Raw genomic sequence first — 72,089 nt, 5'->3', positions numbered from 1 at the left:
TTTCTACACACCTTTTAAAATTCCAAATACATTTTTAACATTTTGTAATACTTCATTAACATTTTCATATACAAGATTGACATTTTTTTAATAAATGGTAAAACAATTCTATACATATTTGAAATATTTCATTAACATTTTTCATTCATAATATTTAACCTTTTTCATAAATTATCAACATTGTTTCTACATATTTTTCAAAATGCCTGATTAATAGTTTTTAAATAAAAAGATTAACATTTTCTTAATACATAGTCAACATTTTTTTGATACATATTTAAATTGTCCAAACCTTGATTGACATTATTCAAACAGTTGTTCAACATTTTATCAAGTGCTTGATTAACATTTTTATATACATAAGAAAAAAAGTTCATCGTTTTTTAATACATGGTCAACATTTTTTTATACACATTATTAAATTTCCAATTACATGAATAACATTTTTAAATACTTGTTCAACAAAAAATTCACATGGTTGATTAACATTTTTATACAAGATCAAAAAATTTCATCTTTTTTTAATACCTGATCAAAAAAATCTTTACACGTTCAACTTTTTCGGAATGCTTGATTAACATTTTCCAATTATTTGTTCAACATTTTTCAAAAGTTTTCTAGAGTATTTTTTGTTATATCTTTATTTACACTTTTTTTAATGTTTAACCAAAAGTATAAAATAATGCAAAAAATGAAAAAAGAAATGTGAAAAGGAAAAGAAAAGGAGGTTGTGGACACCTGCTAATATGGGCCGGCCCATCTTACTGGCCCCTTCAGCCAGTCGGAAGCTGAACTCGCTGAAGGCGAGATATAGGGGTGCCCCACCAATCAAGAGTCTTACACAAAGGCTATAGGTCGCGGGAGCAACTAGTTAACGAGCGCTCCTTCGGAGCGCTCGTAACGAGCGGTTCGGGAGCACTCCGCGCGTGACAAGTGTTGCGCGCGGAACGCTCCCGCAAGGGAAAACCAGTTGCGCGGTTGGTTCCCGGTTTTCCCTTTCCGGTTTGTGGTTTGGTGCGTTTTGCAGTTTGACCCTCGAACTACCAGAATTTTCCGTTTTCCTTTCCACGCGAAAACACAAAGAAAATACCAGCTCGCGCGGTTGGTTCCCTGTTTCCCTTTCTCGTTTCCATTTTTGTTCCCATTATATTTCCGGGTAATGGAGATTTATGGGGTAGTTACGGGCGGGGACTACCAACACTATCAAATGTGACCTTTCAAGTAAAGAAAAAAAGCAACTTTTTAATGTAAAATGGCAGTCTCCAGAACACTAGGAGAGGCACGGGTGTATAACTTTACTAAATTGAAGAAAAGCGCCTCCAGCTTGCCTTCGGCTCGTTCAATTTTCATAAACATCTTGAAGGGGGCGCATAGGTCGAAGTATGTGTTGGTCGTGCGGCGTGCTGGTTCGTGCGGCGCGTTGTACGTCGTGGTGTGACACGGCGCCTCCGGCGCGAGGGAACCTCCGGCTCGCCTTCGGCTCGTTCAATTGTCATAAACATCTTGAAGGGGGGACATAGGTCGAAGTGTGTGTTGGTCGTGCGGCGTGCTGGTTCGTGCGGCGCGTTGTACGTCGTGGTGTGACACGGCGCCTCCGGCGCGAGGGAACCTCCGGCTCGCCTTCGACTCGTTCAATTTTCATAAACATCTTGAAGGGGGGGCATAGGTCGAAGTGTGTGTTGGTCGTGCGGCGTGCTGGTTCGTGCGGCGCGTTGTACGTCGTGGTGTGACACGGCGCCTCCGGCGCGAGGGAACCTGCTTGTTCAATTTTTATATAGCAGGTTGTGCAAAAGGCAAGCTGCTTTGTTTCGAAAGGCACGGGTTTGAAGCATGTGCAGTCACGTCTGCTTAAGAGCTAGGCTTGTGCGTGTATTCACATGTGTGCATACTACGAAGGCATTGGTATGTTGCCTCCAGAGGCACGGGTTTGAAGCATGTGAAGTCACGTGAAGTCATTGGTATGTTGCCTCCAGAGGCACGAGTTTGAAGCATGTGAAGTCATGTGTGCGTAGGAGCTAGCCACGGTTGAGGCGTTCTTGGTATTTGTGTGTGGATATTGCCCGGATGCATGGTGACCCAGGCTTTGGTGGCACAAGGCCATGTCACCTCTGGAGGCACGGGAGGGTGGTCTCCAGAGTCACGCGTAAGGGTATGTGTGTGTGTGTGGATATTGCCCAGAGGCATGGTGACCCAGGGTTTGGTGGCACAAGGCCACGGGAGGGTGGTTTCCAGAGTCACGCGTAAGGGTTCGTTTTGGGAGTCATTGCTGTCGTACAAATAAGAAGAGGCATTGTTGTTTATAGTTTACTGGCACTCTCTGATGATGTAAGAGGCACTGTTGTCGAAATAGTTCTCTTTTCAACATGAACACGCAATTTCTAAGTACATTATATAGAAATGTGAGTTATTGATAAACTTTTTTGTCACGTCTAGATAGAATTAGCCTCGCGGGCTAAATCAAAAGTTATAGTCTTCATTTTTGCTCAAGATCTTGCTAATCTCGTCACCCATTTCACTAGGTTTGACTTGATTCATCTCGCTACTTAAGAGAATGTACATTGCCTCTGCCCTCTAGTCTTCCACCTCATCTTGTGAAATTTTGCCGAGAAGGGAAGTATATTATTAGAGTTTGTGCATATAAGTTGTTTATAAGTAAATCTATATAAACTTACTGTCAAATCTTCCAGGTCTTCGACAAACTCTTCACCATTGTAGAGGAATGCAAGCTTTAAAACAGAAAATGTTGATTCTCCCTTTCTACCACTGGAACATCTTGCACGGTATGAATCTGCCATCTTGTACCCTTGGCATTCATTGTTTGTCCTAGTATGGTGTTGAAGACCTCTTTAAACCTAGGTACCTGGGAATATTGCATTTTGTAATTAATTGTTTTAATATTGCAACTTGTAAAACTAAAAAAAATGTTATGTATAAATGCTTACGATTGCCGACTTATGAACATGATATTCCTGAAACAGTCTTTCTCCTTCTTTTTTAGCATCTTCATTTTCCTGAAGAACTCGAGATGCTTCTTTTAGATCCAATTTATCCATGTCTATCTTTTCTTTCTCAAATTCCTCTGGAGTCGTTTCTTGAGGATCAATAATGTGAACTTTGTGTTTGTATTGTCCAGCACATATAGTACATAGCGGTCATGCTTCTCCATTGGAATGAATATCTGCGTACAAAATACTTGTTGCTTAGATGACAGTTTAATATAAAGTAATTTAATAGAACACATATTTTGTGATTTTGTCATGGAGGAAAGGGTTGTTACCATGTTTGCTGTTGAGAGCTTTTTGCGTTGATTTTCCTTGAGATACATGGGAACCAGCTGAATCTTTGTTTTTTGCAATTCATTTTTAAATTTTGTAATACTAGTTTTGTGTTTCTTTAATTCCAATATATGCTGCAAACAATATTTATGATGAAAAAAATGTTAGAAAAAAGAGTTGTGTAACAATATAAAAAGAGTAGGTGTTGCAATGTAGACAAGATTTTGCTTTTTAAAAGTTTACATCTGCAAAGTTTGGGCCTAATATTACTCTGTCACTCTGTTTTGAATCTTGTCTGCTTTCCCAGATTTCTGCTATGTCATCGAGGACCCTCTTTTCCATATGATGTGGTATGTTCGTCTGTGCTGGTCTTGGACCAAATACTGCCTTCAGTTGGGCTCCAGTAAGTTGCGTGCTTTCACTGTCCCTGCGGATGCGCCTAATATAGTTTTGCTGCGACAAGGAGATTAAATAATTTTGGAGGTCACGGTCAGTGAGAAACAGATTTTTACATTATTTTTGGCCTCTGTCCGACTATTTTGAGGTGCAATAGAAAACAACTCACCTTTTGTATTCCTCCTGCCAGCTGTCACTCATGACTAGATGGAAGAGGCTGGACGCCTCCGTTGTGTGTTGGAAGCAATGAGAATGTTTTGGGTATGGACTGGTGCTTCGTCTTTTTCCCCTTTTAGTTTCATCTGTTTCTGTCAGCGGAAGCAGATATGTAATATGTAAGCTCTTGTGATACGAAAGACATTGGTGAACCGTGGGATGGGTAGGTTATTACAAAAAGAAGATAAGTAGAAATGATTTTCTTACCTTTGTTGGTGGAAAAGAACTTCGAAGTTTCTGGTTTGAATTCTTTGATTCTTCCAGGTAGTTCTTCGCACTTTACTTGGTTTGTTTCACCAAATATGGCTGTAAAAAGGAACTCTAGTTTCCACTCGGCATCTACGTTGCTTTGCTGCATGGAGGTCATTGGATATTATTTTATTTTTCTTTCATGAGATAATTGAAGTATTCAAGTAGTGCTGCTTGTAAAAATTAAAATTGTTGCTCTCGTACTATTCACTTACATCGAAATCCTCATCATCTTTTATGAGATCAATGCCATTCCAGTATTTTGCAAATTGAACCATGAAGTGTCCGCATTGGGTACCCTGCTGTTTTGGCACGCAAACTCTGTTAGGTGTTTCTGCTATCCTCGACCAGTTCGGTTCGCCATTGGCTCGTAGCTCCGCTTCGCCATAATGCTTCTTCATGAGTGCGTGCATCCTTTTAATCTGTGATTACGGTTTGGTGTTATTGTTGGGTTTTGGCATTAAACAAGGGAATGCAGGAATTGGAAAACCAATTAGAAAACAAGGTTGAATTGACGTACCAGTTCTGGGTGATCCTTATGGTGTGTTTTCCATGTATTTTTTCCGTCTCCGTCTCTGTAATTCAGTGAGTCAAGTATGTCGATGGAGCTCGTGTACTTGTTGAGCACGTACAGTGTGTAGTGTTTAGCTGTGTTGTGAGGTATCATAATCTGCGGTGTTTGGAGACAGAGTGAGTTAAAGTTCATTCTTGTCAGGAGAATTAAATGACATGTAAATGTGCAATCTGTAGGAAAAATGAATTATGTTTGTATATTTCTATTAACTTACCAGCTTTTTCTTTAAAAGTTCCTTCCCTGTTACAAGGGGTGCAAACTGTTTCAATGCTTCGTCCTCATTGAATTCTGCTAGTCCTCCTTTTCCTCCAATTTTAACACCAAGCACGATCTGCGACCAATTTTTTTTCAACTTTTTAGTACAATCTTTGTAATCACTGAAATGATGCAAGTGTTTTTGTCAAATTGGACTTCATACGTTTGCAAATTCTGCGGGAAGTATGGCTTTATCGGTTGTGTTGTATTGTTGCTGCACTGTCCATTCTTCGAACAATGCGTTTGCAATGGATCCCTCCATCTGTCCATGATCTCCTTTCCGTAGCTGTTCCATTATTTGTTTTCCTGTAATCCAATCGGGTCCCTTCGAGCTAATATATACGTTTAGACTGCAAGCAGAAAAAGTTTATACATTAGTTAGGTTGGTTTAAAAAGGGGCAACATTTCTTTGTTTTTTTGTTGTGACAAGAGAAAGTACTTACTCTCCGCATTCGTCATGTCTTTCTTTGCCGAATAGGTATTCATGAAGTGCTCTGGCTTTGTTCATAAATTTGAAATCTCCTGGGACAAAAGTAGGATTTTTTCCATGCAGCCTTCTTGAAGGCTTTACCGGTCTCTTCTTGACCGAGATTTTCTTGTCTGAGCTGTTCTCAGATGATTGAGGCATTGAATGTTCTCCCGATTCTTGCTGCAAGATTGTCAGATACGGCGTGGGATCTTTGTTGTTCATAGCTTTCATGGTCATTCAGCCGTGTTTTGATTACATCGAATTCAACGCCCATCTTTACATGCTCGTTGTATTCCTCTAGTTGGAGCGGGTTAAGGCTTGAAAGAAATTCATCAACTTTGTCGTGCTTTTCCATTGTTTGGGGTTTTAGGAACTCTAGAGAGATGGTGCTGGAGGTGCCTTGCTGATTACTTGTCGAGCCTGTTTCTTCTTGAAGAAGAACAAGTTGTTTCTTCTGCTCGAAAACCTGTTCTTGTGTATTTGGTACGTCGTTGCTTGTGCCATCCTCTTTTAAATCAGTGCCTGTTTGTTCAAGTTGATCTGTGCTCGGGGTATTGCTGTTGATATTTTGCTCGTCCGTTTGCTCTTTAGCATGGTGTGGTATCTTGTCGTCTAGTGGTGGTTGATCTGGTTCTATTGGTGGATCCTTTTCTTCGTGGTCTGTATAAGATTCTTAGGCGACGGCGTGTCTGCTGACATCCATAACCTCTTTGTGTTTACTGGATATATCAATAACTTCATGCTCTTTTGTTGTTGTCGCATGCATAATATGTTCTTTTGGCTCGGGATTTGGCGGAAACTCTTCTAGTACGCAACATTCTGTCTGTTGCATTTCTTTGTCTCCCATATCGACTTCATACGCATATCTGTTAGAATCAAAAAATAATAATTAAAAAAAAAGAATATTACTTCTTCTAGTGTGACACAATTGTAAGGATTAGTTTCTGAAAAGACTAACCTGTTGTACACTTGATTAATGACAGTTTGGTATTCCCTCTGTGTTGACTGATTAGTTGATATAGAATTTTTTTCCTCAACTCTGGACTTGTTCTGGCTCTAAGTTTGCTGTTGTTCCATCATTGGAGTAGTGCTTCAGGTTCATGTACATATAGAATGCGTAGTCCATTCTGCATGTAGAGGAATGGTACTAGTAAGATTGTTGCATTCAAGAAACGGGAAGAAGAGAAGTGTTGGAGCAATGATAGTGGTAATTGTTGCATTGAAAACACGAAAGAACAGAATTATTTCAGTAATTGTAGTATTGAATCTTGCATTGAAAAAAAGAAAGAAGTGAAATGTTGGAAGTGCTTACGTGTCTTCTCCTTCAAGTGGCACCTGCAGTTTGACCCTTTTGAAATGGTCGATGCTTTTTTGTGAAAGCTGTAGCTCTGTGCTTACGTGCTTCCATATTTTCATTAATTTGCTGGTTACATTGTTGAAGAATTCTATTGTGCCTGAATATGCAGTTGAAGAGTCAAGGAGTTCAAATCGCTGTTTTTGCATGTTAACTGTAATGGTGAAGTAATGACTTGTATTTTCGTCTTGCTCAAACCCGCGCAACGAACATGGTAGAAGGAACTGCAAAACAAAAAATAAAAAGAAAATATTTGGAAATCTTCTTATATTAGAAACATAAAATAAAAAGAGAACTTTGCATAACATATACGCAAGCTGATCTGCTTACCATGTTATAATCTTGCAGTTTTTCTTCTTCTTGCATGTTGAAAAATGATGTAAGCCTGGCAGGTAGTAATTTTTTTCTAATGTATTCTTGATCATTATTTCTGTAGCACATTGGATCTTCGTCGTCGGCTTCCTTTATCGAGTGCTGCTTGTTTTGTCACAGATACACAAAGGGAATTTGTCAGTTCAGTTATAGGGGAAGTTTATCTATTTATAAAGTCATATATATTGTTTTAAACGTGATTCTTTTGCCGTGGTCTTTACTTACAGTGTTGCTTAACGACAGAATCTTTTTCCCTGTGCCATTTAGTTGTTTTCTCAAGATTGTTAGCATGGGCTCGATTGCTTCGGTGCATACTGATTTACCGACCTTGAAGCTTTCGGCGACATGGCCTAGATTGACATCAAACTTGTTCGTTGTAATGAAAAGCTCATCCCTGCAAAGTATATTTAGAAAAATGTTTTAGTTTACACATGATACAGTCAAAATGATCGTGTGTAATAATGTGTTTTGTGTTAGTTGCATGAACTTACATTTCTCTCTGTGTCCATGGCTTGCATACAGCGTTGTACAGGTCTTCGATGGCTTTGTTGACGGAATCACTATCTTTGTCCCCTTTCTCCATTGTGCCTGCGATGATTTTGAATTTAATGTAAATAATTCCAAGTCACAAGATCACAAGATAGCAATTAAGTTTCTATTGTCTTGCCTGCTTCGATGCTAGAAGATATGTCCTGTCCAGTGTTGTTCCTTTCTTGTTCTCCTTCTGCTTCTTGCGGCATGTTATGTTCTTCTTTTTGCATTGTACCCTTTTGTTCAGTTTTTGCTGCATCCTCATTTGAGTCGTCTGTGTCTTTCTTAGCATCATGTTTTTCCTTGTCAACCGTCGTGTCTTGCTGGTGGTCTTTTCTGTCTTGTTTTTCAGTCTCGACCTGGTTGGCACTGACCTCTCTGCCAGGGGAATTGGCATCGTACGATGGTGTAGGGTTTTCTTCGATGGTTTCTACTTCTTTCTCTGGAACAATGTGTGTGTCTGCTTCATTGCTTGTATCTCCGTGGTCGCCTTCTTCGTGTTTCTACGTTATCATTGAAAAAGCATTGAAATAATTTAACTTGCTACTTTATTTTAATTATAGCAGCTGTTATGGGAAAATAGCGAAGCGTTTGGTGCGTTGTTTGAGCTATTTTGATTGTGATTAAGTCGCGTAATTTTGTGGAAATATTTTGTGCAACTTCACCTGTTGAGCTGCCATTGGTGATTCTGACTGTTCCACCCGTTCTTCGCCGAGTGTAGTTTCTTGGGTATCCTCCGGTTCTTTGTTTTGGTGTTCATCGTCACTGTCATGGTTTTTGTCTTGCAGCTGTTCAATCATAAAGGTGGCTAAGTTTGAGTGCATTTTAGTTCTCATGGAACTACTTTATATTTTCGTAGAATCAGCTTATGTAACTTTACCTCCTCAATCGTTGCTGCTGAATGTTGTGCTTGTTCTTCGTTGAGTGGAGGTTTTTGGGCATCTTCTTCTTTCTTTTGTAGTTCATCGCCGCTGCCGTCATTTTTGTCTTGTAGCTTTTGAAACACACAGGTGGCTAAGTTGCAGTGCATTTGAGGTTCCACATAGCTATTTTATACTTTGATAGGATCAACGTATGTAACTTTACCTTTTCAGTCGTTGTTGCTGCTGCCGTCTCTGCTGCGTGTTTTTCGGTGAGTGAATATTCTGGGGCTTGGTCTTCTGTTACGTTGATGACTGCCTTTTGAAGAACATGTTGCCCTTCTTCAGTGTCCTCCTTTTGCTCATTGGTCTCCTCTCTCTGCGATGCAGGAAAGTAGTGAAATGTCAAATGCGTGTTTTTGAACTATAAGTTCATGAAGAGGTATTATGTGTTTTCACCTCTGTATTTGTTGTTGTTACTGCTGATTCTTCGTTCAGTGGTGGTTTTGGGTCCTTCTCTTGCTCTTTATTTTGCTGTTCATCGTCATTGACCTTGTTTTTTTTCTTGCAGCTGTTCAAACATAGAGGCGGCAAAGTGAGAGTCCATTGGAGTGAATACAAATGTGATTTACCTTTTCAGCCGTTGCAATTTTATAATTTATAGTTGCAGGTTTCGTAAGTTTAGCTTTTCAGTCGTTGACGCTGCCGCTGTCTCTGGTACCTGTTGTTTGGTGAGTGAATTTTTTGTGGCTTGGTCTTCAGTGGCATTATTGTCTATCGTTTGAAGAACATGTTCGGATTGTTCATTGGGCTCCTCTGGTTGTGTTTGATGGTCTTGATTGTTGATGGTTTCTTGAGCTTCTTGTCCCTGCACCAACACAAAAAATATTTAAGAAATGGGTGCATTTCTGACTGTTCAGTTACAATTTTTTATAAGACCTCTATCTCTGGAGTTGCAGGACTGTCTACTGCTTGTACTACGGCTTCTCCTTGTCTCGTGTTGTCCTCTAGTTTTTCTTGTTGAATGTCTATGCCAATGCTTTTGCTTGCTTCCTCTTCCTGTTTAATAAAAATTGAAATTATAGATTGAACTTCATTTGTGTCTGAGCTTTGTAACCTCACCTCTTCAGATGTTGTTGTTTGAAGTTCTTGATCTTCGAGATCAGCGTACTCGTTTGTTTCCTGCATTTGTTCAAAGAAAAGGGTGAGACATCCCTTATAATCTTTGTATTGCCGTGGCGGGGTGTATTAGGTAGTTCAGACATCATAAAAATATTTCGAAAAGTGGTTGTTGTTGTTGAATTTTTACCTCCGTGTTGATGACTGGGTTATTTGTGCCTGCATCTACTGTTTCTTTGTCAGGTATAACAGTCTCTTATTTCTCATCGGCTGGGATGTCTTGCGCTTTCTCCTTTGTACTCGTGATGGTGATCTGCAATGTTGTGGCGCTGGAAATCTCTTGTACACAAAGTTCCTGTTCTATGACGCCTTCGTCTGTTTGAGGTTCACTATGGGGTTCAATTTCAACACGGGTTGTCTCTTGGTCTTGCAGTGCTTGTGATACCTGGAGATCAAACAATATGAGTTTGCGGTTCACTTTCTTTCCTGCCATTTATGAGTTTTCGGTGTGGGTAATAGTGGGCTATGGCAGTTTACCTCCTCTTCGTTGTTTTCTTCTTCTTTGTTGTTTGTTATGCTAATGGTTGATTGTGGGTTAGCCTCTTGCATTTGGTTGGCGGGGCTGCTGACTTGATTGTTCTTCAGCTGAGCCTATATTTTGTTGGAGGTTTGTCAGTTAACTTATAACTCTATCTAGTTTTGAAAGGAAAAAATGGATGTTCATACTGACCTCTTCACAGGTTCAGACGTCGATCGTATCTTGTGCTTGTGTTGGGGTAGTTGTTGTTGTAGCATTGTCTGTTGTGAGGTTGCTTTGTTTGTTCCGTTCATTCGTGTTTTTGGGGTTGTTGACACCATCCTACTGTTGGAGTTCATCTTGGCCTGTCGTGCTATTGGTACGTTCCTGAAAGCATTGAGGCAGTTCTTTTCAGTTGAGGTATGAAAACAGGGGTTTGCTTTAGGGTGCGTATGGCACCATGCATTACTATTTACTGACCTGTTTTTGCCGCTTTATCTTGTTCTTGTCAATGCCTATGTCCCTTGATTTTGTTCTTCTCTTCCTCTCTTCATCTTCTTCTTCTTTCATTTTTTCTCCTTTCTCTTGGTTCTGTTGTGGCTACGATTTCATTCGTGCGGTTGGCATCGGCTAGTCTACTTGAGGCTGCTGGATCTGCTTGCTCTAGTGTCTACAGGGTTGCGTTGTCTGTCAGGTACCTTGTGCAAACTATGTCCTGAAATTGTCTGAGTTGTTCTAATGAATCCATCAGGGCAATTGTTTGTTGCACGACTAGGTTCTTGTTTTTTTCATCCAATATCTTTTCCTTTTCGTTGCATTGGTTTTCAGCCCTGGTGGTTACTGCGGGTATCTGTTCTGCTTCATGGAGTACTTTTTCCAACAATTTGTTTATCCTTTGGAATCTTTCTTCTGCTCCTGTGCTGATGCTTTTGTTTGGTTCCCTGCTTCCACTGGTGCCGACACGTGGTTCGCGCCGGCGTTTGGGTGGAGGTGGTAGCAGTTTGGTCGTGTTCTGGAGTTGCTGTTGTTTGCGATGTTCTCCTGCTATCTGGTGAATTAAAGACGAAGTTGATGCTGTGTTGGCATAGAAGATCCTCTCTGCTGTTCCTTTCCATGTCTGCATCGTTTTGGTGGAATGTAGTTGATTAGAATGGAAACCGTTTTCAAAAAGGGAAGGACTGATTTATGTACAATATAGCTATGCCTGTATTTTGCCAAATTCATAGTCATCTGGTCGTGCTTTTCCGTCCCTTTTCATGTCTGCTCTAGCTATTTTCACTAGGTCACTCTCTTTGAGATGGTTTGCTCGTGGTAATGAGGTCTTGTCCATTGTCTTTGCAATCTTCCGCATTTCTTTTGTGTCGGTTGGCAGCAGCAGGGAGTCGAGGTACATGATTACTGGCCCCTGTGCCAAACCATTGACATGCTTTTTGTTCTTTTCTTCCTGAGGCGAATTTCTGTGTTTCTGCCATATCTTGGCTCCTTCCTTAATACATTCGACGATTACTTCGCAGAAATCCATCTTTGCCATCTCTAGATAGTCCATGTCCTCTACCATTATAGCTTGTTGGGCGAAGATAGCGGCGCTTGACCCGCAGACAATGTTGTGGAGAAAAATAAGGAAAAATATTTTAACTGATTTCCTATTTGACTGTTCGTCATCTAGTTCCACCAATTTTTTTAGCTCCATGAACAGTTCTTTTGGCTTGAAATCTGTATGTTTGAAGCCAAGGTCTGACATCAGTTCGTTCATTGAAATTGGGCTCTTCGATGGCCTTGGTGCTGACTTTTCCGTGCTGTTTGGGTATCCAAACACCTTGTGTATAGCTTCGTTGGTAATCTTGATCTTCTTGTCTTCGGTACCATCACCGAAGGTTATTGTCATGCTTTCTGTGTCCAGGTTGTCATAGATGTGTGCTGCAAGTGGTCTGCAGATGGAGCCCGTTATTTTGAAGTTCTCTATGCTGCCAAATCCTGCCGTCCTAATATCTTGCTTGTGACGGTCTTTAAGTAAATTCCATGCTTTCTTGACATGAGCGAATGCTGCCCTTGCCTTGATTTGGCATTTCTCTTTGTTTGTTTCTTGCTGTTCTTCGTCAACTGTTGGTGCTGCCAATTCTTTTCCGCTTGTCTTTCTCCTCTTTCTGTCCTTCTGTCCTGATTTGTTCTGTTTCAGAAGACAAAAAGAAAGGGTTTCGTTAGAAAGGAAAGTTAGATCCTGAGTGCTGAATAGTGGTATTCAAAATTAGTACATAAGTGTGTTTTTACATCGTCGTCATGTTCTGCGTCGCTGTCATGCTCTTCGGCATCATCGCCGTCTGTAGGAATGAAATCTGCATCATGTTCCCTGTCATCTCGTAATCATTGGTATCTGAATCTTTGCTATTGGTATCGTCTTGTTCTTTTTCTACCCTTTGTCATTTGTTTTTCTTCTTGTGTTCACCTTGTTTCTTCGTGGCGGTTGGTGCTGTTGGCGGGAGTACCATTAGAGGTAATGGCTGATGCTGCAAGGTACTAGTGTCGACGATGTTTTTAGCATTGTCCTTTTGCTTTTGCCTTTTTGCTCCAGGAGTAAAAATAGTGCTTGTATCTGATTTTCTCTTTTTTTTGCTTGTTGCTAGATGTTTAATCCTATTGAGCCTGGTGTAAGTTATCATTTCTTCCGCAGGTGGTTTGTTCCTCATGGTTTGTTCTGTGTCCTTTTCTGATGAATGAGGAGACATGCTGCCTATTTCTGCGCTTTGAATATCACCGTCTTCGTGTCCTGTATAATGACCAGGTAACAAAAAAGGATGTTCTTTTTGTCCGAAAATAATTGATACACATTTAAAATATATATCTTCCATGATTATGCATAAGGAATGTGAAACTCCCAAAGGGGATTTTTAGTTTTCTTTTCTTGGGTTAAGATAGGTTATTACTATTGTTACCGATTGAGCTAATCAGGGGATGGAAAAAAAATATTAATTATGGTTATGAGTGCAGCTGGGGTAGTGAAGTTAGGGTGAAGCATTTTCTGAGACAAAAATGCACTCTGCAGGTGATATTTCATAATGGGAGGAATATCATCAATGATAGTTCAAGATTTATTGGGTAAGTTAAACTATTTTTGAAACAAAAATAAGATAGTGTGCGAACATTTTTAATGTTTTCTATAAAGAAATATATAAAAAGTGGCAGGTAGTTTTATTTGTAGACATAGTTAAGTTATTGTTGTCAAGGATAGCAGTTAAGTTATTAATATCTCAATATAGTTTTTTGTAGATGGACAGTGGAGACTTTTTGCTCAAACCTTTCACAGGAGCTTGCTGGATTGCATGCTCTTCAGCAGGGTCTTCGTCAGTATTTTGCTGGGTTTTAGCTTCTTCATGAGGATTTGTCATTGCTGCATAAAAAATGGGCAGGTGTTAGAAGCAGAGTCGAGTGTCACAGGAAAAAAACCCTGCGTGGTGTGAAAACAAATTTGCATGGATAGAGAGGCACGGGTTGTTTTACCCTAGAAGCACAGGGTACACCTATTCTTTGTTTACGGTATTTCACACCAGAGGCACTTAATTTGAAAAACGGTTACATTGACAGGACAAGGGATGTAGAAAATCTCGTACGGTTATCAGTTTTGGCCTCTCAGGATGCTTGCGGGGTTTGGATCTATCGACGTATTCTAGTTACTGATGTTTCAGGTTTTTTACCTTTGAGCACAAATCGTATGGCGAAAATCCCAGGGCGGAGAGCAGTAGCATTTCTATTAAATCTCATCTCTGCGCTAGTTCAATTTGTTAGGCAAATTGATTTAGGTTATTAGAAAACTCCTTGGTAGCGGTGGCTAGTGTTGCTGTTCCTGGAAGTGGAAAATCACTACGATCAACCCGGTGGAATGGAGTGGGATAGAATGATAATTACCTTCAATTACTTGTGCGGTGTTCTTCGCTTCCATCCGCTTATTGTGTCGTTGCTCCTTTTTTGTTGCGATTTCCGCCGCCGCCGTTGAAGTCCTCGCCGTCGGTCGCCGCAGCCGGCAGGGTTATTGGTGTTGTCGCGGGCAGAGTGTGGTCGTTTGTATGTCGGATTTGAGTGTGGTTGGCGAACGCGTTGGTGGTTGTCCGGTGACGCGAACTCGATTTCGAGTTTGTGTTTGTGTGCAGAAGGAAGGAGGAGAGCGTGCGGGAGTGATGAAGGTTTCGAGATTTACTTTGCGGAAGGGGAAGCAAGCTAGTAGAAGAGGGAGGGAGAGATGGAAACCATCGAACCGTCTCTAATCTTCAACCGTCCATTTGGGCATCAAGATTTGTTATGCTTGGCTTGGTTTTTTTTTGTGTGCTACAGTATTTTTTTTAGTGTTGAGACTGTTAGTGCTGAAGTGGAGCCTCTCTATAGGCATGTGGATGCAGGCACACGAGGCACATAAGTGCAGGTTCTACAGGCACGTGGATGCAGGCACAGGAGGCACGGAAGTGTGGGTTCTACAGGCACGTAGAGAACCACGGGACAGGCCATTGTCGCGTGAGGCACGTGGATGTAAGCACCGGAGGCACGGAAATGCAGCTATCACAGGCACGGACATGCTGCTTCTCGAGGCACGGGTATCAACCCTGTGGATGTAGTACAAGAGTGCGTTGGGAGAGGCATGTGTTAGAATGCTCGGTTAAAGAGGCATGGTTGTGAAGTTTCAGGAGCGACGCGGGTGTGGCACTGGGACCATGTAAGAGTCACGGCGCATGTTACGTTAGGCACGTGAGGCACGTTTGTTCAGGCACGGAAGGCAGAAAAGGTGAATCCACAACAGGCACGTACGTGTGTTTTCTCAAGTCACAGGTGTGCTCTCTCTGGACGCACAAATGTGTGGCGGCAGAGGCATGGGTCCGACTACTCGGTTACAGAACCACGTTCGTGAAGTCACGTGTGTGTGGCATTGCGGGGCACGTAAGAGTCTGGGCGAGTGACACGTGAGGCACGTGGGTGTAGGTACGTGTAGGCACAGAAAGGAAGGCACCACGTTTGTGAAGTCACGTGGTAGTGCTGAAGTGGAGCCTCTCTACAGGCATGTGGATGCAGGCACATGAGGCACGGAAGTGCAGGTTCTGCAGGGACGTAGACGCAGGCACGGGAGGCCAGTGTCGCGGGAGGCGCGTGGATGTAAGCAGCGGAGGCACAGAAATGAAGCCAACAAAGGCACGGACATGCTGCTTCTCGAGGCACGGGTATCAACCCTGTGGATGTAGTACAAGAGTGCGTTGGGAGAGGCATGTGTTAGAATGCTCGGTTAAAGAGGCATGGTTGTGAAGTCTCACAAACACAAAGGCACGTTGGTTCAGGCACGGAAGGCAGAAAAGGTGAATCCACAACAGGTACGTACGTGTGTTTTCTCAAGTCACGGGTGTGCAATCTCTGGATGCACAAACGTGTGGCGGCAGAGGCATGGGTCCGACTACTTGGTTACAGAACCACGTTCGTGAAGTCACGTGGGTGTGGCATTACGGGGCATGTAAAAGTCTGGGCGAGTGACACGTGAGGCACGTGGGTACAGGTACGTGTAGGCACAGAAATGTAGGCACCACGTTTGTGAAGTCACGTGGTAGTGCTGAAGTGGAGCCTCTCTACAGGCATGTGGATGCAGGCAGACGAGGCACGGAAGTGCAGGTTCTACAGGGACGTAGACGCAGGCACAGGAGGCCAGTGTCGCGTGAGGCGCGTGAATGTAAGCAGCGGAGGCACGGAAATGAAGCCAACACAGGCACGGACATGCTGCTTCTCGAGGCACGGGTATCAACCCTGTGGATGTAGTACAAGAGTGCGTTGGGAGAGGCATGTGTTAGAATGCTCGGTTAAAGAGGCATGGTTGTGAAGTCTCACAAACACAAAGGAACGTTGGTTAAGGCACGGAAGGCAAAAAAGGTGAATCCACAATAGGCACGCACGTGTGTTTTCTCAAGTCACGGGTGTGCACTCTCTGGATGCACAAACGTGTGGCGGCAGAGGCATGGGTCCGAGTACTCGGTTACAGAACCATGTTCGTGAAGTCACGTGGGTGTGGCATTACGGCGCACGTAAGAGTCTGGGCGAGTGACACGTGAGGCACGTGGATGCATGTACGTGTAGGCACAGAAATGAAGGCACCACGTTTGTGAAGTCACGTGGTAGTGCTGAAGTGGAGCCTCTCTACAGACATGTGGATACAGGCACACGATGCACGGAAGTTGAGGTTCTACAGGCATGTGGATGTAACCATTGGAGGCACGAAAATGAAGCCAACACAGGCACGGACATGCTGCTTCTCGAGGCATGGGTATCAACCCTGTGGATGTAGTACAAGAGTCCGTTGGGAGAGGCATCTGTTAGAATGCTCGGTTAAGGAGGCATGGTTGTGAAGTCTCGGGAGTGACGCAGGCGTGGCAGCGGGACCATGTAAGAGTCACGGCGCATGTTACGTTAGGCACGTGAGGCACGTTGGTTCAGGCAATCCACAACAGGCACGTACGTGCGTTTTCTCAAGTCACGGGTGTGCACTCTGTGGATGCACAAACATGAGGCGGCAGAGGCATGGGTCCGAGTACTGGGTTACAGAACCACGTTCGTGAAGTCACGTGGGTGTGGCATTGGGGCACGTAAGAGTCTGGGCGAGTGACACGTGACGCACGTGGGTGCAGGTACGTGTAGGCACAGAAATGAAGGCACCACGTTTGTGAAGTCACGTGGTAGTGCTGAAGCGGAGCCTCTCTACAGGCATGTGGATGCAGGCACACGATGCACGGAAGTGGAGGTTCTACAGGCATGTGGATGTAAGCATCGGAGGCACGGAAATGAAGCCAACACAGGCACGGACATGCTGCTTCTCGAGGCACGGGTATCAACCCTGTGGATGTAGTACAAGAGTGCGTTGGGAGAGGCATGTGTTAGAATGCTCGATTAAAGAGGCATGGTTGTGAAGTCTCGGGAGTGACGCGGGCGTGGCAGTGGGACCATGTAAGAGTCACGGCGCATGTTATGTTAGGCACGTGAGGCACGTTGGTTCACGCACGGAAGGCAGAAAAGGTGAATCCACAACATGCACGTATGTGTGTTTTCTCAAGTCACGGGTGTGCACTCTCTGGATGCACAAACGTGTGGCGGCAGAGGCATGGGTCCGACTACTCGGTTACAGAACTATGTTCGTGAAGTCACGTGGGTGTGGCATTACGGGGCATGTAAGAGTCTGGGCGAGTGACACGTGAGGCACGTGGGTGCAGGTCCGTGTAGGCATAGAAATGAAGGCACCACGTTTGTGAAGTCACGTGGTAGTGCTGAAGTGGAGCCTCTCTACAGGCATGTGGATGCAGGCACACGAGGCACGGAAGTGCAGGTTCTACAGGGACGTAGACGCAGGCACAGGAGGCCAGTGTCGCGTGAGGCACGTGGATGTTAGCACCGGAGGCACGGAAATGAAGCCAACACAGGCACGGACATGCTCCTTCTCGAGGCACAGGTATCTACCCTGTGGATGTAGTACAAGAGTGCGTTGGCAGAGGCATGTGTTAGAATGCTCGGTTAAAGAGGCATGGTTGTGAAGTCTCGGGAGTGACGCGGGCGTGGCAGTGGGACCATGTAAGAGTCACGACGCATGTTACGTTAGGCACGTGAGGCACGTTTGTTTAGGCACGGAAGGCAGAAAAGGTGAATCCACAACAGGCACGTACGTGTGTTTTCTCAAGTCATGGGTGTGCACTCTCTGGATGCACAAACGTGTGGCGGCAGAGGCATGGGTCCGACTACTCGGTTACAGAACTACGTTCGGAAAGTCACGTGGGTGTGGCATTACGGGGCATGTAAGAGTCTGGGCGAGTGACACGTGAGGCACGTGGGTGCAGGTCCGTGTAGGCACAGAAATGAAGGCACCACGTTTGTGAAGTCACGTGGTAGTGCTGAAGTGGAGCCTCTCTACAGGCATGTGGATGCAGGCACACGAGGCACGGAAGTGCAGGTTCTACAGGGACGTAGACGCAGGCACAGGAGGCCAGTGTCGCGTGAGGCACGTGGATGTAAGCACCGGAGGCACGGAAATGAAGCCAACACAGGCACGGACATGCTGCTTCTCGAGGCACGGGTATCAACCCTGTGGATGTAGTACAAGAGTGCGTTGGGAGAGGTATGTGTTAGAATGCTCGGTTAAAGAGGCATGGTTGTGAAGTCTCAGGAGTGACGCGGGTGTGGAAGTGGGACCATGTAAGAGTCACGGCGCATGTTACGTTAGGCATGTTGGTTCAGGCACAGAAGGCAGAAAAGGTGAATCCACAACAGGCACGTACGTGTGTTTTCTCAAGTCATGGGTGTGCACTCTCTGGATGCACAAACGTGTGTCGGCAGAGGCATGGGTCCGACTAGTCGGTTAGAGAACCACGGTTGTGAAGTGACGTGGGTGTGGCACGACGGGCCCCGTAGGAGTCACGGCAAGTGTTATGCGAGGCACGTGGATTTACGCACATGAGGCAGGGCTTTGAATGTACAGGAGGCACGGATTCTGTTACAGGAGGCACTGAAGTAAAAACACTGCAGTGACGGACATGAGACACTTAACTTGAAAATAGTTACAATCAAGGGACAACGGGCAGAGAAAATCTGGTGTAATTACCAAGTTTGAGCTCTCAGTATGCTCGCTGTATTTGTATCGTTTGAGGTATTATAGTTAGTGATGTGGGAGGTGTAGTACTTTTAAGCACATATCGTGTGGTGAAAATTCCGTAGCGGGGAGCAGTAGCGTTTCTATTAAATGTCGTGTGTACGGTACTTCAATTTTTTAGACAAGTTGATTTTGGATAGTGCAAAACTCGGCTTTTTGGGGTGGCTGGGGTTGTTGTCCCTGGAAATGGACAAATCACTACGATCTACCTCGGGGAATGCAATGTGATAGATTGTTATTTACATTCGATTGCTTGTGTTCGGCTTCTCGCTTCCATCGGTCTATTCTGTCTGTTCGTCTTTTTTTGTTGTGATCTCAGCCGGCGGTGTTGAAGTCCTTGCTTCGTCGCCGTCGGGTGGGTACTTTGTGTTGTTGGGCGCACTGTTTGACGGTGTGTATCTCGAAGTGTGAGGGTGGTTGGCGAAGCGTGGTGGCGGTTGTTTTGCGAGGGGAACTCTACTTGGAATTTGGGCCCGTGTACTGAACCTAGGAGGAGATCTTGTGTGAGTGTGGAATGTTTCGAGATTTTGCTGTGGAAGAGAGGAAGGAAGAGAGTAGTGGAGGTGGGAGAGATGGAAATGATGGAACCGTCTGTAATCTTCGATGGTCTGATTTTAGTATCAAGATTCGTGTCGCCTGGCTTTTTTTGTTCGCTATAGCATCTTAATAGACGTGTGAGGCACGGAACACCAGGCTCTACAGGCACCGACGTTGGAATTATAGAGGCACTGGTATGAACTCTGTGGATGCACAAATGTGTGGTGGCAGGGGCATGCATCTGAAGACTTACTCAGAGAGTCACGGTTGTGAAGTCTTTAGAGTTACGAGCATGTGTCACCACGGGCACGTGAGAGTGATGCGTCGGGAAGTTTGGTAGTAGAGGCATCGATGCGAATAGTACTCAGAGAGTATCGGTTGTGGGTCCACATGTGTGAAGTCTGTGCAGCATTGGTCGTGTGGTAGTAGCGGCGTGCGTCGGGAAAGGTGCGAGCAATAACATTTGTTCCGTGCTTAATCGGATGATTTGACGGTTGCTTTTTCCCGGCAACCGCGAGCACCGCCACTCGGCGGTTGCCTCGACGCACAGCAACGACGAGCGCATGTCTTCCGCCCTCACTACCACGATGAGGCCGCGTCCAACCGCCTCCTCCACGACCCAGACCTTGGCACAAAAGGGCAACTGCGCTTCCATAGCCGCTCAATTCCGAAAACACTATTGCCGTTCCATCTCAACTAGCATCTTCACAATCTTTGTGTCAAGGCGGCCATCGCTGGACAAGCGTAATGGCGGAGGAACCATCTGCCAAGCGTCCCCGTGGTGAGACGTCCGACCAGAGCACCGAGGTCGACGACGTTCAGGTCCCCGGTCAGAAGCACGACTACAAAGTGCACCTCAAGGAGGTTGACATCCACGACAAGGAAAAGCTGGATGTCGTATGCACCAGCAATCCTAAGGAAGCCGACAAGATGATCAGCAGGATCCTGAAGAGGGTATGCGGCTTGTACCCTCAGTACATCGGCGTTGATGTCGAGTATACCAGGGAGGACGAACCTCCGCAGAGGGCAGCGGTTCTACATTTATGCGTGGAGGAACTCTGTTTGGTATATCACATCACCGCGAAAACAAAATGGTGAACCATCCTACAGTTTCAACCTCTCCATGCTTCTGTTTAATTAGCTTTTCACCCTGAAATTTGATTAAATTGGTTTATTGACTTGATGTATCAGTGAAGTTTCTGAAGTAGATGCAGCAGAATAGATTTTGAACTTGACTCACCAGATCAGTTTATGTATTTGATGCACTAGATTAATTTATGGATTTGATGTACGAGATTATTTTCTGAACTTGATGTTCTAGTGTACTTTCTGTTCTAGTGTAGTTTCTATATTTCATGTTCTAGTGTAGTTCAGTTTCTTGAATTGATGTGTTAACGTGGCTAAGAAGTAGATAGGTAATTGATTCAAGTGTAAATACCAAAAATAAAAATAACCTGCTGTGCTTGTATTTTATTTCTGAACTCTGCATAGCAGTTTCTGAAATTTTTTCATCCATGAATTATACGTACTATATAAGCATGTACTTGATTGATACTTGATGGATCCACCTTAAATGTGTCATCCCCCCTGCAGGCCCAAGAGCCTGCGCCCGTTCCTGAAGGAGGACAGGTTCTACACCTTTGCCGGCTTTAGTATTGAAGGTGACAAAGAGATGCTGCGAAGTTCTGGTTTGGAGATCAACCCCGACAAGTACATCGACATCCAGCGCAAATGGAGAGTTCCTTTCAAGGGAAGAAAGAGGTACCACTCTTTGGCTGATGTTGCAGGGAGCGTGATCCACCCATTCTACAAACAGATGAAGGATAAGATTGATAGGGTTGAAGACCATAAACTGTGGGGGATCAGCCCACTGCCAAATTACCTCATTGAGTATGCAGCGATAGATGCGTACGCCACCTACGAGTCATGGAAGAGAATTGAAAACATCAGAGAAGTTCTGGAGAGTGCAAAAGAGGCAGAGAAGAATTATGACGATCCTTACTACGGATACTAGTGATGACGAAAACATAGAAAACTGGTCGTGCAGTTGCTTGTGTTTATGCTTGTCCTTTCTATTGTATCAGGTTCGTAGTTTACTTCTGTTAGAACAAAGCAGTTTCTAATGTCATCTGTATCAGGTTAAACAAGTTTCCTTATGTCAAGTTGTAGTTTGTTTATGTGATTGAGCAAGTTATTTAGCTTGCTAAGTACTGTGTTTATTCAACAATCATGTGATTTTGAAGTAGTAATGTTGCTTCTTACTCTAAAAACAACAAAATCCAAAGCAGTCTTTTTACGCTTAGTACAGTTTAGTTGTGCACACAAGCGCGACTTCTTGAGGAGTGGCAGGAGTGGCATGGGTAGGAATACACAGTTAGAGAGGCACAGGTTTGCAGTCTGTAGAGCCACCGGCGTGTGTTACTACAGGGGCCGGAGGCACGGAATGGAAGTCTCTACAGAAATGAAGGCATCACAAGCATCCAGAGGCACATGGACGGAGTAGCAGAGTTGAGCTCCGAATACATAGTTACAGGGTCACGGTTTGGAAGTGTGCAGAGTCAAGCTTGTGCGACACCATGGGGCATGTAAGAGTCATGGCAAGTGTCATGTGAGAGAGGCACCTGGATCCAGGTACGCAAGGCACGGGATTGCGACTTCTCGATGCACGGGTATCAACGTTGTGGGTGCACAATAGTGTGGTCTCAGAGGCATGTGTTGGAATGCTCGGTTAGAGATGCACTGTTGTGATGTTTGTGAAGAGACATGGGCGTGGTACCGCGACCATGTAAGAGTCGCGGGGCGTGACACGTTAGGCACGTGGATGCAGTTACGGAAGGCACGGAGGTGAAGACCCAAGAGGCACGGAAGTGGGGTTTTTGTTGTTGCGAACAACTATCAATCCTGTGGATGTTCAAAAGTGTGATACTAGAGGCATGTTTCCGAATACGCAGTTAGGGAGTCACGGTTGTGAAGCCTCTAGAGAGTCACGCGTGTCTGGCATCATGGGCATGGAGTGGTGTGGGGCTTTGAGAGGCATCACTGGCCCTTAACCCTCTGGATGCATGGTGGTGTGGTAGGAGAGGCTTGCTTGCTAATACTGACGTAGGAAGGCACCATTGTGGATGCACCGGTGTGAGGTCTCTAACGGCGCGAGTGGGTGGCACCACATGCATTTGTTTGAATACTCATTTAGAGAGTCACGTTTGTACTCATGCCAGATTCATGCTATAGGTTGGTGGCATTCGGCAGCACACGGTTGCAGAGAGGGGGAATGTTTGTGAAACATCAAAGTCATCGGCGGTCACGCGTGAGTAGTATGTAGAGTCACGGCGTGTCGACGTGACGCACGTATGTCTAGGGACGGACTTGGGGCTTTATGGGGCATGGTCATCAACCGCCTGGATTGATAGTTGTGAAGTGTCTAGGGGCACCGGCTTGTGTTCGAATGCTTGGTTACTGAAGAATCAAGGAACTACATCAATAAAAATAGTCTGTTGCTTCATTATTACAGTATGATGTGCGGTTATACCGTCTTCTGATGTTTCGATGGAGCTAGGCTCGTTTGCTTATCAACAACTTTTTATTCCGTGATGTCGTCGTAGATCTTTCTAATCTCATCGCCATTTCGCTGGGTTCGATTGTATTCTGATTGCTAAATAGTAGCCTGCACAGTTGTTGTGCTTTCCATTGTTCCGTGCCATCCTATAAAAAGTTCAGTGAAAAAAGGAGAAAAAACACATCAGTATTAGGTCATGCAGTTGTATGATATCTAGCAGATTTATTGCGAGTTTTAAGCGAAAACTTACGTCAAAATTATCTATCTCTTCGACTAAGTGGTTGCCATCAAAGAGATGCGCGAACCTTAGAACAACAAACGGGGTTTCACCTTCGTTCACCTTTGGAACGCCCTGTAAAAATGCAACATCCCATCTAGTCTTTTCCTTTTTGAATTTTTCACCCAGTAATATTTCGTATACTTCTTTAAACCTGGGAACCTAGGAATTGCATTTTGTTTTTGTTTTAGAGAGACATGTAGTGTAATTTGTAAAACTGAAAGATGGCGTTATTTACAATTCTTACCAGTTTGTCTTTATGGTTGTGGTATTTGTTATGCTCCTTTTCTTTGATGGCTTCGTTGTTTTCCATGTTAGCAATCTACTTAATTAGTTTGCCATCATGCACGTGTCAGTCACGTTGATTTTTCAGGTATTCTTGCCTCTTCAATTCTTCAAGAGAGGTTTCTTCAGGTTCGATGATTTGAAGCTTCCTTCTATATCTTTCGAGCACGAATAGTGTGTATCGGTCTTCCTTTTCAAATGGCATGAATACATGTGGCACAAAAGTTTTATTGTTAGAGGAGAGTTTAGAATATAGTATTCTGTTTGAAATGCTTATTTTTATTTTGTTGTATGGAAAACGCTATTACCATTTTTGCTGTTTTGAGCTTCTCTGATTGACATTTCTGAAGGAACAAAGGAACCAAGACATCCTTTTCTCGTGTGAAATCATCTCTGAAGTTCTTCGTAGATTTTCTTTTATCCTTTAAACCCAGAATATGCTGCAGGCAACAAATAAAAACGATAAAAACGAGTTAGAAAACATAGATCGGTACCAAGAGATTAAACAATAGTTCGAAAAAGATGAGTTTATATGATCACTGTGATTTTTTGAAATTTACCTCTGCAAAGCTTGGGCCTAATAATAGTCTATGTCTTTTGTGTATAGTTTGGTTGCTGCTTTCCCATGCTTCTGCTAACTCATCGAGCACCTTCTTTTCCATTTCTTGACGTTTTTTCTTGTTTGCAGGCCCAAATATTTCCTTTAGCTTTGATCCAGTAAGAGTTGTGCTTTTGCTCTGTGGTTGATCTCTCGAGAATACTACTTTTTTGCTTACATACAGGGCAGTAGAAGAAATTTTTGTTGAGAAAGTCATTAACTAAGTAAGCTGATAAACAAGAATTTAAGGTTCTTTCCAGTTTCCTTTCTTATTTGTGTGATTGCTGCCTAACTTTAACTAATTTGAGGTGTAAAAGGAACCAAGTTACCTTTTGAATTCATCCTGCCATGTGTCACTCATGACTATGTTGTAGAGCTCGTTTGCCTTACCACGTGTAGAAACGAATGCCGGTGTTGCGGGTATTTCTTGCTACTCTCTGATTGATGCTGGTTTTTTTCATCTCGCTCTGTCAAAGCAGATAAAAAATTATGGCTGTTGTTTCTAAAAGAAATATTTGAAGCTCTAGTAATGTTGACTGATGGTAAAAATGAAAATAGTTATATTACCTTTCATGGGTGAAAAAAGGTTTGTAGTCTCTGGTTTGTAATCTTTGAGTTTTCCAGGAAGTTGATGGTCCTTTATTTGGTTGGTTTTACTGAATATGAGTGTGTATGCGTACTCCGGTTTCCATTCGGCATCGACCTTGCTGGGCTACAAGCATGTGAAAATGTATGGTTTATAGTTACGTGTTGTTCACAATTGTTAATAAACTAATTACGGTAATAAAGAAATCAAGTTATTTGACGTGTATGTAGTGATAACTTACATGAAAATCCTCTCTGTCCTTGACCAGTTCTTTCCCATTATAGTATTTTGCAAATTGGGCCGTGAAGTGACCGCATTGTGTTCCTTCTTGCTTTGGTGTGCAGACCCTGTGAGGCCTTTCTGCTATCCTTTCCCAGTCTGGTTCGTTCTTGTGTTTTAGTCTGTGGTGCTTGTTCATAAGCACGGACATCCTTCTCATCTGTTATTGCATTATGGTTTTGTTGTTTGGGTGCGGCATTGAGAACAGTAAGAGTATCATACTATCATGAGGAAAAGAGCAAATCAATGTACAAAAAGTACGTACCAGTTCTTCTTGATGCACGTGGTGTTGACTCCAAGACAAATCGGCGTAGTTTACGTAGTTCAGTGAGTCAAGGATGTCGATGCTATCTCTGTACTTGTTCAGTACATAGAGCGTGTAGTGGTTGTTTGTGTGATGAGGTATCATGATCTACGTTGAGAGAGGAGATCATTGTTGATGTAAAAATTGAATTTCATTTTATCGTTGAAGCTCAAAGAGAATAGGTCATGTGCTAAGTAATAATACTGAACTTACCTTCTTCGAATGGAGGATGTCTTTACCTCCCACGAGGAGTTCAAATCCTTTTAGTGCTTCGTCCTTGTTGAATTCTGATAGCTCTCCGTTATCATAATTGAGACCGAGCACCAGCTTCAAGAAAGAGAGTGTGTGGTTTTAGTTAAATATTCTATCATAGTAATGGCGGTGGTGTTTTTGTGGGTGAGGTATGCATACATTTGCGAAACCTGCAGGGAGTACAGTTGTGTCGTCTGGGTTGAATTGTTCTTGTTCTGTCCATTCCTCCAGTAACGCGTTTAGCATGGAGCCCTCCATCTGTGTTTCTTCTTTTCCTGCTTGTTCCATGAAGGATTTTGCTGAAATGCAGTCTTCTCGGTTTGAGATTTTATATTTATATAGCACTTGTCTGCAAGGAGGGTTTGGAAGTAGGTGAGTGAATTGTTAGTTGGATGTTAGAGAATCTGTAGCTCTCTGTAATTGTTTCCATGGAACTAGGAGAATCTGCTTACCCTGCGCATTCTCTCTGTCCTTGTCGGCTCATCAGATATCTATAGAGTTGTATGGCCTTTTCTCTGTAAATGAAATATCCTGGAACAAGTGATGCAACCTTGACTTTCCCAGGTTCCTTGCTTGGTCGTTTGAATGTCCTCTTAATTGAGATTATGTTTGCTGAGCTGATCTCTGATGATTGAATCGTTGAGGGTTTTGGGGATCTTATCTGTACTGTTGCAAGATGCCTTGCCTTTTTCTTGTCGTGAACTAACTGCGCCTGCTTGTTAGGCTGCCTAGGTGTTGGTGTTTCCTTTTGTGTGCTATTGTTTTTGATGCTCGGTTCTATTGAGATTGCAGCATCGCGTTTCCTCTGTTCAAGTATCTTTTCTGTTAAATCCTTCTCTTTCTGCTTTCTTTCTTCTTTCTTTCTTCTTGTGCATGTTTCACCTCGGGTGATGTTCCTGGTTTGTGATCTTCGTCAACAGGGTTCTTGTTCTGTTTGGAAAGCTCTTGTTGGCGAGTTGGTACACTCTTTGTCCTGTTATCACCTTCTAAAGGAGAGCCTGTTATGTCTTCTGTCTTTTTATTTGGGGGTGGTCTGTCTGGTTCTATCGGTGGATCTTTCCGTTCGTCTTCCTTTTGTAAATCAGTGTCTGGCTGCGCGTGTTGTTCCCTCTGTAAACCAGCATCTGTCTGGGCTTGTTCTTCCGTGAGTGCTTCTTCAGACGCCTTGGTGGTATCCTTGCTGCTCACATGATAATCTTGTTTCTCCTCATCGCTGCTTGTGTCTTTAATGTCAATAACTTCTATCTCTTGAGCGCTCGTCCTAATGTGCTCGGGAGTTGGAGGAATCTCTTCTTGAATTATGTCACAATGTATTCGTTGCATTTCACTGTCTTCCATATCGACCTCAGAGTTCAGCATATCTGTTAAAATAAAAAATAAAAACTTATTGGTGTGTCTCTGACAATTATATAAGTAGAATTTTACTTTGTTGTTTTCAGAAAGAGAAACCTTTGGTGTAGTTGATTAATGACAGTGCGGCTGTATCTCTGTATTGGTTGATTATTTGATAGAGAATTTTCTTCCTCAACTCCGGGACTTGTTCTTCTGTTAGGTACACTGTTTCTCCACGGTCGGTGTAGTGCTTTGCGTTCATGAACATATAGAACGCACAGTCGAGTCTGCATGTAGAATGATGATTGGTTATTGTCGTTGTCCAAAGATGGTTGGGCAGTTTAGGTGAAGTTGTCCTAACGTCCTATGTTTTTTATGGATTGCATTAATAATTTAATTGTTACAGTGAGTAAGGAAAAGGAGAAAGGTTTGTAGTGCTTACGTTCCTCCCTGAAGTGGTACCTGCATTTTGACCTTTTCGAAATGGTCAATACTACTTGGAGACAGCTGGAGCAATTTGCTTATTTGCTTCCATATCCTCTTTACTCTGCTTGTTACTGTGTTGAAGTAATCCATTGTGCCTTGATATTCAACTGGTAAAGAGTCAAGGAGTTCAAAGCGCTCTTTTTTCATGTTTATTGTAAAAACGAAGTAGTGGCCCACAGCTCCTTCTCGAACAGGCCTGCCTATGCAAACTGGTAGAAAGAACTGCAGAATGCAAAATAAATAAATAAGGGATCCTTCTTGGATTTAGTCTTGATTTGTTGATCGTTAGAGAGAATTGTAGTGCCGAGATTGTATTTCTTATCTGTAACATGATATGTGCTTACTATGTCAAAATCTTTTGCTCTCCTTCTTCCAGATCAAGGAATCTTTTAAGCCTTTTCGGCATTGTCTTGTCTCTGACATGTGCTTCGTCTTTATTTTTGAACTCCAATGGATCTTCGTGGTTGGCCATGCGTATTGATGCCTGCTTTTTTGTCACATGTGCGTAAAACAGATTTGTAAATTCAATTGTACAGAAAGGTTGATTGATCGATAGAGTGATGTTCATTGTTGAAACTTGAGGTTTACTTACGGTGTTGTATGTTGATAGAATCTTTCTCTTTGTGCCCCTGAATTGCTTTTTCAACATCTGTAGCATGACTGCCATGGTTTCGCTGCACACTGCCTTTCCAGTCTCGAAGCTTTCTGCCATGAGGCTGACCGTTATTGTTGACGTCTCTGTATTTATAAAAATCTCGTGCCTGCAACATATATATATATATATATTTATATTTACAGGTATACATGTAAAATGTTTAAGGGAGGAAATCATTGGAAGAATATAATTCTTTGGTGGTAACATGAACTTACCCTTTGTCCTTATTCGATGTCATGACGTTGTTGTACAGGCGTTCGATCCCTTCATCTTTTGTGCCTTCTTCGATGGCCAGGTTTTGTATGATCAATGGTTCACGTTCTGTTTGAGTGCCGTCCTGGCTTACCGCCGTGTTTGTGGCGGCAACATCTTTTACAGCACAATGTTTCTTGTCTGATGGTGCGGCCTTTTTCGTGTTGTTGTGTGACTCTCTCTCTGGAATGTTTGGTGCATGGTTTTCCAATGCACCGTGGCCCTTTGCTTCTTTGCTTGTGTCTGTGTGCGTGTCTTGTTGAGGTTTCTGCGTTATCGTGCAAAAGCGTGGTTAAAAAATAATTAAATATGCTCGTTATTTTCATTGTAGTTTAGTGTCCGTTCCCTAAGAAAAATACTCAAATGTTTAGTGTGTCTTTGAACATTTTTTTGTAGCTTCACCTTTTCAGTCGTTTCCGCCGGTTCTGCCTCTTCGAGCTTTTCTTCGGTGAGTGGAGGTTTTTGGAGCTCCTCTGGATCTTTTTCGTTTTGTTCATCCGTGGTGTCGTCGTTTTTGTCTTGTGGCTGTTGAGACATAGAGGTAGGTAAATGAGATTGCATTTGTGTCTTTGTTCACTCAAATATCTAATTTCCTTAAAAGCAGGTTATCTCATTTCACCTTTTCAATCTTTTGCGTCGACATTGGCATCCCTGTTATTTCTTGCTCGGACAGCGAAGGTTTTCTGGCTAGGTCTACGGTGGTTATGCTGTCCGTTGTTGGAAGAACATCTTCTGCTTGTTCCATTCCCTTGTATTGTTGTGTTTGTTGGTCTTGAATATTGGTGCTCTCCTCTGTTTCTTGCATCTGCCGGAACGCAAAAAAGTAATTAAAATGTGTTTGTGTTTCTTTCTGGTGGGTGCATTTTTTATATGCTACAGAAAGAGGTTTTGTAGCTTCACCTCTACATTCAATCTCTCTTTTGCCGTTCCTATCACTTCTTCTCTGTCTTCTGGAGTTTTTGTACATTGTCGAGCGGTAGCAGCACTTTCTATCGCTTCTTGAGGCACATCTTCTGCTTCATTTGTTTCTTTCTTCTGTTCAATCAAAAAATGTAAATAAAGTTTGGACTTCATCTGTGCATGCATAACTTTTTAGTTTTAACGTTGTAGGAGCAGGCGCGTGTAGCTTTACCTCGTTGGTCTTCGATGCTGGTGGCATGTCTTCTCGGTTGTGTTTGTCACGTGAAGACTGCTCTTTGGTCGGCGTACTGGGTACCATTTTAGTCGCCATTTGCCCTTGTTTTTTGGTTTGTTCTGTTTGTACTCCTTGCTGTTCTTCGGCATGACCGTCCTCGTTTGTTTCCTGCATTTCATGAAAAAGGAAAGGCATGATTCATTGCTTGTAATTTTGTGACAGGTTGTGCTGGGCAGTACATTTCTTATAAATTTTGGAAAAATGGTTCTTGTTGAATTTTACCTTTGCGCCGGTGGTTGGGATATCCGTTTGTGCGTCCACTTTTTCTTTGCTTTGTATACCAGCCTTGGGTGTGTCACCAGGTGCAGTGTCTGAGGCTTTCTCCTCTGTATCGGTCATCTGAAATGCTCTTGTGCTAAAGAGCTCTTCTATATCAACTTTCTGTTTTGCATGGGCATCCTCTTCTCTTTGCTGTGCTTGTAATACCTGATAGATGAAACAATATGAGTTGACGGTATTTGGGCAAAGTGGGTTTGGAAGTTTTACCTCTTCTTTGTTGTTTTCTTCTTGTTTTTGTGCCGTGCTGTTAACGGTCGATGCTAGATCAGCCCGTGCCTCGTTTGCGGGAGCGTTGATATGATACTTGTCCGGCTGAGTGTATATTTTGTTGCAGATTTGTCAGTTAACTCAAGACCGTTTCTAGTTTAGAGAGAAGAGACTTTTTAGAAAGAAGAGACTGATTTTTTATACTCACGTCTTTGCTGCCTCCGATCCTGTTCGTCTCTTGTACTGCTCCTGTTGACGCTCTTGAGGGAGCATCATCTGTTGCCGGGTTGCTTGTTCTATTGCTTCCATCCTCTTGCTCGGTGTTCTTGACGACATGCTGTTGTTGGCCTTTATGTTTCGGTGGCGTTCTCTTGCCGTGTCCCTGACAGAATCGAAGACAGATTTTTTAAGTTCAAGTTTGAAAGCATCTCTTTCAAGTCACATGGATGATGAATTTGTTCTCATTTACCTGTTTCTCATCTTGATTCTCTGCTTCTGCAGCAACTTTTCTACCTTGTTCTTGTTGTCCTTCGTCACTTGCTGTATTGGTTGATATGTGCTCCTTGCTTTGCTCTTTTTGCACCTTGTTATGTTCTTTTGTCTCCCTCTGGCTAATTCTCGAGGTCTGTGTTCTTGATTTTGTTATTCTTTTCTTCCTTTCATGTTTGTTTTGTTGGTCTTGTTCTTCCTTCTTCCTTTTTCTCCTCCCTCCTGGTTCTGCTGTGGCTACGACTTCTTTCGTGTGGTTGCCATGTACAAGTGCAGCTGTGGCTCCTACGTCTGCTCCATCCTGCAACTTCAGCGTCGTCTCTTCTGGTAAGCTCACTCTGCAAACAATGTCCTGAAATTTTCTAAGTTGTTCGAGAGAATCAATCAGGGCCGCTGTCTGTTGCACCACTGAGTTCTTCATGTTTTCATCTAATTCCTCCTCTTGTTCGCTGCATTGGTATCCAGCCCTGGTCTTTATTCCCGGTATCTGTTTTGTTTCGTCGAGTACTTGTTTCAACATTTCTCCTATCCTTCCGAATATTTCATATGATCCTGTGCTGGTGCCTGTGACTGGTTTCTTGCTTCCACTCGTGCTGACATGTGCTTCGTCCTGGCGCTTGGTTGGAGGTGGTAGTAGCTTGGTCGTCTGCTGGTGCTCCTGTTGTTGTGCTGGTATCATCTGTATTGAATACGAAGGTGTTGCTGTGCTGGCATAGAAGATCCTCTCTGCTGTTCCTTTCCATGTCTGCATTGTTTCGGCAGAATGGAATTGGCTAGACTGGAAACCATTTTTATAAGGGATAATGCATATATATTCAATAGGGCTATACCTTTATCTTGCCAAATTCATAGTCATTTGGTCGTGCTTTTCTGTCCCTTTTCATGTCTGCTCTAGCTATTTTCTTTAGGTCACTCACTTTTAGGTGGTTTGCTCGCGGTAATGATGTCTTGTCCATTGTCTTTGCAATCTTGCGCATTTCTATTGTGTCGGTCGGCAGCAGCAGGGAGTCGAGGTACATTATTACTGGTCCCTGTGCCAAACCATTGAGATGCTTTTTGTTCTTTTCTTCCTGAGGCAACAACCTGTGCTTCTGCCATATCTTGGCTCCTTCCTTAATACTTTCGACGATTACCTCGCAGAAATCCATCTTTGCCATTTCTGGATAGTCCAAGTCCTTGACCATAATGGCTTGTTTGCTGAAGGTAGGGGAGGTTGTTCCATAGACAACGTTGTGGAAAAAATAAGGAAAAATATTTTAACTGATTTCCTGTTTGATTGTTCGTCATCTACTTTCACCAATTTTTGTAGTTCTTTAAACAGATCGTCGTGATGGAAATCCATTTTCTTGAGGCCAAGTTCTATGATCAATTCTTTCATTGAAGTTGGGCTCTTATCTGGCTTTGGTGCTGACTTTTCCGTGCCGTTTGGGTATCCAAACACCTTGTGTATAGCTTCCTTGGTAATCTTGATTTCTTTCAGCTGATCAGCATCACCGAATGTTATTGTCATGCTTTTTGTGTCCAGGTTGTCGTAGATGTGTGCTGCAAGCGGTTTGCAGATGGAGCACTTTATTTGGCATTCCTCTATGCTTCCAAACCCGGCCGTCCTAACATCTTGCCGGTGACGTTCTTCTAGTAAGTTCCATGCTCTATTGACCTGATCAAATGCTGCTCCTGCCTTGATTTCGCATTTGTCCTTATTTGTTGTTGCCTCATGTTCATCATCCGTTGGTGCTGCCAATTCTTTTCCACTTGTCTTTATCCTCTTTGTCCGCTTCTGTCTTGGTTTTACCTGTGTAGAAAAAGAGTGTTTTGTTATAGAGGATGGTTTGGTTTTCATGGGTGAAAAGCGGTAGGAAAAATCTGTAGAGAAAATGTGTTTTACATCATTGTTGCTGTCCTCTGCGGCACCACTGTTGTCCCCTGCGGCGTCATCGCCCTCTGCACGAATGAGATCATCATCATGTTTTGTGCCATCGTCGTCGTCGGCAGCATCACGCTCTGACTCTTTGCTGGCATCATCCTCGTCTTCTTCCAACTGTTGTCTTTTGTTTTTCTTCTTGGTTTTAGTTAGTTCATTCTTGACCCCTGTAACTGCTGGCGGGAGCACCATTAGAGGTCTTGGCTGTTGCTGCTGCTGCTGCAAGGTATCACTGTCGCTGATGAGTTGAGTTTGTCCTTTATCTTTTGTCTTTTGTTCTAGGAGGAACGGCAGTCTTGGTTTCTGATGGCCTCTCTTTTTGTAGCTCCCTTCTCGAAGTTGGTGCTGGCACTTGCTCGGGTGCTTCGTTGTCCATGTTCCGCTTCGTTCTTTTTTCTGACGGGTCAGGAGAGATGAGTGGTTTTTCTGGATATGCACTATTAAGTTCAGACAAAATCGTTTCAATATCTCCTCCTGCACCTCCGTCACCTGCACGATGATTATGTAACAAAAGGATTACGTAGCAAAATCAAAATAGATGGGATATAGTTTTAAAACCATGTCTTCTACGACTGCACAAAAAGAATCTGAAACTTAATCTACATAGATTCATAAGATAGCCCTTTTCTTTCATTTACTGAGCTAAAAAGGCGATCAATCCATTGTTTTCTTGTTATATCAAGTCTTCCTCCTAACTCTTAGTTTGGCCAACTAGTGATAGAAATTAGGGTCAGGTGTGAGCAGTATGGCTGCTGTCAAGTCCATATCAGTGAGGGGAAGTCTTTTTTATAGGGAAAAAACACTACAAATGATATTCTGTAAATATAATTGTAAGGTTTAGAGGGTAAGATAAAATGTTCTCGAATGAATAATAATACACATAGTGTGTGAAAAATTTCATCGAAGTGTAATTTCCCAGGATTGTGTGGACGTAAGTGGTTAACTTACTGCTGCTGCTACATAGTTTTTGTTATATGGATTGTGTGAGCCTTTTATAGTACCTTGCTGCACGGCAGGCTGTTCTCCAGGTACCCTGTTTTCCTTATTACCATTCCTTGCTGCGTAAAAATGCCCAGGCGTTAGCAGTAGTAGAAGCAAAATTTAATTTCACAGCAAAAAGAGGAGATGCATCCCGTGGACAAAAAAACGGCACTGTCGGAGAGGCACAGATTGTTTCACGCTATAAGCACACAGCTAGATCTATTATTGGAGCACGGATGTTGATATGAGAGAGGCACATAATTTGAAACAGATACAATTAACGGATATATAGAATCTCCTGTAAATACCAGGTTTTGAATTTAAGGATGCTCTCATGGTTTGAATCTAGAGCGGTGTCCTAGATAGTTCTGGCATGCACAGTACGTTTTAGGCAAATATATTGCGAGCAGATTTCTGTGGTGGATAGGGGTAGTATCTTATTGCACGCGTGTCTACCTTATTTCAATTTTGCTAGAAAAGTCTAAACAGACTTTTTGGAAACGCGGTTTTGTGTGGCGGTTAGGGTTCATGTCCGTCAAAAAGGGGGAAATCGCTTTGATCGAACTGTGGTAATGGAATGTAATGGATTAATATTTTTTTTACCTTCGATTGCTTGTGAGGGATTCGTCGCGTCCATCGGCTGCTTTTTCTCCTTGCTCTCTGTTGGTACCTCCGCCGCGAGCAGGGGTCGTCGCCGTCAGTCGCCGCCGCCGCCCGGAGAGGTTTTTGATGCTTTCGCGGGCACCCATCGACTGTCTGTATCTTGAAGTGGACGGTGGCTGGTGCGTGAGGCGAACGCGATTTGGATTTTGGTTGGTCTGCTGGATTGGACAATGCGGGCAGAAGGAGAGAGGAGGGTGTTCGAGAGAGGGGAACTGGTGAAGTGTTTGAGATTTTTAGTGCGAAAGCAAAAGGAAGAAAGTCGTGGAGGGAGAGAGGGAAATGGTCGAACCGTCGCGAATCTTCGACCGTCCGGTTTCACATCAAGATTGGTGTAACTTTCTGTGGGCTTCGATGGGCTTGTTTTTTTCCTTGCTTGCTCAACTGCGGGAGCGTTTTTTTATTTTAGTGTGGTGACATCCACGTGGGCATGGTTTGGTGTTACCCAGAGTCACGTTCGTGCCTGCGCGTGTTACAGATGTTTTCTATGACGTTCCATGGTGAGGCGCATGGAAGTGAGGCCACCAGCGCTCACCCTCCTATGGAAATGACGAAGCGTCTCGAATCTTTGACCGTCCGTTTGGACATCAAGATTGGTGAAATTTTCTGTGTACTTCCATGAGCTTGTTTTTTGCTTGCCATCTTAACTATTAGTCGGTGGGATGTTAGTATTTTTTTATTTTAGTGTTGTTGTGCGATCTACAGGGGCATGGCTTGGCGTTACTGAGAGTTACGTTCATGGTTCTTTGTGTTCCAAACGATTCCGCTCGCCAGTTCATTTGGAGAGGCATGGACATGAACTCATGGGAAGCATGTTAACGCATTGGTTAGAGTCAAGTTACCACTGTTGTATGCTTTTGGTATTTCCAAATGATTCCGCTCGCTCGTTCTCTTAGAGAGGAATGGAAGAGAAAACGGCGGGGGCAAGTATTGTTATTAGCCAGAGTCACGTTTGTCCACGCGTGTGTTACATGCATTTTCTCTGGCGACTCACTGTGAGGTGCGTGGAAGTGAAGCCGAATTGGCACTGTGTTGCTAATGCAACAGGCACACTCCTGATGCTGTGTATGGAAATGTTTTCCTTGTCAACTCGTTCCTTTTTTGTGGAGAGTCGCGGTGGTGCGTTCCAGGGAGGCACTGTTTGTTATTAGAGAGAGTCACGTTTCATGGTTCTTTGTGTTCCAAACGATTCCGCTCGCCAGTTCATTTGGAGAGGCATGGACATGAACTCATGGGAAGCATGTTAACGCATTGGTCAGAGTCAACTTACCACAGTTGTATGATTTTGGTATTTCCAAATGATTCCGCTCACTCGTTCTCTTGGAGAGGAATGGACGTGAAAACGGCGGAGGCAAGTATTGTTATTAGCCAGAGTCACGTTTGTCCACGCGTGTGTTACATGCATTTTCTCCGGTGAGTCACTGTGAGGTGCGTGGAAGTGAAGCCGAGTTGGCACTGTGTTGCTAATGCAACAGGCACACTACTGACGCTGTGTATGGAAATATTTCCTTGTCAACTCGTTCCTTTTTTGTGGAGAGTCGCGGTGGTGCGTTCCAGGGAGGCACTGTTTGTTATTAAAGAGCGTCATGTTCGTGCCTGCGTGTGTTACAGACGTTTTCACTAAGGTGTCACCTCGAGAAGCGTGCAAGTTAATTCGCGGATATAGTAAGATTTTGATATAAATATAATTTCAAAAAAATGGCAATGGATAATAGTATGAATTCGACAGTAATTTCTCTGGAATACAGACAAACGTACACAGTAAGTTAACTGTGTTTGAGATGTTTTTTGTTGAATATATATGGACCATTTGAAAGAATTTGAGTGGTTGTAGTGTGGACGAACGCACGAGGAGACGAAATGATAGTACTTGTGTTTCCCAGGCGTGCAGAGTTCGAGGTATTTAAGAGAGATTGTGAGAATTCGAGGCGTCGGTTACTCTGTTTGACCGTCTGACCGGTGTGCATGTGTTATAAAAAGGTACCTACTCATGGAACACTCCACGTCCACAATTCTCCAGAGACAGGCACCTCTTTCTAGCTGGTAGCTCCTTGATTGCGCCATCGCAGGTAAGAGGGGTTCTGGGTGTTCAAGCAACCACGCAGCGAGGACCAAAGCCGCGGAAAGAAGGGAGAGGTGCCGCCGCTACGCTGTAGTGGCGGTAGGGGTATCCTTCCCCGTTGCCCAGGTGCCGAACGATCTCTCGCGTGGAGGCGAATCCTCCCACAAGCGCATTCGCCATGGAGATGATCTCGGCAAGATGGCAGTACCGAATTCCTTAGCCAGCGACGACGTGCTCGATGAGCTAATTAAGCAGCAGCAGTTCATCGCTCGGCTGGAGAAGTTGGTGCAGCAGAGCAATGCCTCTGTGGAGAAGTCCACTAGTCTCATATTTCGATCTTTGTGTGAGAATGAGAAGCTTCTCAAAGAGCTCCACCATAAGGATCAGGAGGCCGCCCGCTGGAAGAATCTGTATGAGCAGAGCCATGCGTTGGTGCAGAAGCTGTCGGGCGAAGTGGAGCAGCTTATGGATGAGAAGGCTGAGGTCCTCGTCAAGTACAAGAGCCTGGTTGAGGATTCGTATGCTGCTGTGAAGGAAGGTCATGAGGCGACGAAGAAGCAGAATGAGGATGCGCTCGCCCACCAGCCGATCAAGAACGTTGCTGGAGTGTAGGCAGAGAGCTTGAAGCATGTGTTTTTTCGTTGCGTTGGGGCATGTGGCCTTTTGTACTTACATGAATCTGTAAAGCATTTATGCGTTGCATTGTCGTCGTGTTGTTTCGTTCGTTGGTACATGTAGATGAGTAGGCTCTGGGCATGGATGTCGCTTGTTAGCAGTAGGAGCACGGTTGTGCTTCCACCAGGGGCACTTCGTGGGGCCGCGGGGAGCACGTTTTTGCCACACGTGCGTAGTTGTGGTCCATATGATTCCGGTTGCTCGTTTACATGGATAGGCACGGGAGTGGTTGTGTGTGTTTATAGACGTGTCTTCCTGGGAGATGATCCCCTGTAAGAGGCGCGGAAGTGTAGCCACGCGAAGCACGGTTTTAATACGAGCTGGCGTTCCCCCCTGGGTGTTGTCTGCGTCTGGTTTTAATACTGAGTTGCGTCGCGCTTCTTTTATTAGAAGCACGGGCATGAAGTGAATACAGCCGCGGTTCTGTACCAGGCAGCGACATGATTTGTGCACTGACAATGGCGTGGACATTCGTGGTACTGTTAAGTGTCACAGGCACGGGCGTGAAGCGCTAAGAGGCATGTTGCCGTATAATATGGAGTCACGCTCCCCTGTGTTTTTGTTCCGAGTGCTTCCGTCGACTCGATCAGAAGGAGAGGCACGGCCGGTGAGGCATAGCTTTTCATTACGCACAGTCACGTTCATTTCTTTAACCTAGCGGAATGGGTTGAGACGCCAACGCTTACTGTTGTCTCTGTTTTTAAGAGCTTGTTTCCTTGCTTTCAAAAGCACAGTCACGCTTCTTTGTTGATGTTTCGTATATTGCTCGATAAAGACTCGATCAGAAGCAGAGGCACGGCCGGCGAGGCATAGCTTTTCATTACGCACAGTCACGTTCGTTTCTTTAACCCAACGGAATGGGTTGAGACGCCAACACTTACTGTTGACTCTGTTTTTAAAAGGTTGTTTCCTTGTTTTCAAAAGCACAGTCACGCTTCTTTGTTGACGTTTCGTATATTACTCGATAAAGACTCGATCAGAAGGAGAGGCACGGCCGGTGAGCCCATAGAGGGATAGCTTTTCATTATGCACAGTCACGTTCACTCGATTAGATGGGAGAGGTACGGGCATGGTATGGTATTATATAGAGTCACGCTCGTCTGTGTTTGTGTTCCGAATAATTTCGTTGACTCGATCAGATGGAAACCCAGCGGAAAGGCACCGTTTGGTCTTACCCACAGTCACATTCGTTTCTTTAATTGCGGAAACCCAGCGGAAAGGGTTCAGGTGTGAACACTCACTGTTTACTCGGTGAGGCACGGAATGGCTTGTTCGAGAGAAGCTGCTGTGGTGTATTCTTTGCACGATGGTGGGTCCCAGAAAGTGATGGCGTGGTATTGTAAATAGTCACGTTATGTTGTTTTCGTGTTCCAAATGATTCCGTTGAACCGTTCGCAACGGCAGGCACATCCGTGCAGCGCGAAGAGGCATGGTTATGATTTACCAAGAGTCACATTCGTGCGTTTATCGCGGAAACCCAACGGTTCGACGACCGTCTCTTCATACCTCGGGAGTGAACGCTGCTCTGGAAACCTAATGGTCCGACGAGCATCTCCTCCAGCAACGCTGCTCTGGCTCATCGTCCGAGGCCAGGCTCCAGCTATTTAAGGCGGACAGACGGAGTCTCGAAACCCTAGCCACATTCTACTCCTCCCTTCGTCCGCCGCCAGGCCTTCTATTCCTCTTGCTCATCACTATTCACTGACCATCTCCGCCATGGCTGGGCAGAAGGAGACTACTCCGGACGGTCGTGCCCTGTACCGGAGGAGATCCCGGCTCGTGAGGGTTCCTCGTCTGTAAGTTCACCCTGTTTCTGCTTCTCCTTCATTCGTTTTTTCTTTCTTTCGGCTGTTTTGATTTAGTTTGTGAAACATGAATTATTGTGGTCAGCTGACTCCTAATTTGATGCGGGTGTGTCTTGCTGATACTGATTTACAGTCAGTTGGAGGTAGGGTTAGTCTGCGTCATGGTCTTGAACAGAAGTCCCCTGCTGTAGAATTGGGGAGCAGCTGTGGCTCGAAAGAGAAGGGAATGGTGAGCGGGGCGGCGACGGCAAGTGCTGTGAGGTCCTTGTTAGTTACTCTCAATAACCTGGTCGATGAGATGAATACTTTGGTTTCAATTCCAAAGGCTGACAAAACGTACGAGCATCTGCTGGAGATCACCTACGTGTGGAAGAAGCTTTGCGAGGAAACAAAGGAAGATTTGGAGAAGGCGAATGCCAGGATCGTAGAAATTACGGCTGAGACGAGAAATCTCCTTGAAGAGCACATCCGGTCGTTGCAGGAATCGGCCGCAGCTGTGAAGCGACATGACGAGAATATGAAGGCGCTGAAGAAGGAGATTGATGAACTGCGCCGGGAGCAAAGCAACAAGGTCGGTGGGGACTAGGTATACAGCAGTGTCCCTGGCTGTTGAGCGCGTCTGGTGTTGTTAAGTAGTGGAGTGGAGTTTCTTACCTTGTCTTGTGAAATTTCGCCGTCAGCTACCTTGCTAACAAAATGTATTTTGGTTTCGAGTATCATTGTAATTAGGCGCCATTACTTATGATGCACAGGACGTGAAGTCTCTGCATCCACGGTTGTGAACCTAGTATTGTAATGACTTGTGTACTGATGAAGGCGTGTACATTCGTGGCTTTTCTGTGTTTCCGTGTTACGGGTCACAGACACGGGCTTGCATCCCATAGATTCATGTTGTGGTTTTATATAGAGTCATGTTCGCCTGTATTTGTGTTCAAAATGTTTCCGTTGACTCGTTGAGAAAAATAGGCACGTACGCAGGTGAATCCCATGGGGGAATGGTTTTGTCTTTCACATAGTCACGTTCGTACGTTTATCATGGAAAGAAAGCAGAATGGGTTTAGATGTTAACGCTAGTTGTTTACTTTGTGAGATTCGAGAGTCGAGTTGTTTAAAAGCGCAAGTTCCTTGTTTGTAAAAGCCACGGTTCTGTACTGAGTTACGTCGCGCTTCTTTTATTAGAAGCACGGACGTGAAGTGAATATAGCCGCGGACGATGACTTGTGCACTGACGATGGCGTGGACGTTCGTGGCAGTGTTAAGGGTCACAGGCATGGGCGTGAAGCGCTAAAAGGCATGCTACCATATAATATAGAGTCACTTTCCCGTGTGTTTGAGTTCCGAATGATTCCAACGACTTGATCAGACGGAGAGGCAAGGGCATTCAGCGCACAAAGGCACCGTCAGGTTCTTTCTTTAATTGGGGAGACACACTGGAATTGGTTCAGATGTGAAAACCCACTGTTTACTCTGTGAGGCACGGAATGGCCTATTTGAGAGACGCTGGTGTGGTATATTCTTCGCACGGTCATGGGTCCCAGGAAGGCACGACGTTTTATTGTGTAGAGTGACGTTAGTTTGTCTTGGTGTTCCAGATGGCGTGGTTTTATGTAGAGTCACGTTCGCCTGTATTTGTGTTCGAAACGATTCCGTTGACTAGTTCAGTAGAAGAGGCACGGACATGAATGCCATCAGGGCATGGTTGGGTCTGTCGGAGAGTCACGTTTCGTAAGTTTATTGTTGAAACAAAGCGGAATGGGTTTAGGTGTTAACAATAAATGTTTACTTTGCGATTGGCCGGTTCGAGAGTCGAGGTGTTTAAAAGTGTAATTTCCTTGTTTTTAAAAGCCACGGCTCTGTGCTAAGTTGCGTGGCGCTTCTTTTATTAGAAGCACGGGCGTGAAGTGACTACAGCTACGGTTCTGTACCAGGTAGCGACATGACTTGTGCACTGAGGATGGCGTGGACGTTCGTGGCAGTGTTAAGGGTCACATGCATGGGCGTGAAGCGCTAAAAGGCATGCTGCCCTATAATATAGAGTCACGCTCCCGTGTGTTTGTGTTCTGAATGATTCCGTCGACTCGGTCAGACGGAGAGGCACCGCCGTTCAGCGCACAAAGGTTCTTTAATTGGGGAGACCCAGCGGAATTGGTTCAGATGTGAATACCCACTGTTTACTCTGTGAAGCATGGAATGGCCTATTCGAGAGACGCTGGTGTGGTATATTCTTCGCATGGTTATGGGTCCCAGGAAGGCACGGCGTCGCATTGTGTAGAGTGACGTTAGTTTGTCTTGGTGTTCCAAATGATTCTGTTGAATCGTTCGCACTGAGAGGCACAACTATGAAGTCAGTAGAGGCACGGTTATGCGTTACACAGAGTCACATTCGTGTGTTGATTGCAGAAACCCCACTGTTCGACGGGCGTCTCCTCGTATTCGTGTGAACGCCGCTCTGAAAGCCCAAGGGTCCGACGTGCGTTTCCTCCGGTGATGCCGCTCTGGAGGAGGTGGAGGTATTTAATAGAGTGAACGCCACGTGTCGGCGCTGCGGAATCCAAAAGGACCGACGGCCATCTCATCCGTCGGTGAAGTGAATGCCGCATGTCACCGTTCCGGCTCATCGCCCGAGGTCAAGAAGCATTTATTTAAGCCGAGCGGCGTCCGCCACCACTAGACATCATCCTGCTTCTCCCTCTTTCGCCGGCAATCTTAGGAAATCACCCATCTTCCTCTTTTCGTTTGTGACGTTCCCCGCCATGGTTCGGCACAAGATAACTACTTATGCGATGCTTACTCCCGAGCGCCGCTTTCAGTTGCAGGAGGACATCCGTTCGAGGCGCGCCGCTTGGGTCGCAGCGGGCATGTCTCCAGACTCGCCGGGGCCGGAGGAGATTGGGCAGGTGGAGGAAGTGGAGGGCGATGCGTTGGAGCTCATGCAGGGAGTTGATCCAGTGGGGGGAGATGTGATGGAGGAAGAGGAGGGGGGGTGATCCAGTGGGGGGAGATGTGATGGAGGAAGAAGAGGGGGTTGACAAGGATGAGGAGGACGACGAGGAAGGCGTGGACGAGGATGACGAGGACGACGAGGAAGGCATGGAGGAGGATGAGGAGGACGACGAGGAAGGTGTGGACGAGGATGACGAGGACGACGAGGAAGGCGTGGACGAGGATGACGAGGACGATGAGGAAGGCTTGGACGAGGATGACGTGGACGTCGAGGAAGGCTTGGACAAGGATGACGAGGACGACGGGGAAGGCATGGACGAGGACGACGAGGAGGGAGATGACGAGGACAACAAGGAGGCTGGTGACGAGGAAGACGAGGACGACGAGGAGTGGGGTGACGAGGAAGACGAGGCGGAGTTCTATCTCGGTGAGTCGGCCTTGATGGCGGATTAGACCGCTATCCTGGAGTCCATCCAAGATGAGGCGTATGTGGAGTCCAACCGGCGCTTCCTCCGGGAAGAACAGGCGAAGACCGATGTGCTCTTCGACAAGCTGGATGCGGAGCAGGAGGCGGAGGTCAACGACGTCGATGTCAGAATGGAGATAGTGGACATCTCCGACGACGGGGAGTAGTGTAATTTTGTTGGTAGATGTTTGCTTTTCCATGGTTTTTATGCTTTTCATGTTTTGTGTGTCTGTAAAGGTTGAACAATGTCAAGCAATCGTCGATGTCAGAACGGAGACAGTTTCGTTTCCATGTTAAGCAATCGTGTTTTGTTCTTAAGTAGTAGTACTACCCCGTCCCAAAATAAATGTGTCAACTTTGCAGTACAATTCACATTGTACTGGTTAGTACAGGGTTGAGCGAATTAATTTGTGATGGAAGGTGTATGTTTTATTACAAATTGCAGTTTCAAGTACCATATTTGGGTCGGAAGGCGTATGTTTTGTTACACTGTATTGTTTTATTATAGATTGCAGTTTCAAGTACAAAATAAACGTCTCAACTAGGGCAGATATTTGATTCTAGAGATTTCAGTGTGGTTAGATTTGAATATGGTTTCAACATGGTTAGAATCTAGAGAGGCACTCAACAACATGCACAAAAAAGCCACATATGTGCTTCTGAGAAGCACCGTCTTGCATGGTTTTACCGCAAGATGGGATTCGGCATTTATCCAGGACATTCCGGGTTTTATAAGTGTAGAAAGAATTGTTTTTCACTTATATGTTGTGTGGCAGAGGCACAACAATTACTTTTGTGAGAGGCATGAATGTGCGGACGGAACGGGCACAGTCACGTATGAAATAGGTGCAAGGTGGTGCCTAATGTCTCCTTAATGTATCATCTATACACTTTACTGTTACAAGCACGATCGTCGTTCTTGTCGAGGCACGGAGGTGAAGGAGGAAGCAAATCTTCACAGACCCGATACGTCGGAAGCTGGTCGTAAGGCACGCTCCTGCCTCTGCGTTTTCGATGACGTCACGTTTAGTGCCAGTGGGGTGGACGTAATGCTCGGTTTGCTGATGTTTTTTTGTCAGCAACTTTCTTAACATGTTACGCACGACAGAGGTACGGTTTTACCCGACGTAGAGGCATGCACGTAACTAACCGGAGGCACGGAGACGTGATTCTAAGGGAGGTACGGACGTGAAAAGGATCGTGATGCAAGGACGTGAAGGTGTGCCTCTGCTTTAAAGAAGCTTTCACTGACGCATTTTCATTGCGGGGGGCATGGACTATGAGCTCCATGTGTTTTCGAAGGCATTAGGCCTCATTAATGAACATATCAGAGAGAAGGTGAATCTTTTCGTTGACGTCTAGAATGTTGCGTAAAATGACGTGAAGCCAAGTTACGCACGGTCCCCTTGGTATCAGAGGCACATAGGCACATAAGTGCCTATCGACATGTAAACTGCTAGTAAACTACAAGGTTAACTGCGACACAAGCAAACCTAAATTTATAACAAGCAAACGGCAGTCTTGAGGGAAAGCAAATCTAATGAGAAATTTAGAATGGCATGAGCAATGTTCTAGATACTTTTGTTGGCCGGGACCACCTGCTTCAGTAGTCGTAGTCGCCACAGGACCTAGCGCGCTTCCTGGTCTGCTCCTTGTCGAGTTTTGCCCGGCGAAGCCCTTCCTGGATGGTGGTGAGGCGGCTCCATATCTCGTACACAGCGTAAGCGTCCTTTGCCGCGTACTCGATGTGCCTCATGGACAGGGGCATGCACGCCCAGCGGCTGCGTTCTGCGTTGGTGAGCTCTATGTCGTGGACAAGGATGCCTGAGACGTCCCCAAGGGAGTCCAGAGGCTTGGTAGCTGTAGGCACCCTCCATTCCTTTTGGATGTCGACGAAGTGGGCGATCTCGAGTCCGATGCAGCCGAGCATCTCTATGTCGCCGTCGATGGAGAAGCCAACAAACGTGTACCTGGGGTGCGCGAGGAAGTAGTCGAACTTGGTGCAGTTCTTGTCGGCCGCGCTCAGTTGGAAGAGCAGCACCGGATGATCCTTGCCGACGGAGAGCTGGACGAGGGTGGGTTTCTGATCTTCGCCATGGTCATTGGTGTACTTCACATCAACTCCGACGATCTTGTGGCGCTCGAACTGGAGGTGTCGCTCGTACTGCTCAATGGTGGTCGTCGCCTTGTGCAAGTCGTTGGTGTGGATCATGTGCAACTTTGTGTTGCCGTGGGCCTGCACCTCCATGAATTCCCTGGTGAATCCCATGGCCTGGAGCAGTTGGTCCTCCTGCAACCTGGTTTTTCGTGGGGAACAATGAGTGGGAGCGCAATGGCGATTTCTGTTCTTTGTGTGTGAGAAGGTCGCGGCGGGAGTCTAAATTTAAGGGCGGGGAAGTGGCAAAGGACTGCACGATCTCACTGTCGATGCGGTTGTGCACATCGTGGGTTCTGGATCGTGGTTTTTCTTTATAAAAAATAAAAATAAAATCAGCAGTTATGTTTTTAGCAACCGTCGTATCTCCAGCAAGTCAGGGAGATGATTGTTGTCTTGCATAGTTTGCTGTCAAATGTTAACTTTTACAATTTATCTCGTGAGGCATGCAGGGGCAGTATGTAGAGGCACAAGTCTCTGACCAAGAGAAGCATGCTTGAAGTGGCTGGTTTAACTCTCAGACACACAGGCGTGGTACATTTATTAGGAGTGGCAATTGTTTTCAGTGATACATTCGCTGGTAGGAGCAGTGTTGTGTTTCTTCAGAGGCACTGTTGTGTGTCCGTGTTGCAACTGACGCTACGAGATGGTCACAAAGAACGAGAAGCAACGAGAGGCGTGGTCATGCAGCTGCAAGAAGCACTGATACAATGAGAGGCGAAACAAGAGGCACATATACGATGCTACGTGAGGCACGAAGTTGAAGCTACGTGAGGCACGGAGTTGAAGCTACGTGATTGCACGAACGTCAATTCGTGCTATGGTGCTACGTGAGGCACGGACACGAACAAATAGCCGTGCACTCAACTACATGCGCAAAAAGCCACAGATGTGTTTCTGAGAAGCACCGGCCTCCATGGTTTTACCGCAAGGTGGGATTCGACATTTATCCAGGGCATTCCGAGTTTTACAAGTGTAGGAAGAATTGTTTTTCACTTATATGTTCTGTGGCAGAGGCACGACTATTACTTGTGTGATGAAGGAATGTACGTCGAATGTACGTGACGCGAGGATTGACAATAGGCATCTGTTACTATTTTCCTGGAATGTTTTTCAATTAACTGCGAGAGGCATGAATGTGCCGACGGAATAGGCACGGTCATGTCTGAAATAGTTGCAAGGTCATCCCTAAGGTGTCCGATACGCTTTACAGTTACAAGCACGGTCGTCGTTCTTGCCGAGGCACGGAGGCACGGAGGTGAATGATGGAGCCTATGCCTCTGCAATAGTCACCTCCCATATTAAGAAGGAAGTAAATCTTCATAGACCCGATACATCGGAAGCTGGCCGTAAGGCACGCTTCTGCCTCTGCGTTTTCGGTGACGTCACGTTTAGTGCCAACGGGGTCGACGTAATGCTCGGTTTTTTGATGTTTTTTGTTGTCAGCAACTTTCTTAACATGTTACGAACGACAGAGGTACAGTTTTACCCGACGAACTGGAGGCACAGACGTGATTCTAAGGGAGGTAGGGAGGCGAAGGATCGTGATGCAAGCACGTGAAGATGTGCCTCTGTTTTCAAGAAGCTTTCATTGACACGTTTTCATTGCGGGGGCCATGGCCTATGAGTTTCATGTGTCTTCGAAGGCATTCGGCCTCATTAACGGACGTGAAATCAATTTACGCACGGTCTCCATAGGAGTGGAGGCACCGAAGTGCCTTCTTGGGTGTTTTAAGTAGTTGGTGTTATTGACGGACAACCGTGCCTCTGTAGTGTTCTTCTCTGAGGGTCACGGGCATAAGCAATGTTTTCCAAGGAGAATAAACACCTAACTACCTCTGTATTCAAAATGTTTTTTCAAAGTGTTCCATACGAATGATTTTTAATATTTGTGTGTGCAATGGTTTGTTAGAACATTGTGCACTGCTTTTAGGAGCATTCTGTAATTGTTGTCCCTGCATTTCGACACTGCATCCACAAAGGTACTAGTGCATTGCATGCTCGTCATTTTTGTGGATTGCTATGTGTACCTGCTCTGTGCGTTACGCTAATTGTATAGTATCTGTACTGTGTTTATATTTTTCAGTTCACGCCAATATATTCTAATAATAGAAAACTGCAACATTGCACTGGAAATAAACTTGTTCAGAAGATATGTAAACCGGAAGCAAACTACAAGGTTATCTGTACTGTGTTTATATTTTTCAGTTCACGCCAATATATTCTAATAATTGAAAACTGCAACATTGCACTGGAAATAAACTTGTTCAGAAGATATGTAAACTGGAAGCAAACTACAAGGTTAACTGCGACACAAGCAAATCTATATTTAGAACAAGGAAATGGCAGCCTTGAGAGAAAGCAAATCTAACGGGAAATCTAGAATGGCATGAGCAATCTTCTAGTTACTTTTCTTGGCCGGGACCACCTGCTTCAGTAGTCGTAGTCGCCCCAGGACCTTGCGTGCTTCCTGGTCTGTCCTTCTCGAGTTTTTCCCGGCGGAGGCCTTCCTGGATGATGGTGAGGCGACTCCATATCTCGTACGCAGCGTAAGCATATTTTGCCGCGTACTCGATGTGCCTCATGGACAGGGGCATGCGCGCCCAGCGCTGGTGCTCTACGTTGGTGAGCTTCTTCTTCATGTTGTTGTAGTAGTCGTGGACAAGGATGCCTGAGACATCCCCAAGGGAGTCCAGAGGCTTGGTAGCTGTAGGCACCCTCCATTCCTTCTGGATGTCGACGAAGTGGGCGATCTCTAGTCCGACGCGCCCGAGCATCTCTATGTCACCGTCGATGGAGAAGCCAGCACACGTGTATCTGAGGTCGGCAAGGAAGTTGTCGAACCTGGTGCAGTTCTTGTCGGTGGCACTCAGTTGGAAGAGCAACACCGGATGATCCTTGCTGACGGAGAGCTGGACGAGGGCTGGTTTCTGATCTTCGCCAACGTCGTTGGTGTACTCCACATCAACTCCGATGATCTTGTGGCGCTCGAATTCGAGGTGTCGCTCGTACTGCTCGATGCTGGTCGCCGCCTTGTGCAAGTCGTTGGTGTGGATCACGTGCAACTTGGTGTTGCCGTGGGCCTGCACCTCCATGAATTCCTTGATGAATCCCATGGCCTAGAGCAGTTGGTCCTCCTGCAACCTGGTTTTTCGTGGGGAACAATGAGTGGGAGCGCAATGGCGATTTCTGTTGTTTGTGTGTAAGAAGGCCGCGGCAGGAGTCTAAATTTAAGGGCGGGGAAGCGGCAAAGGAGTGCGTGCACGATCTCACTGTCGATGCGGTTGTGCACATCGTGGGTTATGGATCGTGGTTTCATCTCCCTTGTGGTGCGGTTGTGCACATCCTGGGTTTTTGATCGTTGTTTTTCTTTATAAAAAATAAAAATAAAATCAGCAGTTATGTTTTTAGCAACCGTCGTATCTCCAGCAAGTCAGGGAGATGATCGTTGTCTTGCGTAGTTTGCTGTCAAATGTTAACTTTTACAATTTATCTCGTCAGGCATGCAGGGGCAGTATGTAGAGGCACAAGTCTCTGACCAAGAGAAGCATGCTTGAAGTGGCTGGTTTAACTCTCAGACACACGGGCGTGGTACATTCATTGGGAGTGGCAATTGTTTTCAGTGATACATTCACTGGTAGGAGCAGTGCTGTGTTTTTTCAGAGGCACTGTTGCAGCTGACGCTATGAGATGGACAGAAAGAACGAGAAGCAACGGCAGGCGTGGATATGTAGCTGCAAGAAGCACTTATACAACAAGATGCGCAAGTAGAGGCATAGATACGATGCTACGTCAGGCACGGAAATGGAGTTATGTGATGCACGGACGTCAATTCATGCTATGGTGCTACGTGAGGCACGGGCACGAACAAATAGCCGTGCACTCAACTACATGCGCAAAAAGCCACAGATGTGTTCCTGAGAAGCACCGGCCTCCATGGTTTTGCCGCAAGGTGGGATTCGACATTTATCCAGGCATTCCGGGTTTTACAAGTGTAGGAATAATCGTTTTACACTTATATGTTCTGTGGCAGAGGCACGACAATTACTTTTGTGACGAAGGAATGAGCGCCGAATGTACGTGACGTGCGGATTGACAATAGGCATCCGTTACTGTTTTTCCGGAATGTTTTTCAATTAACTTTGAGAGGCATGAATGTGACGACGGAACAGGCATGGTCATGTATGAAATAGTGGCAAGGTGGTCCCTAATGTGTCTTGAATGTATCACCTGTAACGCTGCACTGTTACAAGCACGGTCGTTATTCTTGTCGAGGCACGGTCTTGAGAGTCATGAATGTGTCGACTCAACAGGCACAGTCATGTCTGAAATAGTTGCAAGTACGAGATGGGCAGAAACAACGAGAAGAAACGAGGGGCGTGGGCATGCAGCTGCGAAACGCACTTATACAGCGAGTAGCACAGCTAGAGGCACATGTACGATGCTACGTGAGGCACGGACATGAACCTATGTGAAGGCATGGATGTTTAAGGTGACTGAGCCATAGGGGAAGGCGCTAGGTTTTTAGGGGAAGTGCTGTGCGGTTGACAGAGGTGTATGCTTGAGCTCATCGCAACAAACTACTTGGCATGACGCTATTCTGCGGAGCACCATAGTGAAAAATATGTATACTACTGACGTGCGGAGCTAGCAACGTCACTAAACTATTCTGAAACATACTTCACCACAGCCATTCATCCTCCATTATTATTCAGCGGATCCTTTTATTATTATCAGAGATAAATAAACTAACCCACGTAAGTGTTCACCTTCTTTGACAGGGAATTTTCACCACCGTCCTCTTGGACATAATCATATGCTCAGTTACATACCATGACATAACTAAATAACAAAACTGATGTGTACAGGCTGTTCACAAAACAGACATAAATTACTGAACTAGGAAGTATAGCCACCGGCAACGCTCTATCAGGAAAGGTCGTTGATTATCATCCGCAGCAGCTTCATGTTTCCCAATGTTGGCCACTGCTTTTCAATTGTGACAAGGACAATTGAACCAACCCTTAGCTGAGCTTCCCGGGCAAAATCTGAAAAACCGGTCACCTCCATTCTGCCGTCGGTTCGTATGGAGTACGTTGTGCTCATGTCTATTGCATCATACATCTCTGTTAGGCTGATACCACCGTTTTGAGGTAGATATCCCAGGTTCATCTTTAGAAGCCTCACAACGGCAGACGGGATTCTCTGCAGATTGTACCAATATTACTAGATAAAATCAATGTACAAGGACATAAAACATCGAAAATAGCAAACAAAACCATGGCAGTGGATCAAAACAAATATTCAATGACTAACCAGACGACCATTTATGACATTGGTGACGTTTAGACGCTGCACAAAGGGTATGGTGGGGAAGTCGTCAGACTCAAACACATAGTATATCATCTGTCCAAATTGTCTGTATGAGAGGTTTACGCCTCGACCGAACACTGTTTTCCCAATGTACTCCCTCTCCGAGTCATTTAGAAAATCAAGAGCTGCATGGAAAAAAATAACTCATTTTCAAACAAATTTGTTTAAACAGATGAACTCGGTATTTAAGTTTAAAATGAATGGTTAAATTCAATGCATGTGATCAAGTTGGGATGATAATCAACAAAATTGCATAAAATATTTTCAAAATAACTTTTACTGTAAGTATGTCATTAATTTAGTGGAGAGGGGTAGGAGCACCAAAGTATGCTGATAAACGTAGTTGATAAAACAGGATGGAAGTTGGTGCACTTACCTAGTGATGGTTTGGGGAGGGGCCTGTGACCTCCTCGAGAATCACTGAGTCTCAAATCTATCTCAATGGACAGACTCCCAGTATCCAGGTTTATGATGATTAGATCTCGATAATGAAGATCGTAGTCACTAATTAACTTTTCCCAGCCAGGTCCATGAATTTTAGACCGGTTAGGTTCATCGGTGATGTAGATCTCATATGACAGATCCTCGTTGGTGTTCAGTACTGGATTTCTTTGTTTTCCTTCTTCTTGAAATGCTTCCTCTTTCCACCGATAGATTGAAGAAGTGACTTGCTGCCTGCAATAGCATGGCACATACTGCGCAAGAAAAAAAATCTTACCAGGCATGTATAACCAAGACAGATAGCACTTATCATATATGTACCAACTTTTTTCAACAGGTTGCTATTTGATAAAACAAGGTACATCAAAAATTAAAAACATATCATTAAATGCTTAAATGTAGGCATTCCATTCAAACAATATGGTAGAAACTTTTATTTCCTTCATCAGAAAGATACACTAGTTGGTAGTAACTGATGGGCCGCATGGGGTGGCAAACATTTCTCCTTACCAGGCATGTCTTAAAGCATCGAGGAAGATGCACTGTTATCGCGCTGTGAAGAACGCCTGACTCCAGTCCGGAGCAACCGAAGTTGGTACATATATCACAACACATGGTTTCCCCTGGAATACGTTGCAAAACAACTTTTATATGAAATTCTAAACACAAGGAAAATTTTATTATCTTGAAAAACTATTCGGCTAAACCGGCATTTTTACATAAATAGTCGTTCACAAGCAATTTCCTAAAAAAGACATGTGCACAGCTTTTGATTAGAAGGTGAACAGTAGATATGGGATATGTAATAACAGAGGAAATATGAATTTAATTAAATCGGCATTTTATTTTCCAAAAATGGTTGCTTAATTCATCACAATTCAGTATTAACTATTTTTAGAGCAGTTCACAATCTTGGTTGTCAATTTCAATCAGTGAAAGGATTTCTGCTGCTTGGTTTTAAAAGCAGCTTTAGCAAATGTATATAAATTTCAAGACAAGACAGGCAAAAAGGAGAAACAATAGTCTATCATCAGGCGGCTCAAAGGAGTGTTTGTAACATTAAAATTATATGTAAATTGGTCGGAGCTGCACCCAGCAACAACGTCATCCGCGACCATACGCCACCGTCGCCGACGCCAACCATGGGAACATGTGTGGCTAGGTGGTATTTGAAATGGGTGATCCATCAACGTTAACCTTGCCTCCAGCGTACAGGACCCCAAACGCTATCTTCAAGCACAGACGCCGACTCCCAGTCAACAGCACCCCAAACACCGACCTCCAGCACCCTGTGGCCGGTTAAGCAATAGAGCTCAATGTCTGGCCACTCGCTTGGACTTCCGGCCACCGCCGTTGTTTGCAAGACCTAACGGGCTTCAATTTAAACTACCAACCTCCCTGGGCGAAGTTCATCGCTCACCTGTGACTTGGACACCGCAGGTCGCTGCAGCTCGTAGCGTTCTCAAGCACAAACGCCGACTTCAAATCAACCCCACCCCTAAGAGGCACGGGTCGTGTACAGGTTCGGCCTCGTACTGCGTTGATTTGGTCTAGATCACAACGAATTTCCAGGCAATTCCTAGCATAACAGCGCAGATGCGTCGCTTTCAATCACGGCGAGACGAAACCAACAGAGAGGAAAACGGATCATAGCGAAAAATTCACATAGAAATTAAGAGAAAATAGACTAACCCTGGATCTAGAGGGAGAATCGAGAGAGAAGAGGCGATGAACGCTACAGCGGGTGAGTGGGAGGGGGCGGTCTGGGTTGGCACAAAACAGAACAGACAGTTATAATACGCGCCTGCTCACTGACATGGGGCTACTGTATAGCGGCAAAGACAAGACTATAGGCTTATTAGGAGCATAGAGGCATGCAAGGACGGCCCCAACACGCACGGACTTACATGCAAATAAGGCACGACTTTGTTTCTGTTTTCCAAATTTTCTCAGTGAGGCGTTCACTGAGACAGGTTGTGCATGTCCATGACGCACGACCATGCTTCTGTTTTCCGAAGTATTTTTCCCTAGCACGGTCTCTCGGAGGGACAGGGACATGAAGCCACGGTGCGCATCGTCCTGTAAGGATAAGAATGAGACGCACGGAAAGGCCTCTGTATTCTAAAATTTCTCAGTGACGTGTTCATTGATAGACGCGTGGTCTTTAAGCAGTTGGCACACGGTCGTACATGCGGACGACGCACAGACGTCTTTTGTGTTCTCCTAGTTGTTTTCGCATGACACAGCCACTCCTAGTTGTGTTCTCCTAGTTGTTTTCGCATGACACGGCCACTCCGAGGGACAGTGGAGTGAAGCCACGGTGCGCACGGTTATCCAAGGAGAAAATGCAGTGAAGTGCCTCAGTTTTCGTAACATTTTAAGTTGCTTGTTCACTGAGAGAGGCACGGGTGTATGTTTAAATGACGCAAGACCGTGCTACTATTTTCCGAATTGTTCATTTCTGACACGGTCTCTCGGAGGGACACGGTGTCTGCAATTAAAAGGGGCACGTAATCTTTCGCTTTGACGAATTCTTCGGATGCATGAGTTTTGTTCAATATGATAATGAGAATGGAAACCCAACATCTAAAAAGTGATTGGAGGTTCGTTGCTGACCTTAAGTCATTATCACAGCATTCCAAATGTTTTCAGAGACGTGTTTACACGGACGTATGATTTTCACAACCTCTTGATGCACGTTCGTTTCCTGTGGGGTGCACGGACGTCCTTCGGAGAGGCGCGGTTGCAGCAGTTGCAGGTTTGCAATGGACGCATGTTGCTTTTAAAAGACAGAATTTCATGCCAAGCAACTGAGATAAACAAGAGGATACTAGTTTGATTTTTGAGCATCTGTGTGAGCTGATTTATTTTATCATAGGGGCCAGAAACATATGATCGATATTGAAAACAGAAAGCATGTACATAATTGCTTGACCATGTTTACACAATGCACTCATTCAATATAGCAAGTACATCTCTTCATACCTGTTTTCAGCATCCACAGTTGGATGGATCTGGCAAATCCAGATATTCAACACCTGTGTTTTTTAAGTCCATGTGCATGTGCTCGCAAGTTGTTGTTAATTTAAGCTCTGCGCAATTAGAAGCCCTTTTGTCCATCTGCAGTACCTCTTCTTGCCATTTGTAAAATTCATGAGTGAAATCTGTGCACAGGCCAAACTTAAGCCTGATGGTCAGTAGCATCGTAGCATTGAGAATAAAGAATGTCACAAATTCAGTGTTTGCATCTGTGACTTCATAGTCTTCCAGCGTTAATGTCCTCAAACAAATGTCGTGATTATTGAGAAACACCCGCTGCTTTTGGCGCCATTCATTTGTTATACCTCTTTGATCCCATCCTCCCCCCTAAACACACGAGAAGAGCAAACTTAAGAGTTAGTGCCAGTATATTATGCATATTATGCGTGGGCTTTCAACGTGTGTGAAATCATCACCTCGATAAACAAGTTTTGCAAGCATTGAAAGCATCGCAGCAAGTCAACAATCTCATCCAGATTAAAGCATGTCTGTGAGATAAACAAGGCCTTGACGGAATCCAGCACCGCGTGTAGGCTACTTATGCAGAGACCCTTCATTGAGCACATAACGTGATATTATTAGCTCGTGGATGTGAATCTCAAGTGCTTTTGAATAACGCAGGTCAAAGTAACGTGCAGAGGTACTACCTGAATAACTGTAGTCCCAATGACAATATTTGTTTCGTAGGATATTAACACAAGAACTAAAATTAAGAGGGTAACATACAACAAGAATCCATCTAAAAAAAGACAGTGCGCAACGCGTAAGTATTAAGCAGAGGGGGAAAAATTACTGTATTTCAGAGCAAGTGGGCGAATTGTAGATCCATCTATGTGGACTGTAGAGTGAAGAAGACGAATGAAGAAAGACGGAAGGAACCAGAGAAGGGGAGCGGAAGAGCAAGTGACTCGGGAGGGAAGACGCACAAAACGATGTATTTATGGAGAACTTATGGAGAGGGGAGAAATTTTGTGTACTCGCTCGCCAAAGCTGAAACTACTGACAATAGTAAATGGCTCCTTGCCATCCCAGCGCAAAAAAGAAGGGGCGTGGGAGGGGGTGGGGGTTGGTGGGTCTGGCGAGTAGGTGGAGTATTTGGTCGAGCCGGACCATGTCGAAGTCCCTCGCTTTCATTTCCCCTCTCGCTCTCTCACTATATCTCTTCCCCCCCTCTCTCTCTCTCTCTCCCTCTCTCTCTCCTCTCGAATTCGACGCCGCCTACGGCATCGCATCTGCTCACATCCTCCGGGCCATGTCGACACAAAAGTTCGGACAAGAGGGGAGGAAGGAAGGCTTGAACTTCCTTGAACTGGATATTGATTTCTATGTAGGTGATTTCCTGCTACATGCGGAGCGTTGAACTGGGGTTTGTTTTCCAAACAAAAGATCTGAGCTCTAAACATTCATGTGTCCTTGTAGGAGAACCCTGACACCATCGAAGACCATGATTTCTGTGGCAAAGAGCTCGACCGTCCTCTCTACTGTGTTCTCCACGATACCAAGCCTCTCCGGTGTGTGGCTTTTGAAGGAAGTGACACGGGGAGGAGGTTTTTCGGCTGTGCTGTGAAAGTTAGTCACTTTCGAAAATCCGAGTTACTTTCTTGTTGAATCAAACTGTTTGGATATAGGACTTGTAGTCTACCAAAGAAGACTGATTTTCTTCTTGTGTTTTCCGGCTGATTGTAGGAAACATTGTGTAGTCCTTTTACTTTACATAAAAGGGTAAAGGTCACTACTTATTTTACATCATTGAACACAAAAGAAGTGATCTAGACACTCTCATGTTTGTTTACAAATGGGACTTCTGTTTAATAGTCAGTATATTGTTCAAAAAAAACTCTCTAAATAAGTTGTCTACAGAGGTAGCTCCAGATTAATTCAAGCTGGCTTAAAAGAAACTAAGTACAATTATGAAATAACTCCGCGGACAGGGTGGGCGAAGCACCATAATTAGTGTTGTGGGTACCTAACCATTGAAGTGCCACATTGCACAAACACGGTTCATAGTTAGTTGAATGAGGTTATAAACCAAGTATATGTGAACTTTATTATATTCCAGAGCTTCTGCAGCAGTGTATTAATAGTCTCTGTTTATTTTGTTCCTTTTTGTTCACAGAGAGGCATGAACTGTGGAGTCGTCGAATGGGTTGACCGCCCATGGCCTATCATTATGCAGAGGTGCCTACTCAAGCTCTGGGGGATGTTAGATGAGAGCAATGATGATAGGCAAGCAAAGGATGAAGAGATAAGCAGGCTTAAAATGGATAATGAATGAGTGAACCTTAAGCTCGAGAATCTTGTTGCAGCTGTGGAAAGAACTAATGTAACTACCATGAAGATTGACAGGCAGACGAAGCAGATGGGTATCGTTGATAAAGACGTCAAGCTCATTCAGAGGTCTCTCACAAGTGCCATTCATAATCTTAAGGACGACAAGGGTGAAATTAAGCTGGACAGGGATTTTCTGAAGGAGGAGGTGCATAAGCTGAAGGAGAATAGAAAGAAGATGCAAAGCGTCATCTGTGATCTTTTGGGGCAAGGGTTTGCGAACACTGATGACCTCCTGATGATCAAGGCAATCCTCAAAGAATGATCATTAACAGTTGCCTTCTTTTGAAACGTTGCAAGGGATACTCGTCTAGTATAAGTTTATGCTTGGACATGGTTACTTGACTAAAGGCATGTATCTCATTTTTTGCAATCTTTCAGAGGGTGTGTGACGGTCTACACACATCAAATATTGATCTCCTGAATATTTTTTTATTTCAAAGAAACGTGCTGCTAGCGAGGCGCATCCGACAATCTTTCATCTTGGATCGTTCCACGAGACATGGGTTACTGTAATCTAGCAAGGCACAGATGTCGCTTTGGCAGGCATGGGGAACCATGCCTCTGGTGACGTGGCACTGACTTGTCAAAGGCACGGTCCTATGTCAGACGGGAGCACCGCACTAGCACTGACACACATAAAATCTACAATCTACAGAGTCGCGCTTACTCCTGAAGCCGACGCACTCCAGTGCCGACTCGATTGTTTGTACTCAGACATGAACTCGTTCACGGACATGCGTTTACACGAAAGGCACATACAGTCTGAGGTCGCTGGGAGCACGGTTTGAGATTAAGCAGAGCCACGGCCATGTGCATGTACAGTCTGCCACGAAAGGACGCAGTGCCGTCTGGTCACTTCAGACACACTGGTTTACATGCACTAGATGCACGTTCCTTGCAGAACAGGCAAGGCAGTGCCTCTTCTCTTCCAAATGTTTTTGTTCCCTGGTCGACGACCGCACACGAATGTTTTTGTAGCATCACGATAGTGACATAAAACTATCAAATTTTCAGAACAGCGGGTGCATAGCACAAAAGCATTGTTATAACAAGCTTACAAAACGGTGCAAGAGGCTTCAGCCATGTTTAGAGATAACACAGAATCAGATTGGCGCAACAACATCTAACTGTACTAGCTTGAGGAACTAACTACAGCCCTGTGTCCAGCACGCACAAGTAAACGGATCTGACAAATCCAGGCATTCAACACGCCTGTGTTTCAAATGATTGCAGCATGCTGATAACTTGAGATGGGCGCATTTGGAAACTTTATTCTCCCACAGGAACAACTTCTATTTCTGTTCGTAAAATTCTTGCGTGAAGTCTGAGGGAAAGCGAAACTTAATCCTCATGGTCTCTAGCTCCGTTGCCTTTAGAATAAAGAACCTCACAAACTCAGTGTTCTTCCCGCTTTTTTCATAATCTTCCAGCGTTACTGTCTTTAAATGAATGATGTGTTCTTTGAGAAACGCACGGTGCTTGCGACGCCAAATATTTCTTGCACCATGAGGAACGTTTCCTCCCTGAAAACACATAAAGGTTGAAAGATACTCAGGATCTATGGAAGGACAAAATGAACGATAAATTCCATGACCCCCGTCCCAATCAGTTCGTCGGGCGTGAGAATCATCACCTGAACGAACAAGTTCTCCAGATTTGGAAGGCACTTAAGCAAGTGAACGACCAGGTCCACTCTATAGGTCATGGCCAAAAACAAGGTTTTGACAGATTGCCGCATTGTAGATAGGCTGACCGTCGCCAAATCCTTCACATAACATGGAAAATAAAACATAAAATTATTAGAACAAAAGGTTGGATGACATGAAACTACTTTCTCAAGGAAATGCATCTGGAATTATTGTGAAATGTCAATACCATAAGACCTGTGGGGTCAAGCAAGATACTGAATTTGCCCAATGTCTCCAGTTTGGGTGCAGAGACAATGAATACCTCCATGTTATTGCTCTAGAGACCGGGGATCAACCTTTGAAGTGAGGGGGCATCCTCGGTGATGAATTTTCCTTTCTCACCACGGATGCCGATGCTTACAAGGTTAGGGGAATTTATTGTGATCCGATGCCTTTCTCTATTGCAAACAAGCAGCAGGCACTCGAGTGCAGGGCAACTAGAGTTGATCATGCTTTGCAACGAGAAGTCTGATATATCAACCTCAACAAGCGAAAGTCTCTTGACCAGTGGTAGTTCAAGTACCTCTACATAATGGTCTGGTATCTGGCAACACGCGAAGCTCACAGTGCACAGAGAACAGGAAAACCGAAAGACGGACTTCGGTAGTGAGGGCGTAGATGAAGAGAATGTGTGCGATAGTTTGACAGTTTCTTTCACAAATCGTGGAAACAGGTAGTAAAACTCAAGCATCTCGAGATTGTTCAATCTGGGGGACTCAAGCCAGGCGTGGACAGTAGAGGGTCTGCATTGGAGGTAGCACGCCGGTATACAAAGGCGGAGAACTGCGCCCACATGGCTGGAGAGGATGGACTCTGGAAGGCAAGAACCATCACCAGGAACTGCTTTTCCCTGATGCCAAGTTCCGATGTATCGTATGCGAGCAAGCTCCTCGCTGTAGGCAGAGACCCTACTGATGATCTCGACATGAACTGTTTCTAGGGCGTTAAAAAGACGAGCGACAGGGATCTCACGACAGTCAAGATTCAGAGGAGCGGTCGGCCAAACAGGACGCCAACGACGGCGAGCATCCGAGTGCGGATGCCCTCCCTAGTGGAGAGACGGGAGATGACCTCACCGAGGATGGCATCCGGGAGGTCGCTGATGCGGTCCTCGCCGCTTCCAGCCGCTACCGCCAAACCACCAGAGGACGGCGTCGCCGGTGGCGCGAGCTTCGCCCTCTTGGTGCACGGCGCACCGGAGTGGATCTCCATCTCTGTCTCCGTTGCTGGGATCTCCATCTCTATCTTCGTTGCTGGGATCACACCGCTATATGTGGCATGGATCTGAAAAGACCAAGGAAAAGGGTGTGTCTAGGGTTTTGAGACACCGTCCATTCGCCTTAAATAGCCAGAGCCTGGCCTCGGGCGATGAGTCAGAGCGGCGTCGCCGGAGGGGACGCCCGTCGAACCCTTGGGTTTCCGGAGCGGCGCCACGTGGCGTTCACACCCAGATATGAGGAGACACCCGTCGAAACATAACTAGGGACGGGAGGGAAGGGGAGAAGAGTGGAGGGATCCGTTCAAAATGATTCCGTTGACTCTATCACCAGGAGAGGCACCGTATGGCGGCCCAGACATGCATGCTTGCGTTTTACGTGGGGTCACGTTCGTGCGTTTATAGCGGAAACCCGCGGCAGCCGCCTCATCCTTGATTCAGTGTTTCGGGTCACAGGCACGAGCATGAAGCGCTCAAAGGCATGGTCGGTGGTATTACATAGAGTCACGCTAGCCTGTGACTCTATCAGACGAAGATGCACGGGCGTTTAGCCCACGGAGATGAACCTTTGTCTTACGCACAGCCACAGAGATTTACTCTGCGAGGCACGGATTGGCCTATAAGAGAGACGCTGTTTTTAAAAGCTTATTTCCTTGTATTTAAGAGCACGGACGTGCAGTCCATACAGACACGGTTCCGTACTGAATTGTGTCACGCTTCTTTCTTGATAAAGGCGTCGACGTTCGTGGTTGTCTGTGTTTCTGTGTCAAGGGTCACAAGCACGGGCATACAGCCCTCAAAGGCATGGCGTGCTATTATATAGAGTCACGCACAAAGGTTTTCTGATTGTATTCCGAATGAGTCGGTGGGCTCGGTCAAAAGGAGAGGCATGGACGTCAAGCCCTCGGAGGCATAGTTTGTTCTTACTCGGAGTCACGTTTGTGCGTTTATTACGGAAACCTAATAGATTCGAGCGACTGTCCTTGTCAGAATAGTTTTCGTTGTATGATTTTAACTCAACTGCACGAAGGCGACTTGATATGTTTAGTAGCGTCACGGTCCTTTACGCATGAAGACGACTTTCTGTGTGTCAGTGTTTCAGGTCACAAGCACGGTTGTCAAGCCCACAAATGCACGAAGGAGACTTTATATGTTTAGTAGCGTCACTGTCCTTTACGCGTGTCAGTGTTTCAGGTCACAGGCATGGTTGTCAAGCCCACAAACGCATGTCATGTAATTATCCAGAGTCACCTTCGTGTCTCTTTGTGTTCCAAATGCATCCGTTGACTATATTACCAGGACATGCACGGTCGGGATGTCGAGGGAGGCATGCTTGTGTTTTACGCGGAGCCACGTTCGTGCGTTGATTGCGGAAACACAACGTTTCGACGGGCGTCTCCACCTACTCGGGTGTGAACTCCACGTGGCGCCGCCACGGAAACCCAAGGGTCCGACGGACGTCTCCTCCGGTGACGCCAGTCTGGCTCGTCGCCCGAGGCCAGGCTCCGGCTATTTATGGCGGACGGACGGAGTTTCAAAACCCTAGCCACACACTCTTCCATCCTCTGCCGCCGCCAGGCCATTCATTCCTCTTGCTGCTCTCTATCCAGACCCTCTCCGCCATGGTTGGTCAGGAGGAGCCTACTGCAGAACCCAGTGTCCAGACACTGCAGGAGATCCAGGCTGGCGAGGGTTCCTCATCTGTAAGTTCACTGTGCTTCCGCTTCATTCGTTTTTTCTTTCCTTCGGCTACTTGGTTTAGTTGTGAAACGTGAATAACCCAGATGGAGTCTCGAAACCCTAGCCACATCCCCTTCGTCCTTTTGTCTGCCTCCAGGCCATCCAGTAATCTTGATGTTCTCTATCCTGACACTCTCAGCCACGGCTGTGCAGAAGGAGACTCCTCCAGAGCGCCGTGTCGAGTCGCATGAGAAGATCTCGGCTGGCGAGGGTTCCTCATCTGTAAGTTCGCTCTGCTTCGGCTTCATTCCTTTTTTCTTTCTTTCGGCTACTTGATTTAGTTGTGAAACATGGATCATTGTGGTGAGCTTCATCCTAATGTTGATGAGGGTGCGTCCTGCCATCAATCTGACATCTTCTCCTTTGACCAGCTGAAGAACCTGTTCAATACTATGGAAGACTTCGTGAAGATATCCACGAAGTTGGACGACGAGAACAAAGCCATCATTGCACTTCTGATGGATGAGAAGGCGCAGCTCGAACTTCAGCGCGATAAGCTGAAGCTGGAATCATACGTTATGAAGAAACAGATCGAGGAACTTCGCGCCGAGCAACCAAAAAAGAAGTCTCGCCGGACTAAGTAGACAGCAGCGACCCTGATCCTCGTATCTGAAGCTATTAAGAAGTGCACTAAAAGTTTCTTATTTTATCTTCCGTTACCTCGTGCCGTCAGTAACTTTGATAACAAATGTGTTTTACTTTCTTGGGTCACGTTCATTCCAAGTTTATGGGTACAGATGAACATTAACGTAATGGCCAGTTCTAGAGATGTTGTTTTTAAAAAGCACGGACGTGAAGTCTCTGCAGCCAAAGTTTTTGAACCAACTAGAGTCATGTCTTGTGCACACATGAAGGCGTGGACATTCCTGCCTTTCTTTGTTTCAGTGTTTCGGGTCACAGGAAGGCATAGTCGGTGGTATTACATAGAGTCACGCTAGCCTGTGACTCTATCAGACGGAGACGCACGCGCGTTTAGTGTTAAGAGTCACAGGCACGGGCATAAAACGCTCAAAGGCATGGTCGGTGGTATTACGGACACGAACTCTTGTTAATAAAAGTTCACAAGATATGAACTCTCTGCGGACACAATTGCGTACTGAGTTGGGTAACACTTTTTTTCTTGATGTTACGTATATTATTCGATAGAAGCGTGGAGGTTTGTCGTTGTATGTGTCACAGTGCTAAGGTTCACAGGCACGGGCGTATAGTCCTCAAAGGCATAGTATTGTATTATATAGAGTCATGCTCGCCTGTCTTTGTGTTCCGAATGATTCCGTCCACTCGATCAGATGAAGAAGCACGGTCGTTAAGCCCACAAAGGCAAAGCTTTGTCTTACGCACAGTCACGTTCGTTCTTTAATTGCGGAGACCCAGCGGAATTGGTTCAGATGAGAACACCTACTGTTTACTCTGTGAGGCACGGAATGGCTTATTCGAGAGACGTTGGTCTGGTATATTGCTCGCACGGTCGTGAGTCCCAGAAAGTCACGGCGTGCCATTGTGTAGAATCACGTTAGTTTGTCTACGTGTTCCAAATGAATCCGTTGAACTGTCCGCGAGCACAGGCACTGCCTTGAAGCCCAGACAGGCATGGTTATGCTTTACACAGAGTCACATTCGTGCCTTTATTGGGGAAACCCAACGGTTCGACGGGCGTCTCCTCGGATTCGGCTGTGAACGCCACATGCCGTTGCTCCGGAAACCCAGTGGTCCGACTGGCGTCTCCTCTGGTGACACCGCTCTGGCTCATCGCCCGAGGAGAAGCTCCGACTATTTAAGCCAGACGATGTCTCGAAACCCTAGCCACATCCTACTCCTCCCTTTTTCCGCCGCCAGGCCATCCATTCCTCTTAGTGTTCTCCATCCCGACCATCTCCGCCATGGCTGGGCAGAAGGAGACTACTCCGGAGCGCCGTGTCCAGACATGGGAGGAGATCCCGACTGACGGGGGTTCCTCATCTGTAAGTTCGATCTGCTTCTGCTTCAGTCGTTTTTCCTTTCTTTCGGGTGTGTCTCGCTGATACTGATTTATAGTCAATGGGAGCTAGGGTTAGGCTGCCTCACGGTCTTCAACAGGCAATTCATTTTTTCTTTCTCATATTTTGATGAGGGTGTGTCTCGCTGATGCTGATTTTCAGTCAATTGGAGCTAGGGTTAGGCTCCGTCATGAACTCCTACAGAACTCCCCCGCCATACAGTTAAGGAGCAGCTCTGGGTCGAGAAAAAGGAAGGGAGCGGTGAGCGGGGTGCCGCCAGGAAGATATAAGAGCTCCTGCCCCGACGGTCAATTATTTGGGCCATTCTTTTGGGTCTTAGTTCAGAAGGATAATCCAGTGGACATCATCAACTTCTGGAAGAAGCACTACGAGCGCGAAAAGACCGAGAATGATGAGTTGTTGAAGGTCGTTGAAAACTGCAGGGAGTTCCGTGAGGAGAGCCGTCGTGAGATAGCGATGCTGGAGAAGAACCTCTACAGCTAGAAGGAGCTGTACGACGAGAGCAAAGCCAGCATCGTAGATCTTAGGTATGAGAAGGCGAAGCTCCTCATTAAGCGCGACCGTCTGGTGAATGAATCAGAGAGTTTGAGAATGGAGATCGAGGAACTACGCACCCAACAACACAACGAAAAATCTCTAGGAACTAAGTCACACAAGCAGTTTAATCTCGGAGACGATCACCCTCAAACCTCCGTATTTGACCAGATGAATAAGATGCTCGACGACATCATTGCCTTAATTGAAAAGAATGACGCGGTTGACATCATCAAGTCCTCGAAGAGGCATTACGAACTGGAGGCGGCTGCGAATGGTGAGCTGTTGAGGGCTGTCGAGCACTGGAGGAAGCTCTATAAGGAGAGCAAAGCTTCCGTCGCATATCTTATGAATGAGAAGGACACGCTCATCATTGAGCGCGACCGGCTGATGGAGCAATCAGAGGGTATGAAAAAGGGAGACTGAGGGACTGCACGCCCACCAAACGAACAAGCAGTCTCTGGGGACTAGGTAGATAGCAGTGACCCTGATCGTTGTACCTGAAGCAATTAAGAAGTGGACTAGAAGTTTCTTATTTTGTGTTGGGAAATTTCATTGTCAGTAAATTTGTTAACAAATGTATTTTGTTTATGTGTTTATTACGCAAACCGTACATTTCATTAGCTGGACGGGCCTGAAGTCTCTGCAGCCACGGTTATGTGCGTTTGTGACTTTCTGTATTTCAGTGATAAGGGTCGTAGACACGGGCGTCAAATCCACAAAGGCATCATGTGGTATATAAAGTCATGTTCGCTTGTGTCTGTTTTCCGGATGATTCTGTCGACTCGTTTAGACGGAGAGGCACGGACGAAAAGCCCATGGAGGCATACTTCAGTATTAGGCAGAGTCACGTTCGAGCGTTTACTGCACAAACCGAACACGAGATAGACACTTAGGTTAGGTCTTCATTGCGCAAGTACAAAAAACACAAGAGATTAACAGAGGAGGAGGAGAAGATCTCAGAAAAAACGAGGACGAGGCACAGTGCAGGGACATAATTGTAGATGTCACCGCTGGCGCGCGTTTTTTAAAAGCACGGGCTTGAAGTCACTGCAGCCACGGTTATGTACGTTTGTGACACTTTGTGTTTCGGTCATTAGGGTCACAGGCACGGGTGTCAAATCCACAAAGGCATCGTGTGGTATTATATAGAGTCATGTTCGCTTGTGTTTGTGTTCCAAATGATTCAGTCGACTCATTCAGACGGTGAGGCACGGACGAGAAGCCCATGGAGGCATACTTTAGTATTAGGCAGGGTCACAATCATGCGTTTATTGCGCATGGTCGATGGTATTACATAGAGTCATCCTCGCCTATGAGACTCGACTAGACGGAGATGCACGGGCGTCTAGCCCATGGAACTGAAGCTCTGTCTTACGCACAGCCAAGGGCGTTTACTCTGTGAGGCACGAAATTGCCTATATGAGAACCGTGTCCGTATCGAGACATAATTTACAGGCACGGGCATCAAATCCACAAAAGGCATCGTGTTGTATTATATATAGTCATGTTCACTTGTGTTTTGTGTTCCGAATGATTCAGTCAACTCATTCAGACGGAGATATCCACGAGGTTGTACAATCCTATGGATGAGAAGGCGAAGGCGAAGCTTGAACTTCAGTATGACAAGCTCAAGCTGGACACATACGTTATGACAAGCTCAAGCTGGACACAGGCACGGGCATGAAGCACTCAAAGGCATGGTCGGTAGTATTATTACATAGAGTCACGCTGGCCCGTGACTCTATCAGACGGAGATGCACAGGCGTTTAGCCCACAGAGCTGAACCTTTGTCTTACGCAAAGGCATCGTGTGGTATTATATAGAGTCATGTTCGCTTGTGTCTGTTTTCTGAATGATTCCGTTGACTCGTTTAGACGGAGAGGCACGGGTGAGAAGCCCATCGAGGCATACTTTAGTATTAGAGAGAGTCACGTTCATGCATTTATTGTGCAAACCGAACAGAATTGGGTTCTGATATGAACACTCGCTGTTTACTTTGTGAGGCAATGAGTGGCAGATTAGAGAGACGCTGTTTTTGAACCGCTCAAAAGGCATGGTCGATGGTATTACATAGGCTCACGGAGATGGACGGGCATTTAGCCCACAGAGCTAAACCTTTGTCTTACGCACAGCCACATGCGTTTTCTCTGTGAGGCATGGAATGGCCTATGCGAGGGCCGCTGTTATTAAAATCTTATTTCCTTGTATTTAAAAGCACGGACGTGAACTCCCTACGGACACGGTTCCGTATTGAGTTGCGTCACCCTTCTTTCTTGATTTTACGTATATTATTTCGATATAAAATGCGTGGACGTTTGTGGCTATCTGTATTTCATTGTTTCACAGTGAAGCACGGGCACGCTTTTAAACAAAGCACAAGCACGTCTCGATTTGCAGAAACAGCACTGTCGTGGTTCTACAGGATGCTATGTTCTAGGCTGTGTAGCATGTTTCCACCCAAACGTTCACCACAGGGTCATGGACATACACAGAGGAAGTGTCGTGCAGTGATAACAGACGCGCAATCTTACAAGTACAAGAGGCACGAGGAGGCATGTAGATTAACATCACCACAAATGAAACAGATTATACATGCGCACACATATAGAGAGATGCATAAAAAGTGGACTACAAGAGATAAACTAAGTTGGTAATACTAAACGATCGATGGTATTAATTAATAATGGAAATTAATGACAGGCATACAATATTAGAGTCAAATTTATAGTAGAGCACACACAATAAATAGAAGTCCTGATCATGATAGATCGACTGGGTCACTAGAAACTCAAAAGTAGTAGTAGCTAGCATAAATATATAGAACTTGCCTCCAAGCATGTGGGATGTGGCTTGCAGCAAATGAACGGAGAGCCAAGGCAAGGACCTAATCAAGGCGCTCGGGCTTGTGCCCTTGATGGTCCAGAGGATGGACGAGAAGTGGGGGCAGCGTCGGCGAGGTGGATGTGCTCCTGAACGAGCTTCGCCAAAGTTTGCCTGTGGTCGAAGTAGGCCGCCATGGTCGACTCGTGGATGGCGCTGCAGGTGTCCTCGTAAACAATCTGTTCGTAGATCTGGCTGAACTTGTCGATGTCATCATGCATGATGAGGCGCTGCGCGGCGAGAGCAACCTCCAGGTGGTCCTCCGGCAGCTTGCCGACCGGGAGCTGCAGGGCCATCAGCGCGCGAAAGAGATCGTTCCCATGGAGGCCGGCGAGTCGGGCCTAGGAAGCCGAGGCGGAGGCTCGGCCTTTACGGAGGCGACGCATGGAATGGAGGCGAGCAGTCAGGTCCTTCACCTTGCTGTTGGCGAAGCTGAACTTGTGGATGAAGTCTTCCAGTGCACCCTTGAGCCAGGCGGCAAAGCGGGCGTCGAAGAAGGAACGCACCGTGGCGGACATCAGCAGCCCCTGGAGCCGCTGCAGCGCGTTGGGCTGCGGGTTGCTCTCCCTGACCACCTCGATAAGACGTATGGTGGTCGCGTGAATCGCCTCCATGGCCGATCTCTCACCGTCTCGCTCTTGCTCTGATGGCCAGGTAGTTGGATCGGAGTAGAAGAAGATGGATGGTGACTCTTTTAAACAAAGCACAAGCACAACGGTTCCATGACAAGCACGTCTCGATTTGCAGAAACAGCACTGTCATGGTTATACAGGACACTATGTTCTAAACTGTGCAGCGTGTTTCCACCCAAAACGTTCACCCAGAGTCACGGACAGGACATGCACAAAGGAAGTGTCGTGCAGTGCCAACAGACGCACAGTCTTACAGGTACAAGAGGCACGCCCACCTCTATATTGTAAAATACTTCAGCTAACGAGTTATTTGGAGAGGCACAGCCGTCACATCACACGTGACTGCGTGTTCCAGATGATTTTAGTCGCTCGCTCTATTCACAAAAGGAAATCCAAACATACAGACGGTGCACAAACACATGAAAACTTGATAGTTTTTTGAGCTTGTGAGTTGCTTCACGGCTGAAGAGCACAAAAACAAGTTCCTGACAACCTTACAGACAATGGATAAAGTACAAACTTGAAGTCCAAACTGGAAAGCACGCAACAACACCTATCTCTGACAGCCGGATAACCGTTTTCAACATCCACAGGTCAATGGATCCGGCAAATCCATGATTGGACATTGGTTTGTCCAGATGTGTACTTTTAAATCCAAGTTCATATGCCTACAATACCCTGACAATATAAGACGAGCACGTCTAGAAGCCTTGTTGCCCCATTGAAGCACCTCTTCTTGATGTTCATAAAATCCTTTAGTGATGTTGTCTGGGGGGAGAGAAACTTAAGCCTCATAGTCTCTAACTCCTTTGCGTTCCAAACAAAGAACGTTGCAAATTCAATGTTTTTGTTGCAGTGTACATATTTTTCCAGCGTTACTATCTTCAGGCGAATGTCATGCTGTTTGAGAAACACCCGGTGCTTGTGGCGCCACTTATTTGTTACACCTTCCTCGCGGCATACTCCTCCCTGAAAATGCATGAAGAGTGAGAATACTTGAGGACTACAAAGGGAGATAGAGGACTCCAATATAGTACGCTATGCATTGTATGTGCTTTCAATGTGTCTGGAAATCGTTATCTCGATAAACAGGTTCTCTAGGCTAGGAAAGCATCGCATCAAGGCAACAACCTTGTTCAGATTTAATGACATGTGGATAAGTAGGGTCTTCACAGATTGAACCGCCATTGATAGGCTGACTACAGACAAAGCCTGCGTCAAGCACATATCATAAAATTAGCTGGATAAAAAGGTCGCGTGACATGAAACTTCGGCACTGCAAGGAATGCAAGTAAAGAGTATAGTGCAAAAGGTGAGTACCTCGATAACTGTAGAGCCAAAAACAATCTTGGATTCAGGAATCCTTCATAAAAATTACCCAAACACTCAAGCTTAGGTGCAGAAAAGACAGTTATCTGCAAGTGCCAGCCCTGAATATCGTGAATCAATAGTTTAAGTGAGGGCGCATCCTCAACAACGAGTTCACCATTCTCACAAAGGATACAGATGACTTCAACTTTGCCTGAGTTTATTCTGATGCAGTGGTCCAAGTTATTGCAAACCAGCAGGAGCCACTCGAGGGCAGGGCAACCATGGCTGATTATGCTTTGCAGTGAGACGTCTGATATATCAACTTCCAAAAACGAAAGCCTCTTGAGGAGTGGAAGTTTAAATGATCGTGCATACTTATCAGGTATCTGGCAAAGAGCGAATGTGACGGTGTGCAGTGAGGAGGAAAACAGCAGTGTGGAAGTCGGTGGTGAGGGCGCAGACGAAGAGATTTCGTGTGGTAGTGTGGTGGTTTTTCCCACAAAACATGGGAACATGTAATAGAACTCGAGAACCTGGAGAATCTTCAGTCTTGGGGATCGAAGCCAGGCGTCAACTGTAGAGGGTCTGCAGTGGAGGTAGCACGCTGGAATGCAGAGACGATGAACTGTGCCCCCATGACCGGAGAGGATGGCTTCCGGAAGGCACGAACCATCAACGTCAGGTTGAAAACTACACCGAGTTCCAAAATATCTAATGTGAATGACATCTTTACTCGGGAGCGTGGACATTACGTCGATATGAACTGTTTCTAGGGACTTAAAAAGACGACCGACAGGGATCTCACTACAGTCGAGATTGAGAGGAGCAGTGCACCAAAAAGGGCGCCACCGACGTGCGAGGATTTGAGTGCGAACGCCTTCCTTGGTGCATAAACGGGATATGATCTCACCGAGGACACCGTCCGGGAGGTCGCTGATGCGGTCCGGACCAGTATGCTCTTCTTGATCCTCGGATCCAGTAGGCGCACCCTCACCGCTTCCAGCCAAACCACCAGAGGAAGGCGTCGCCGGTGGCGCGAGCCTCGACCTCTTGGTGCTCGGGGCACCGGAGTTGACCTCCATCTCCGTCTCCATTGCTGGGATCACGCCGCCTGCGAGCGCCGCTATATGTGGCGTGGATCTGGACAGACGGTGGATCTGGAGAAATGGACTAGCCTGTCAATCCACGAAACGACTTAAATACCCACGACGAGGAGCGGAGGGGTCCAGATTAATTACTTCTTCTATTTTTGTTTCTGACAGGAGGGCCCGGGTTACACTACAAAAAAATACACTTCCGTGATGATACGTGTTTGTCACAGTAGGTCGCGTTTTTTGTCATGCATGTACATCCATGACATTACCAAAATTATCATCACGGAAGTGTCCACTTCCATGACGATAAATCGTGCGTCACAGAAGTGCTTTCGTCAAGGGTGACCGACATGTGGCATCCACCGTAACGGAACGCCGTTAAGCTATCGGGTCGGGTTTTGGATCCGATAACCCGTTAACAGCCGCGACCAATGGGGATTTTCCACGTGTAAAATCATCATTGGCTGGAGGAAACACGTGTCGGCTCATCGTTGGGACAGATGTCATCCACTCATTGGACAGAAGGCGCCTATGATACGTCGACACGTGGCACGACCCATCAAGTTTAAATGGGCCGGCCCAACTAAAGGCCCACAAGATTTTGCGGACCATAATGGGCCGGCCCAGCTAAAGGCCCATGAGATTTTGCGGACCATAATGGGCTGGCCCAGCTAAAGGCCCACAAGATTTCGTGGGCCATAATGGGTCGGCCCAGGTAAAGGCCCACAAGATTTTTGTGTGCCATAATGGGCCGGCCCAGGTAAAGGCCCACAAAATTCTTGCGAATCATAATGGGCCGGCCCAGCTAAAGGCCCACGAGATTTCGCCGACACTAATGGGCCGGCCTAGCTGTAGGCCCACAAGATTTTGAGGACCCTAGTAGGCCGGCCCATTAACTGGCTGCCATGTTTTGGGCCAAATGCCGGCCCATATTTGATCCGGTCCATTAATGGCCTGCCACATTCCGGGCCTAATAATGGCCCATATGAGATCCGGCCCGTTAAAAGCCTCCCACGTTCTGGGCCAAATCACGGCCCAGATCAGGTCTGGCCCTTTAAGATTGGCCTCAATTATGGCCCATATCAGATTGGGCCCGTTAACTGGACGCTATGCTTTTGGGCCCACTTGCTAAAGGCCCATTTAGTAATTCGGCCTGATATTAGTTTTGGCTTGTTAAGGGCCCGTTTACCATTTCGGCCCTATATTAATTTCGGCATGTTAAAAGCCCGTCATATAGTTGGGCCTAACTACGGCCCGGTTTGCATCCGGCCTGCTCGCAGCCGATATCTGATTGGGCCAAACAAGGACCGAGACAATTTTGGCCTGTTAAAAGCCCGTGATTTGATTCGCACAATCATGGGTCGGGGTCCATTTCGGGCTGCTGCCGGCCCGTGAGCTGTTCGACACGTTTCCGGCCCAACCTACTTCTCAGCCTCCTAAAAACCCATTGAGTTTTCTTGCGAAAAGAGGGCCGGGGATTACTCGGCCTATTAAAGGCCCGAATCTACTAGTGGGCCAGTCTGACGAGGCCCATGATGCGGATCATACATCATGATTGCATGACGGCCCGATTATGTACCGTAATTTTACGGTTTGGCCGGTTTACTGCGAAGACAGGATATATATATATATAGTAAAATAACTGCAACATCGTGAATAAGAAAAAACCTAGACTATACAATAAAGAAATTATGGCATATTACATCCATTGGGAATCAAAGTTCGCCACTATGATAATAAAGCACAAGCAGACAGCAGATTACATACACTGGGCATCAAAGATCGCCACCAGTGCAAATAAATACGCCGACAAAATAATATACAAAACCGACAGCACTTCAATAGAGTTCAAGAAAGGTTAGCCCTACTGGCGAGCTGCAGCGCAACCACCTGAGCAAGATGATGAGACTGCGCTTGTTCAACACTTATATCTTCCTCACTCTGAAAGATAAACAAGCAGACAGATCACAGGTTTTGCACATAAAAGTATCAGTGCTGACAATTCATCACATTTCTTACTGACGAATAAAGTGACACAGTTTAAAATTGCATTAACACAATATGGTATTGTTCAGGTCAAGACATGGCAGGAAATGACATTGTGAAGGAGTTGCCAGCTTCACGACACCACTGGATTACAGATCAAGAACTCATAAGTATCAATGGTTAGTGTGCTGTCAATTTATCCCATTTCAGATTGGCAAATAAAGAGACGGTTTAAATAATAGTAGAATGATATGACATTGTTCATAGTTAAGACATTGCAGAATATGACATTGTGTTGTAGTGGGTAGGTTCACCACACCACTGGATTACGGATGAAGAACAGAAGCATACATGCAGTGCAAAAGAAGATCACTTGCTCTGTATAGTTTAATTTACATGGTATGAAGAAGGAACTTGGTTGTACAACTGAAAACTTAAATTGAGGACAAACTTTTGTTTATGAACTACATAATAAACTTTAAACATGCAATTTGATGCAAACACCAAAAATAAACAGCTGTTGCAGTCATGCCTAACTAAATATACACAACAAAGTTTGAAGGCTTGAGAAGGACAAACTTACATTACTGGTGAAGACAGGCTCTATAAAGCCCTTGTCCATGCTGATGGGGGGGCAATTCAAGAAGTTTACCACAGAATCTTCTTCATAAGCATTGCCTTTAGTCTACATTTTGTTAAGAGTAAATATAGATGTGATAATATACGAAAAAATGGAGAATATTTAAGATCAGATGAAGAGTGATGCTACATAACCAAGTAGTATAAATGTATGTGCAGCGATACAGGCAAAAGGCACAGCCAAGAGCAATGCACAGCTAAACTTCTTCAGTACCAACCTTATGGTAAGAGTAAATATAGATCTGATGTGTAGAAAATGGAGGGCAAAGGAAAATAAGCTGCAGAGTGATGGTACATGAACAACTACCTGTCAATATAATTACACTGATAAAGGATAGCATGTACTTATAAGAACAATGCAGAGCTAAAAAAATCATTGGCATTGGATATATTCTACACTAATGTAACCATTCATACAGATAAGATAATTTGGAGCGAACAATTGATAAGCAAGCTATCATGCATACTGCTGTCACATAATGAACAAGGTATGTATGTAAGTACAGTGATACAGGACAACAGGTACTAACAAGAGCAAAGCAGTGGGCAGCATATTTGCGATATCCTGTCGTTCTTTTCAAACCGGAATTCTTCTTCGAGCAGATTTCTTGCAAAAAAGATTCGTAAGGCACATGCAGAAAAGTAGAAGTTCAAATTGTCATTTGATTTCATAGACAGTACCTCATCCTGGGAACGATACCAGTGCATAACAAGGTTTTTCCATTCAATGTCTTCTAAATTTAGCACAGGAGACTTCACCGGAAATTCGTTTATAGACTTGCCATCAAAGTGTGATTTCCTCAGGTAACACGGATACTGCTGCAATGCTTCCTTGAAAAGCACAAGCAAGCTTTGCTCGTCATGACTATCCAGATTGACCCTCGCCTAGTTACAACAATGTAATGTAAATCATTGATGTGTTCGATCAGCAGAAAACAGGAAAATAATAACCATGAATAATAGCATTTACACGTAAGTTGGACAGGAAGATGTGAAAATGGTGTTTGTCTTCACTATAATCTTCCCATGATGGGAATATATGCACGTAGTCCCTAACAACATTGAAAGCATTGTCTTTTAAACTGGGAATAAATGGAATGGGGTTCCAATC

At 45.3% G+C, this 72,089-nt stretch overlaps 1 protein-coding gene and 1 pseudogene across 1 annotated transcript; both read right to left on the bottom strand.

Annotated features, from left to right (window-relative positions):
* Positions 1-43,522: 43,522 nt before the first annotated feature.
* On the bottom strand, positions 43,523-44,188 carry LOC141023159 (uncharacterized). The gene has a single exon (XM_073499493.1). It carries the CDS (start codon positions 44,186-44,188, stop codon positions 43,523-43,525), a length of 666 nt encoding a protein of 221 aa, XP_073355594.1.
* Positions 44,189-46,507: 2,319 nt separating this feature from the next.
* Positions 46,508-47,416, bottom strand: LOC141022678 (uncharacterized; annotated as a pseudogene).
* Positions 47,417-72,089: the final 24,673 nt, after the last annotated feature.

Source organism: Aegilops tauschii, chromosome 5 (genome assembly GCF_002575655.3).
Source record: "Aegilops tauschii subsp. strangulata cultivar AL8/78 chromosome 5, Aet v6.0, whole genome shotgun sequence".
Classification (NCBI taxonomy): domain Eukaryota; kingdom Viridiplantae; phylum Streptophyta; class Magnoliopsida; order Poales; family Poaceae; genus Aegilops; species Aegilops tauschii.
This window is presented reverse-complemented; position numbering and strand designations above follow the sequence as displayed.

Coding starts and splice junctions, on each gene's coding strand:
- LOC141023159 (XM_073499493.1), bottom strand. CDS start 44,188: ATGGGATTCACCAGGGAATTCATGGAGGTGCAGGCCCACGGCAACACA.